We start from the raw sequence: 72,089 nt of genomic DNA on the forward strand, positions 1-72,089 counted from the left end.
GGGCCACAAGGGGACAAGGAGCGTGGCACCGTTCTTGACTGGGAGCGGCCAACATGGCTCTTGACGCAGGAGCCATCAGCGATGCTGTTGTTTGAGGTTGTGGTTTTTGTTGATGGTGGTGTTGAGGGAGCACACTTAGGAGGTGGGAAAGGTGAGCTTGTGATGGGTGGCGTCGTGAAGTGGGGGAGTGGTTTTGGCGAGAGGAGGGCTCGCTCCCGACCCAACCTCTCCCGCTAGGGTTTCCCCGTTGTCGCCGGTGCCCTAGCCCCCTCCCGCCGCCGCTGGCCTCGGCGCGTGCGCCCCAGCCCACCCCGCTCCCCCCTTCCCATCCCGACCCTGTGTTGTCTCCCCAGAAGGCGGCCTGGGGCGGCGCGCGCCCCTTCCCCCTCGTCCCCCACCCTCCTTCCTGCCCTCCCGCTGCAGCCGCCGGTCGCCCCCGGATCTGGCCGGGTGGTCCCGGCGGCGGGTCTTCCAGTACCCGCGCGTGCTCCTCCTGCCTGGGGCGGGGGGCGGCGGCGATGATGTTCGCCCGGTGGCGGCCCGGCGTCCTGGTGGCGGCGTCTAGTGGCGCGCATAGTGGTGGTGCTTCCACTTGGTGTCGGGGCGGTCCGGTGGTGTTGGGTGGCCGGTGTCGTGGCCCCGGCCCAGATCTGGGCCCGTAGGGCCCATTTGGGTCCTGGCGGGCCGGCTCCGGCACGACCTCGACGCTCTTTGTGCGGGGAGGCAGGGGAGCGGCTTGGACAGGGGCGGGGATGCCTACGGCGTGCCAGCTGCAGCGCGAAGGTGGGAACTTTACGGGCTTCTGAGATCCCGGCCGGGCCTGTGCGGCCATGGGCCTAGTATGTTCCTGCTATTGCGTCCGGTCTACCGTCGTTGACGGTGGAGGTGGGGCCCTCCCGCGTGCCGACGGTGTTGCTGCCCTAGTCCCGACTCCTCTTCTTCATTGTGCAGGCCATGCATCGCGGTGCCGTGGTGAGACAGCGTGGGAAGCTGAAGGAAATATGCCCTAGAGGCAATAATAAAGTTATTATTTATTTCCTTATATCATGATAATTGTTTATTATTCATGCTAGAATTGTATTAACCGGAAACATAAGACATGTGTGAATACAAAGACAAACAGTATGTCACTAGTATGCCTCTACTTGACTAGCTCGTTGAATCAAAGATGGTTAAGTTTCCTAGCCATAGACATGAGTTGTCATTTGATTAACGGGGTCACATCATTAGAGAATGATGTGATTGACTTGACCCATTCCGTTAGCATAGCACTTGATCGTTTAGTTTGTTGCTATTGTTTTCTTCATGACTTATACATGTTCCTATGACTATGAGATTATGCAACTCCCGTTTACCGGAGGAACACTTTGTGTGCTACCAAACTTCACAACGTAACTGGGTGATTATAAAGGTGCTCTACAGGTGTCTTCGAAGGTACTTGTTGGGTTGGCGTATTTCGAGATTAGGATTTGTCACTTCGATTGTCGGAGAGGTATCTCTGGGCCCACTCGGTAATGCACATCACTATAAGCCTTGCAAGCACTGCAACTAATGAGTTAGTTGTGGGATGATGTGTTACGGAACGAGTAAAGAGACTTGCCGATAATGAGATTGAACTAGGTATTGAGATACCTACGATCGAATCTCGGGAAAGTAACATACCGATGACAAAGGGAACAACGTATGTTGTTATGCGGTTTAACCGATAAAGATCTTCGTAGAATATGTAGGAGCCAATATGAGCATCCAGGTTCCGCTATTGGTTATTGACCGGAGACGTGTTTCGATCATGTCTACATAGTTCTCGAACCCGTAGGGTCCGCACGCTTAAAGTTCGATGACGGTTATATTATGAGTTTATGTGTTTTGATGTACCTGTTGGGTTTTGTAGTAATTTCAAAAAAATTCCTATGCACACGCAAGATCATGGTGATGCATAGCAACGAGAGGGGGAGAGTGTGATCTACGTACCCTTGTAGATCGACAACGGAAGCGTTAACTTGGTTGATGTAGTCGTACGTCTCCACGGCCCGACCGATCAAGCACCGAAACTACGGCACCTCCGAGTTCTAGCACACGTTCAGCTCGATGACGATCCCCAGACTCCAATCCAGCAAAGTGTCGGGGAAGAGTTCCATCAGCACGACGGCGTGGTGACGATCTTGATGTTCTACCGTCGCAGGGCTTCGCCTAAGCACCGCTACGATATTATCGAGGACTATGGTGGAAGAGGGCACCGCACACGGTTAAGAATATGATCACGTGGATCAACTTGTGTCTCTAGGGGTGCCCCTTGCCTCCGTATATAAAGTCTCAAAGGGGGGGCTAGCCGGCCAAGAGGAGGCGCGCCAGGAGGAGTCCTACTCCCTCCGGGAGTAGGACTCCCCCCCTTTCCTAGTTGGAATAGGATTCGCGGAGGGGGGAAAAGAGGAGATAGAGGAGGAAGGGGGGCCGGCCCCCTCTCCTTGTCCTATTTGGACCAAGGGGGGGAGGGGCGCGCGGCCCATCTATGGCCACCTCTCCTCTCTTCCACTAAGGCCCATATACCTCCCGGGGGGTTCCGGTAACCTCCCGGTACTCCGGTAAAATCCCGATTTCACCCGGAACACTTCCGATATCCAAACATAGGCTTCCAATATATCAATATTTATGTCTCGACCATTTCGAGACTCCTCGTCATGTCCGTGATCACATCCGGGACTCCTAACAAACTTCGGTACATCAAAATGTATAAACTCATAATATAAATGTCATCGTAACCTTAAGCGTGCGGACCCTACGGGTTCAAGAACAATGTAGACATGACCGAGACACGTCTCCGGTCAATAACCAATAGCGGAACCTGGATGCTCATATTGGCTCCTACATATTCTACGAAGATCTTTTATCGGTCAGACCGCATAACAACATACATTGTTCCCTTTCTCACCGGTATGTTACTTGCCCGAGATTCGATCGTCGGTATCCCATACCTAGTTCAATCTCGTTACCGGTAAGTCTCTTTACTCGTTTCGTAATACATCATCCCACAACTAACTCATTAGTTGCAATGCTTGCAAGGCTTCAGTGATGTGCATTACCGAGAGGGCCCAAAGATACCTCTCCGACAATCGGAGTGACAAATCCTAATCTCGAAATACGTCAACCCAACATGTACCTTTGGAGACACCTGTAGAGCACCTTTATAATCACCCAGTTACGTTGTGACGTTTGGTAGCACACGAAGTGTTCCTCCGGCAAACGGGAGTTGCATAATCTCATAGTCATAGGAACATGTATAAGTCATGAAGAAAGCAATAGCAACATACTAAACGATCGGGTGCTAAGCTAATGGAATGGGTCATGTCAATCAGATCATTCAACTAATGATGTGATCCCGTTAATCAAATGACAACTCTTTGTCCATGGTTAGGAAACATAACCATCTTTGATTAACGAGCTAGTCAAGTAGAGGCATACTAGTGACACTCTGTTTGTCAATGTATTCACACATGTATTATGTTTCCGGTTAATACAATTCTAGCATGAATAATAAACTTTTATCATGATATAAGGAAATAAATAATAACTTTATTATTGCCTCTAGGGCATATTTCCTTCAGTCTCCCACTTGCACTAGAGTCAATAATCTAGATTATACTGTAATGATTCTAACACCCATGGAGCCTTGGTGCTGATCATGTTTTGCTCGCGGAAGAGGCTTAGTCAACGGGTCTGCTATATTCAGATCCGTATGTATCTTGCAAATCTCTATGTCTCCCACCTGGACTAGATCCCGGATGAAATTGAAGCGTCTTTTGATGAGCTTGGTTCTTTTGTGAAATCTGAATTCCTTCGCCAAGGCAATTTCACCAGTATTGTCACAAAATATTTTCATTGGACCCGATGCACTAGGTATGACACCTAGATCGGATATGAACTCCTTCATCCAGACTCATTCGTTTGCTGCTTCCGAAGCAGCTATGTACTCCGCTTCACATGTAGATCCCGCCACGACGCTTTGTTTAGAACTGCACCAACTGACAGCTCCACCGTTTAATGTAAACACATATCCGGTTTGCGATTTAGAATCGTCTGGATTAGTGTCAAAGCTTGCATCAACATAACCGTTTATAATGAGCTCTTTGTCACCTCCATATACGAGAAACATATCCTTAGTCCTTTTAAGGTACTTTAGGATGTTCTTGACCGCTGTCCAGTGATCCACTCCTAGATTACTTTGGTACCTCCCTGCTAGACTTATAGCAAGGCACACATCAGGTCTGGTACACAGCATTGCATACATGATAGAGCCTATGGCTGAAGCATAGGGAACATCTTTCATTTTCTCTCTATCTTCTGCAGTGATCGGGCATTGAGTCTAACTCAACTTCACACCTTGTAACACAGGCAAGAACCCTTTCTTTGCTTGATCCATTTTGAACTTCTTCAAAACTTTGTCAAGGTATGTGCTTTGTGAAAGTCCAATTAAGCGTCTTGACCTATCTCTATAGATCTTAATGCCTAATATGTAAGCAGCTTCACCGAGGTCTTTCATTGAAAAACTCTTATTCAAGTATCCCTTTATGCTATCCAGAAATTCTATATCATTTCCAATCAGTAATATGTCATCCACATATAATATCAGAAATGCTACAGAGCTCCCACTCACTTTCTTGTAAATACAGGCTTCTCCGAAAGTCTGTATAAAACCAAATGCTTTGATCACACTATCAAAGCGTTTATTCCAACTCCGAGAGGCTTGCACCAGTCCATAAATGGATCGCTGGAGCTTGCACACTTTGTTAGCTCCCTTTGGATCGACAAAACCTTCTGGTTGCATCATATACAACTCTTCTTCCAGAAATCCATTCAGGAATGCAGTTTTGACATCCATCTGCCAAATTTCATAATCATAAAATGCGGCAATTGCTAACATGATTCAGACAGACTTAAGCATCGCTACGGGTGAGAAGGTCTCATCGTAGTCAATCCCTTGAACTTGCCGAAACCCTTTTGCGACAAGTCGAGCTTTGTAGACAGTAATATTACCGTCAGCGTCAGTCTTCTTCTTGAAGATCCATTTATTCTCAATTGCTTGCCGATCATTGGGCAAGTTAACCAAAGTCCACACTTTGTTCTCATACATGGATCCCATCTTAGATTTCATGGCTTCATGCCATTTTGCGGAATCTGGGCTCACCATCGCTTCTTCATAGTTCGTAGGTTCATCATGATCTAGCAGCATGACTTCCAGAACAGGATTACCGTACCACTCTGGTACGGATCTCACTCTGGTTGATCTACAAGGTTCAGTAGTATCTTGTCCTGAAGTTTCATGATCATTATCATTAGCTTCCTCACTAATTGGTGTAGGTGTCACAGAAACAGTTTTCTATGATGCACTACTTTCCAATAAGGGAGTAGGTACAGTTACCTCGTCAAGTTCTACTTTCCTCCCACTCACTTCTTTCGAGATAAACTCCTTCTCCAGAAAGTTTCCGAACTTAGCAACAAAAGTCTTGCCTTCGGATCTGTGATAGAAGGTGTATCCAATAGTCTCCTTTGGATATCCTATGAAGACACATTTCTCCGATTTGGGTTTGAGCTTATCAGGTTGAAGCTTTTTCACATAAGCATCGCAGCCCCAAACTTTTAGAAACGACAACTTTGGTTTCTTGCCAAACCATAGTTCATAGGGCGTCGTCTCAACGGATTTTGATGGTGCCCTATTTAACGTGAATGCGGTCGTCTCCAAAGCATAACCCCAAAACGATAGCGGTAAATCGGTAAGAGACATCATAGACCGCACCATATCTAGTAAAGTACGATTACGACGTTCGGACACACCATTACGCTGTGGTGTTCCGGGTGGCGTGAGTTGCGAAACTATTCCGCATTGTTTCAAATTTATACCAAACTCGTAACTCAAATATTCTCCTCCACGATCAGATCGTAGAAACTTTATTTTCTTGTTACGATGATTTTCAACTTCACTCTGAAATTCTTTGAACTTTTCAAACGTTTTAGACTTATGTTTCATTAAGTAGATATACCCATATCTGCTTAAGTCATCTGTGAAGGTGAGAAAATAACGATATCCACCACGAGCGTCAATATTCATCGGACCACATACATCTGTATGTATGATTTCCAACAAATCTGTTGCTCTCTCCATAGTACCGGAGAACGACGTTTTAGTCATCTTGCCCATGAGGCACGGTTCGCAAGTACCAAGTGATTCATAATCAAGTGGTTCCAAAAGTCCACCAGTATGGAGTTTCTTCATGCGCTTTACACCGATATGACCTAAACGGCAGTGCCACAAATAAGTTGCACTATCATTATCAACTCTGCATCTTTTGGCTTCAACATTATGAATATGTGTGTTACTACTATCGAGATTCAATAAGAATAGACCACTCTTCAAGGGTGCATGACCATAAAAGATATTACTCATATAAATAGAACAACCATTATTCTCTGATTTAAATGAATAACTGTCTCGCATCAAACAAGATCCAGATATAATGTTCATGCTTAACGTTGGCACCAAATAACAATTATTTAGGTCTAATATTAATCCCGAAGGTAGATTAGAGGTAGCGTGCCGACCACGATCACATCGACTTTGGAACCGTTTCCCACACGCATCGTCACCTCGTCCTTAGCCAATCTTCGCTTAATCCGTAGTCCCTGTTTCGAGTTGCAAATATTAGCAATAGAACCAGTATCAAATACCCAGGTGCTACTGCAAGCATTAGTAAGGTACACATCAATAACATGTATATCACATATACCTTTGTTCACCTTGCCATCCTTCTTATCCGCCAAATACTTGGGGCAGTTCCGCTTCCAGTGACCAGTCTGCTTGTAGTAGAAGCACTCAGTTTCAGGCTTAGGTCCAGACTTGGGTTTCTTCTCTCGAGCAGCAACTTGCTTGCTGTTCTTCTTGAAGTTCCCCTTCTTCTTCCTTTTGCCCTTTTTCTTGAAACTAGTGGTCTTGTTGACCATCAACACTTGATGCTCCTTTTTGATTTCTACCTCCGCAGCTTTCAACATTGCGAAGAGCTCGGGAATAGTCTTATTCATCCCTTGCATATTATAGTTCATCACGAAGCTCTTGTAGCTTGGTGGAAGTGATTGGAGAATTCTGTCAATGACGCTATCATCCGGAAGATTAACTCCCAGTTGAATCAAGTGATTACAATACCCAGACATCTTGAGTATATGCTCACTGACAGAACTGTTCTCCTCCATCTTGCAGCTATAGAACTTATTGGAGACTTCATATCTCTCAATCCGGGCATTTGCTTGAAATATTAACTTCAACTCCTGGAACATCTCATATGCCCCATGACGTTCAAAACATCGTTGAAGTCCCGATTCTAAGCCGTAAAGCATGGCACATTGAACTATCGAGTAGTCATCAGCTTTGCTCTGCCAGACGTTCATAACATCTGGTGTTGCTCCAGCAGCAGGCCTGGCACCCAGCGGTGCTTCCAGGACGTAATTCTTCTGTGCAGCAATGAGAATAATCCTCAAGTTACGGACCCAGTCCGTGTAATTGCTACCATCATCTTTCAACTTTGCTTTCTCAAGGAACGCATTAAAATTCAATGGAACAACAGCACGGGCCATCTATCTACAATCAAACATACATAAGCAAGATACTATCAGGTACTAAGTTCATGATAAATTTAGGTTCAATTAATCATATTACTTAAAGAACTCCCACTTAGATAAACATCCCTCTAATCCTCTAAGTGATTACGTGATCCAAGTCAACTAAACCATGTCCGATCATCACGTGAGATGGAGTAGTTTCGTTGGTGAACATCACTATGTTGATCATATCTACTATATGATTCACGCTCGACCTTTCGCTCTCCGTGTTCCGAGGCCATATCTGTATATGCTTGGCTCATCAAGTATAACCTGAGTATTCCGCGTGTGCAACTGTTTTGCACCCGTTGTATTTGAATGTAGAGCCTATCACACCCGATCATCACGTGGTGTCTCAGCACGAAGAACTTTCGCAACGGTGCATACTCAGGGAGAACACTTCTTGATAATTAGTGAGAGATCATCTTATAATGCTACCGTCAATCAAAGCAAGATAAGATGCATAAAAGATAAACATCACATGCAATCAATATAAGTGATATGATATGGCCATCATCATCTTGTGCTTGTGATCTCCATCCTCGAAGCACCGTCGTGATCACCGTCGTCACCGGCGCGACACCTTGATCTGCATCGTAGCATCGTTGTCGTCTCGCCAATCTCATGCTTCCACGACTATCGCTACCCGCTTAGTGATAAAGTAAAGCATTACAGCGCGATTGCATTGCATACAATAAAGCGACAACCATATGGCTCCTGCCAGTTGCCGATAACTCGGTTACAAAACATGATCATCTCATACAATAAAATTTAGCATCATGTCTTGACCATATCACATCACAACATGCCCTGCAAAAACAAGTTAGACGTCCTCTACTTTGTTGTTGCAATTTTTACGTGGCTGCTACGGGCTTAAGCAAGAACCAATCTTACCTACGCATCAAAACCACAACAATAGTTTGTCAAGTTGGTGCTGTTTTAACCTTCGCAAGGACCGGGCGTAGCCACACTCGGTTCAACTAAAGTTGAAGAAACTGTCACCCGCTAGCCACCTTTGTGCAAAGCACGTCGGGAGAACCGGTCTCGCGTAAGCGTACGCGTAATGTCGGTTCGGGCCGCTTCGTCCAACAATACCGCCGAACCAAAGTATGACATGCTGGTAAGCAGTATGACTTATATCGCCCACAACTCACTTGTGTTCTACTCGTGCATATAACATCAACACATAAAACCTAGGCTCGGATGCCACTGTTGGGTTTCGTAGTAACTTCAAAAAAATTCCTACGCACACGCAAAATCATGGTGATGCATAGCAACGAGAGGGGGAGAGTGTGATCTACGTACCCTTGTAGATCGACAATGGAAGCGTTAACTTGGTTGATGTAGTCGTACGTCTCCACAGCCCGACCGATCAAGCACCGAAACTACGGCACCTCCGAGTTCTAGCACACGTTCAGCTCGATGACGATCCCCGGACTCCGATCCAGCAAAGTGTCGGGGAAGAGTTCCGTCAGCACGACGCCGTGGTGACGATCTTGATGTTCTACCGTCGCAGGGCTTCGCCTAAGCACCGCTACAATATTATCGAGGACTATGGTGGAAGGGGGCACCGCACACGGCTAAGAATATGATCATGTGGATCAACTTGTGTCTCTAGGGGTGCCCCTTGCCTCTGTATATAAAGGCTCAAAGGGGGGGCTGGCCGGCCAAGAGGAGGCGTGCCAGGAGGAGTCCTACTCCCTCCGGGAGTAGGACTCCCCCCCTTTCCTAGTTGGAATAGGATTCGCGGAGGGGGGAAAAGAGGAGAGAGAGGAGGAAGGGGGGCCGGCCCCCTCTCCTTGTCCTATTCGGACCAAGGGGGGGAGGGGAGCGCGGCCCATCTATGGCCACCTCTCCTCTCTTCCACTAAGGCCCACTAAGGCCCATATACCTCCCGGGGGGTTCCGGTAACCTCCCGGTACTCCGGTAAAATCCCGATTTCACCCGGAACACTTCTGATATCCAAACATAGGCTTCCAATATATCAATCTTTATGTCTCGACCATTTCGAGACTCCTCGTCATGTCCGTGATCACATCCGGGACTCCTAACAAACTTCGGTACATCAAAATGTATAAACTCATAATATAACTGTCATCGTAACCTTAAGCGTGCGGACCCTACGGGTTCGAGAACAATGTAGACATGACCGAGACACGTCTCCGGTCAATAACCAATAGCGGAACTTGGATGCTCATATTGGATCCTACATATTCTACGAAGATCTTTTATCGGTCAGACCGCATAACAACATACGTTGTTCCCTTTGTCACCGGTATGTTACTTGCCCGAGATTCGGTCGTCGGTATCCCATACCTAGTTCAATCTCGTTACCGGCAAGTCTCTTTACTCGTTCCGTAATACATCATCCCGCAACTACCTCATTAGTTGCAATGCTTGCAAGGCTTCAGTGATGTGCATTACCAAGAGGACCCAGAGATACCTCTCCGACAATCGGAGTGACAAATCCTAATCTCGAAATACGCCAACCCAACATGTACCTTTGGAGACACCTGTAGAGCACCTTTATAATCACCCAGTTACGTTGTGACGTTTGGTAGCACACGAAGTGTTCCTCCGGCAAACGGGAGTTGCATAATCTCATAGTCATAGGAACATGTATAAGTCATGAAGAAAGCAATAGCAACATACTATACGATCGGGTGCTAAGCTAATGGAATGGGTCATGTCAATCAGATCATTCAACTAATGATGTGATCCCGTTAATCAAATGACAACTCTTTGTCCATGGTTAGGAAACATAACCATCTTTGATTAACGAGCTAGTCAAGTAGAGGCATACTAGTGACACTCTGTTTGTCAATGTATTCACACATGTATTATGTTTCCGGTTAATACAATTCTAGCATGAATAATAAACTTTTATCATGATATAAGGAAATAAATAATAACTTTATTATTGCCTCTAGGGCATATTTCCTTCAGTACCGAAGGAGTTCGGAGTCCCAGATGAGATCGGGGACATGACGGGTAGTCTCGAAATGGTCAAGACGTAAAGATCGATATATTGGACGACTATATTCGGACATAGGAAAGGTTCCGAGTGATTTGAGTATTTTTGGGAGTACCGGGGAGTTACGGGAATTCGTATTGGGCTTAATGGGCCATACGGGAAAGGAGAGAAAGGCCTCAAAGGGTGGCCGCACCCCTCCCCATGGGCTGGTCCGAATTGGACTAGGGAAGGGGGCGCCCCCTTCCTTCCTTCTCCTTTTCCCTTCCCTTTCCTTCCCTCCTACTCCTACTACTTGGAAGGGCTCCTAGTTCTATTAGGAAAGGGGGAATCCTACTCCCGGTGGGAGTAGGACTTCCCTAGGGCGCGCTATAGAGAGGGTCGGCCCTCCCCCTCCTCTACTCCTTTATATACGGGGGCAGGGGGCTCCCCAAAGACACAACAATTGATCTCTTGATCTCTTAGCCGTGTGCGGTTCCCCCCTCCACCATAATCCACCTCGATCATATCGTAGCAGTGCTTATGCGAAGCCCTGCATCGGTAGAACATCATCATCGTCACCACGCCGTCGTGCTGACGAAACTCTCCGCCAACACTCGGCTGGATCGGAGTTCGAGGGACGTCATCGAGTTGAACGTGTGCAGAACTCGGAGGTGCCGTGCGTTTGGTACTTGATCGATCGGATCATGAAGACGTACGACTACATCAACCATGTTGTGCTAACGCTTCCACTTTCGGTCTACGAGGGTACGTGGACGACACTCTTCCCTCTCGTTGCTATGCATCACCATGATCTTGCGTGTGCGAAGGATTTTTTTTGAAATTACTATGTTCCCCAACAGTGGCATCCGAGCCAGGTTTTATGCGTAGATGTCATATGCACGAGTAGAACACAAGTGAGTTGTGGGGGATATAAGTCATACTGCTTACCAGCATGTCATACTTTGGTTCGGCGGTATTGTTGGATGAAGCGGCCCGGGCCGACATTACGCGTACGCTTACGCGAGACTGGTTCTACTGACGTGCTTTGCACACAGGTGGCTGGCGGGTGTCAGTTTCTCCAACTTTAGTTGAACCGAGTGTGGCTACGCCCAGTCCTTGCGAAGGTTAAAACAGCACCAACTTGACAAACTATCATTGTGGTTTTGATGCGTAGGTAAGAACGGTTCTTGCTAAGCCTGTAGCAGCCACGTAAAACTTGCAACAACAAAGTAGAGGACGTCTAACTTGTTTTTGCAGGGCATGTTGTGATGTGATATGGTCAAGACATGATGCTAAATTTTATTGTATGAGATGATCATGTTTTGTAACCGAGTTATCGGCAACTGGCAGGAGCCATATGGTTGTCGCTTTATTGTATGCAATGCAATCGCCCTGTAATGCTTTACTTTATCACTAAGCGGTAGCGATAGTCGTGGAAGCATAAGTTTGGCGAGACGACAACGATGCTACGATGGAGACCAAGGTGTCACGCCGGTGACGATGGTGATCATAACGGTGCTTCAGAGATGGATATCACAAGCACAAGATGATGATGGCCATATCATATCACTTATATTGATTGCATGTGATGTTTATCTTTTATGCATCTTATCTTGCTTTGATTGACGGTAGCATTATAAGATGATCTCTCACTAAATTTCAAGATAAAAAGTGTTCTCCCTGAGTATGCACCGTTGCCATAGTTCGTTGTGGCCAGACACCACGTGATGATCGGGTGTGATAAGCTCTACGTCCATCTACAACGGGTGCAAGCCAGTTTTGCACACGTAGAATACTCAGGTTAAACTTGACGAGCCTAGCATATGCAGATATGGCCTCGGAACACTGAGACCGAAAGGTCGAGCATGAATCATATAGTAGATATGATCAACATAGTGATGTTCACCATTGAAAACTACTCCATTTCACATGATGATCGGTTATGGTTTAGTTGATTTGGATCACGTGATCATTTAGAAGATTAGAGGGATGTCTTTCTAAGTGGGAGTTCTTAAGTAATATGATTAATTGAACTTAAATTTATCATGAACTTAGTCCTGGTAGTATTAGCATATCTATGTTGTATATCAATAGCTCGTGTTTAGCTCCCCTGTTTTATTTTTGATATGTTCCTAGAGAAAAGTAAGTTGAAAGATGTTAGTAGCAATGATGCGGATTGGATCCGTGATCTGAGGTTTATCGTCATTGCTGCACAGAAGAATTATGTCCTTGATGCACCGCAAGGTGACAAACCTATTGCAGGAGCAGATGCAGATGTTATGAACGTTTGGCTAGCTCAATATGATGACTACTTGATAGTTTAGTGCACCATGCTTAAACGGCTTAGAATCGGGACTTCAAAGACGTTTTGAACGTCATGGACCATATGAGATGTTCCAGGAGTTGAAGTTAATATTTCAAGTAAATACTCGAGTAGAGAGATATGAAGTCTCCAACAAGTTCTATAGCTAAAAGATGGAGGAGAATAGCTCAAGCAATGAGCATGTGCTTAGATTGTCTGGGTACTACAATCGCTTGAATCAAGTGGGAGTTAATCTTCCAGATAAAATAGTGATTGACAGAATTCTCTAGTCACCATCACCAAGTTAGTAGAACTTCGTGATGAACTATAGTATGCAAGGGATGACGTAAATAATTCCCGAGCTTTTCATGATGATGAAATCGATGAAGGTAGAAATAAAGAAAGAGCATCAAGTGTTGATGATTAACAAGACCACTAGTTTCAAGAAAAGGGAAAGGGAAATAAAGGGAACTTCAAGAAGAATGACAAGCAAATTGCTGCTCAAGTGAAGAAGCTCAAGTCTGGACCTAAGCCTGAGACTAAGTGCTTCTACTGCAAAGGGACTGGTCACTGGAAGCGGAACTGCCCCAAGTAATTGGCGGATAAGAAGGATGGCAAAGTGAACATAGGTATATTTGATATACATGTTATTGTTGTGGACTTTACTAATGTTTATAGCAACCCCTTAGTATTCGATACTAGTTCAGTTGCTAAGAATAGTAACTCGAAATGGGAGTTACAGAATGAACATAGACTAGTTAAGGGTGAAGTGATGATGTGTATTGGAAATGGTTCCAAGATTGATATGATCATCATCGCACACTCCCTATACTTTCAGGATTAGTGTTAAACCTAAAATAAATGTTATTTAGTGTTTGCGTTGAGCATGAATATGATCGGATCATGTTTATTGCAATACAGTTATTCATGTAAGTTAGAGAATAATTGTTGTTCTGTTTACATGAATAAAACCTTCTATGGTCATACACCCAATGAAAATGGTTTGTTTGATCTCGATCGTGGTGATACACATTTTTATAATATTGAAGCCAAAAGATGCAAAGTTAATAATGATAGTGCAACTTATTTGTGGCACTGCCGTTTAGGTCATATTGGTGTAAAGCACATGAAGAAAATCCATGCTGATGGGCTTTTGGAATCACTTGATTATGAATCAGTTGATGCTTGCGAACCATGCCTCATGGGCAAAATGACTAAGACTCCGTTCTCCGAAACAATGGAGCGAGCAATAAATTTGTTGGAAATCATACATACTGATGTATGTGGTCCGATGAATATTGAGGCCCGTGGCAGGTATCATTATTTTCTGATCTTCACAGATGATTTGAGCAGATATGAGTATATCTACTTGATGAAACACAAGTCTGAAACATTTGAAAAGTTCAAAGAATTTTAGAGTGAAGTGGAGAATCATCGTAACAAAAATAAAAGTTTCTACAATATGATCGCAGAAGTAAAATATTTGAGTTACGAGTTTGGGCTTCAGTTAAAACAATGTGAAATAGTTTCACTACTCACGCCACCTGAAACACCACAGTGTAATGGTGTGTCCGAACGTCGTAATCGTACTTTATTAGATATGGTGCGATCTACGATGTCTCTTATCGATTTACCACTATCGTTTTGGGGTTATGCATTAGAGACATCTACATTCACGTTAAATAGGGCACCATCTAAATCCATTGAAACGACACCGTATGAACTATGGTTTGGCAAGAAACCTAAGCTGCTGTTTCTTAAAGTTTGAGGTTGCAATGCTTATGTGAAAAAGTTTCAACCTGATAAGCTCAAACCCAAATCGGAGAAGTGCATATTCATAGGATACCCAAAAGAAAATGTTGGGTACACCTTCTATCACAGATCCGAAGGCAAGATATTCATTGCTGAGAATGGATCCTTTCTAGAGAAGGAGTTTCTCTCGAAAGAAGTGAGTGGGAGGAAAGTAGAACTTGATGAGGTAACTGTACCTGCTCCCTTATTGGAAAGTAGTTCATCACAGAAATCTGTTCCTATGACTACTACACCAATTAGTGAGGAAGCTAATGATAATAATCATGTAACTTCAGATCAAGTTACTACCGAACCTCGTAGGTAAACCAGAGTGAGATCCGCACCAGAGTGGTATGGTAATCCTATTCTGGAGGTCATGTTACTTGACCATGACGAGGCTACGAACTATGAGGAAGCGATGATGAGCCCAGATTCCGTGAAAATGGCTTGAGGCCATGAAATCTGAGATGAGATCCATGTATGAGAACAAAGTATGGACATTGATTGACTTGCCCATTGATCGGCGAGCCATTGAGATTAAATGGATCTTCAAGAGGAAGACGGACGCTGATAGTAGTGTTACTATCTACAAAGCTAGAATTGTCGCAAAAAGGTTTTCGACAAGTTCAAGGTGTTGACTACGATGAGAGTTTCTCACTCGTATCTATGCTTAAGTCTGTCCGAATCATGTTAGCAATTGCCGCATTTTATGAAATCTGGCAAGTGGATAAACAAAACTGCATTCCTTAATGGATTTATTAAAGAAGAGTTGTATATGATGCAACCAGAAGGTTTTGTCAATCCTAAAGGTACTAACAAAATGTGCAAGCTCCAGTGATCCATCTATGGACTGGTTCAAGCATCTCGGAGTTGGAATATACGCTTTGATAAGTTGATCAAAGCATATAGTTTTATACAGACTTGCGGTGAAGTTTGTATTTACAAGAAAGTGAGTGGGAGCACTACAACATTTCTGATAAGTATATGTGAATGACATATTGTTGATCGGAGATAATGTAGAATTATTCTGCAAAGCATAAAGGAATGTTTGAAAGGAGTTTTTCAAAGAAAGACCTCGGTGAAGCTGCTTACATATTGAGCATCAAGATCTATAGAGATAGATCAAGACGCTTGATAAGTTTTTCAATGAGTACATACCTTGACAAGATTTTGAAGTAGTTCAAAATGGAACAGTCAAAGAAGGAGTTATTGCCTGTGTTACAAGGTGTGAAGTTGAGTAAGACTCAAAACCCGACCACGACAGAAGATAGAGAGAGAATGAAAGTCATTCCCTATGCCTCAGCCATAGGTTCTATAAAGTATGCCATGCTGTGTACCAGACCTATTTGTATACCCTGCCCTGAGTTTGGCAAGGGAGTACAATAGTGATCTAGGAGTAGATCACTGGACATTGGTCAAAATTATCCTTAGTGGAATAAGGATATGTTTCTCGATTATGGAGGTGATAAAAGGTTCGTCGTAAAGGGTTATGTCGATGCAAGTTTTGACACTGATCCAGATGACCCAAAGTCTCAATCTGGATACATATTGAAAGTGGGAGAAATTAGCTAGAGTAACTCCGTGCAGAGCATTGTTGACATAGAAATTTGCAAAATACATACGGATCTGAATGTGGCAGACCCGTTGACTAAACATCCCTCACAAGCAAAACATGATCACACCTTAGTACTCTTCGGGTATTAATCACATAGCGATGTGAACTAGATTATTGACTCTAGTAAACCCTTTGGGTGTTGGTCACATGATGATGTGAACTATGAGTGTTAATCACATGGTAATGTGAACTATTGATGTTAAATCACATGGCGATGTGAACTAGATTATTGACTCTAGCGCAAGTGGGAGACTGAAGGAAATATGCCCTAGAGGCAATAATAAAGTTATTATTTATTTCCTTATATCATGATAAATGTTTATTATTCATGCTAGAATTGTATTAACCGGAAACATAATACATGTGTGAATACATAGACAAACATTATGTCACTAGTATGCCTCTACTTGACTAGCTCGTTGAATCAAAGATGGTTAAGTTTCCTAGCCATAGACATGAGTTGTCATTTGATTAACGGGGTCACATCATTATAGAATGATGTGATTAACTTGACCCATTCCGTTAGCATAGCACTTGATCGTTTAGTTTGTTGCTATTGCTTTCTTCATGACTTATACATGTTCCTATGACTATGAGATTATGCAACTCCTGTTTACCGGAGGAACACTTTGTGTGCTACCAAACGTCACAACGTAACTGGGTGATTATAAAGGTGCTCTACAGGTGTCTCTGAAGGTACTTGTTGGGTTGGCGTATTTCGAGATTAGGATTTGTCATTCCGATTGTCGGAGAGGTATCTCTGGGCCCACTCGGTAATGCACATCACTATAAGCCTTGCAAGCATTGCAACTAATGATTTAGTTGTGGGATGATGTGTTACGGAACGAGTAAAGATACTTGTCGGTAATGAGATTGAACTAGGTATTGAGATACCGACGATCGAATCTCGGGAAAGTAACATACTGATGACAAAGAGAACAACGTATGTTGTTATGCGGTTTGACCGATAAAGATCTTCGTAGAATATGTAGGAGCCAATATGAGCATCCAGGTTCCGCTATTGGTTATTGACCGGAGACGTGTCTCGGTCATGTCTACATAGTTCTCGAACCCGTAGGGTCCGCACGCTTAAAGTTCGATGACGGTTATATTATGAGTTTATGTGTTTTGATGTACCGAAGGAGTTCGGAGTCCCGGATGAGATCGTGGACATGACAAGGAGTCTCAAAATGGTCGAGACATAAAGATCGATATATTGGACGACTATATTCGAATATCGGGAAGGTTCCGAGTGATTCGAGTATTTTTGGGAGTACCGGGGAGTTACGGGAAATCATATTGGGCCTTAATGGGCCATACGGGAAAGGAGAGAAAGGCCTCAAAGGGTGGCCGCACCCCTCCCCATGGGCTGGTCCGAATTGGACTAGGGAAGGGGGCGCCTCCTTCCTTCCTTCTCCTTTTCCCTTCCCTTTCCTTCCCTCCTACTCCTACTACTTGGAAGGGCTTCTAGTTCTACTAGGAAAGGGGGAATCCTACTCCCGGTGGGAGTAGGACTTCCCTAGGGCGCGCCATAGAGAGGGCCGACCCTCCCCCTCCTCTACTCCTTTATATACGGGGGCAGGGGCACCCCAAAGACACAACAATTGATCTCTTGATCTCTTAGCCGTGTGCGGTGCCCCCTCCACCATAATCCATCCTCGATCATATCGTAGCAGTGCTTATGCGAAGCCCTGCGTCGGTAGAATATCATCATCGTCACCACGCCGTCGTGCTGACGAAACTCTCCCCTAACACTCGGCTGGATCAGAGTTCGAGGGATGTCATCGAGTTGAACGTGTGCAGAACTCGGAGGTGCCGTGCGTTCGGTACTTGATCGGTCGGATCGTGAAGACGTACGACTACATCAACCGCGTTGTGCTAACGCTTCCGCTTTCGGTCTACGAGGGTACGTGGACAACACTCTCCCCTCTCGTTGCTATGCATCACCATGATCTTGCGTGTGCGTAGGAATTTTTTTTGAAATTACTACGTTCCCCAACAGAAGCTTCATGACCGGGGTGCGCAGGGTGGTGGTTGGTTTGGTGGCGAGCTCCGGAGTGCCTGAGGTGAAGGTTGGGAGTGGAAGAAATCCCTGTTGGCTTGGCCGACACCGACGCGGTGGCGCCTGAGGGTGCGCCAGACCTTCCTGGAGGGCGTCCGGGGTACCCTTCCTCTCTCCTCACCGCGCACCGCGGGAAACCCTTGGCAGCAGCGTCGTCATCGTCGCGTCCCTTCTTGAAGGTGTTGATTGGTACCGGCTCTTGGGAGTCTCAGAGCTTGGTGGGCGATCTCCGATGGATGCAACGGCCGCGAGGCTTCTTCGTTTTTTGTCGATCCGCCGTTGTCGGCATTTGTTTCTCTTGTATTTTCTCTTTTATTTCTTTTGGGCATGACTGTGCTGCTTCCGTCCCAGCACCTATTGTTGGTTGTCTCGGTTGGTTGCTTTGTATACAAAGCGGGGGAAAACCCTTTTTCGATAGTGGTGTTAGCGAGTGTCGGTGGCGGTGAGGTGGGCAGTGGGGAGGCGACGGGATACGGGATACCTGATGCACATATGACAACGACGAGAGCTCTGCCTCACTCTCTCTCGAAGAGAATAACGAGATTTTGAAGAAGCCTCGACCCTGCGCTTGCTATAGGAAGGAAATGATAAGATGTTTGCGTCACGAATGAAAACCATGACGTGGCAGTGTGCCAAGATTCATATGAGCGATCCAATGGTTCATAGTTTGAGAAATTCTATAATGGCCCCAAAAATATGAATGAACAAAGAAAAAAGGTTTGGGAAATTCTATAATGGACCCAAAATATGAATGAATGAAGAAGCCTCGACCTGCGCTTGCTATAGGAAGGAAAGGATAAAATGTTTGCGTCACGAATGAAAACCATGACGTGGCAGTGTGCCAAGATTCATATGAGCGATCCAATGGTTCATAGTTTGAGAAATTCTATAATGGCCCCAAAAATATGAATGAACAAAGAAAAAAGGTTTGGGAAATTCTATAATGGACCCAAAATATGAATGAATGAAGAAAAAAATGGCACGCCACATTCGCCCACCGTGGGGCTCGAACCCACGACCACAAGGTTAAGAGCCTTGCGCTCTACCAACTGAGCTAGACGGGCTTTGGCGAGATAGAAGAGGAATGCTTCTCCAGTATCTATGATGCCTATATGATTCCATGATGCCATTCACCAAAGCAAACCCACCGGTCGGTCGGATCCGACCTCCGAGCCCCGCCAGCACCAACTATCCCGCGAAGAGAACCCCACTGCCGCGGCCGGAAATCTCACCAGTCAGTTCATCTACCTAGCTCGCCGTCTCGTCGCCAGCCACCCTCCTCTCGCCGGGGCGGTGATCCCGCCATGGCCTCCTGGCTCAAGGTCGCCGAAGGTACGCGCCAGAGCCTCCTCTCCCCTCCCCTCCTCCCGATCGCCGCCGAGATCCACCTCTCCTGCGGGCTAAGATCTGGGGTTTCTCCCCTCGACTCTAGTACTGCATCCGCGGCGGTTACTGCGTGGGATTACGACGCCGGCTGCGAAATCTGGCGAGCTAGCCTTGATGCAGTGCCTTGTTCGACCGCCTTTGGGTGTGCGGGCGGGCCAGTTGCACCCCACCCGAACCCATTGCCTGCTTGATACGCCATTGAGTTGTTGGCAATGTGGAGCTGTAACAAGTATCCTGTTTTTTGCTGTAACAGACTTGCTCGAAGTGGTCGACCGGAGGGCGAAAAGCGTGGCCACCGAGCTGTCCGACGAGCAGACTGCTCCTCAGCCCTCAGGTAAACATTGCCCCGTGTTAGCCAGCTGCTCGGCGAGTTGGAATATAAGTAATCGCTGATGTTTGTTTGCTGAAGGATCGAATGGCCAAGAAGGGCAAGCAAAGAGGGGAAAGCCCAGGGAGAAGGTCGCAACTGGATAGACTTCTTGAGCGTACTTGATTCCTTGCAGACGGCGTGCCTGATACCTGATGTCTAAAGCCTGCTGTAAATCCGCATTGCAGGGTCCATTGAAGCTCACTACCGGGGATGCAGGTAACAGGACAGCGGCTCAGAAGGAGAGGAAGAACAGGCAACCGCCTCGGGAGAGGATTAAGATTGAGAAGATCAAACCTTCGGCACGTCCTGATTCATCAAATGATGATGCTCTTGCTATTGTTAGTGCCAGCGAACCTGAAGTCACTTCAGTTGATGTTAAGGGAGCGAATGCTGAGAGCACATCCGACAAAGTAGAGAACACCACTGTTGACCTTAAAAATGATGTAGCTGCTAATGCTGTCGATAATGCGGTTGAAGTCCAGTCAATAGAGAGAACCCCTGAGGATACAGGTCCCATCACGGATCATGTTGCAGATTCTGGCAATTTGGAGAGTGCTTCTGAAAGCTCTGCTCCTTCAGTTCCAGACGAAAAAAATGAGCCAAGCAGCAGTAACCAGTCTACTGACATTGGTTTAGCAGTCAGTTTGGAGGATAAAGACACAGCTGTGGCTGTTATCCAGGAGAGAACTATCTCTGGAGTACCCGATTCACAAGGTTCTGGCAAATCCCAAGATCTGAAGAAAGATAATTTGTCAGATCCACCAGAAATCACACAAAATCAACAGGAACATAAGTCTGAATCAGTTCCTCTGAAGGATCAAGACCAACTTGAGGAGGTAGGCTGTAGCAAATTGCACTCATAATGACCAAGATATGCTGATGTGAATGCATTCTCTGCTTACACTATAGCGCTGTCTTGTTGGTCTTTGGCAGGCTCAGGGATTACTAAAAAGCGCTGCAAAAACTGGCCAGTCAAAAGAAGCTAGATTAGCTCGGGTATGATTAGTATAAGCATAGTGACGCTGCCACGTTACCTGCTTACCTTTATTGTGATTAAGTCCATATGTTGACCTGTTGGTTTATGTTTTACTTATCAACAGGTCTGTGCTGGACTTTCATCCCGTCTCCAAGAATATAAATCCGAGAATGCACAGCTAGAAGAACTTCTTGTTCAGGAGGTCAGATTATCTTACCGAAATTCATCTCATTACATTTTATTTCCAATTACCTTAACCCCATGCATGGTAGAGTGGTTTTCCCTAATATATATTGATTTCATAACACATAACAGAGAGAGAAATGTAGCTCACATGAAGCTCATATAAAGCAACTACACCAAGAACTATCGGTGTCCAGAGTACAAGGTTCACGAGTTGAATCTAACATGGTTGATGCTTTGGCTGCAAAAAACACTGAGATTGAATCTCTAGCTAAATCATTGGACTCTTGGAAGAAAAAAGCAGCAGCTTCAGAAGAAATGCTGGCATCTTTACAGGTTTCATCTTTCATACTCTTTCAAGTTTCTTTTAATCTTTCTGTAACACTACTACATCGCCAAAGGAAACCATACATTGTGGCCAGTGTCCTGTGCAGTTGCAGAGTTTAATGTATGATTGTATGAACTCCATAGTGGCACTTTACTGCTGTCTTCAATCATTATACAACAACAACAAAGCCTTTAGTCCCAAACAAGTTGGGGTAGGCTAGAGGTGAAACCCATAAGATCTCGCAACCAACTCATGGCTCTGGCACATGGATAGCAAGCTTCCACGCACCCCTGTCCATAGCTAGCTCTTTGGTGATACTCCAATCCTTCAGGTCTCTCTTAACGGACTCCTCCCATGTCAAATTCGGTCTACCCCGCCCTCTTGACATTCTCCGCACGCTTTAGTCGTCCGCTATGCACTGGAGCTTCTGGAGGCCTGCGCTGAATATGCCCAAACCATCTCAGACGATGTTGGACAAGCTTCTCTTCAATTGGTGCTACCCCAACTCTATCTCGTATATCATCATTCCGGACTCGATCCTTCCTCGTGTGGCCACACATCCATCTCAACATACGCAACTCCGCCACACCTAACTGTTGAACATATCGCCTTTTAGTCGGCCAACACTCAGCGCCATACAACATTGCGGGTCGAACCGCCGTCCTGTAGAACTTGCCTTTTAGCTTTTGTGGCACTCTCTTGTCACAGAGAATGCCAGAAGCTTGGCGTCACTTCATCCATCCGGCTTTGATTCGATGGTTCACATCTTCATCAATACCCCCATCCTCCTGCAGCATTAACCCCAAATACCGAAAGGTGTCCTTCCGAGGTACCACCTGGCCATCAAGGCTAACCTCCTCCTCACACCAAGTAGTACTGAAACCGCACATCATGTACTCGGTTTTAGTTCTACTAAGCCTAAACCCTTTCGATTCCAAGGTTTGTCTCCATAACTCTAACTTCCTATTTACCCCCGTCCGACTATCGTCAACTAGCACCACATCATCCGCAAAGAGCATACACCATGGGATATCTCCTTGTATATCCCTTGAGAGTTGTGACCTCATCCATCACCAATGCAAAAAGATAAGGGCTCAAAGCTGACCCCTGATGCAGTCCTATCTTAATCGGGAAGTCATCGGTGTCGACATCACTTGTTCGAACACTTGTCACAACATTATCGTACATGTCCTTGATGAGGGTAATGTACTTTGCTGGGACTTTGTACATTACCCTCATCAAGGACATGTACGATAATGTTGTTCAGTGGCCATTATAATTGTTTCAAATATGCTAGCACAGTGGCCATTTGTTCAGTGATTTGCTACTCACATGCTTTCATTTTCTGTCATGATCTAATTATAATTGCGTTGTCATATGTGTTTTTGTACTTTTCCATTTGGAATACCGTGGAGGTGCTTGTGAACTTTCTTTCTAGTTGAATGCAGATAAGGTCCCAAGTAGACATGATTTGGAGTTGGAGTAGCAGGATTTTGGATATTTTTTACGCATTCCAAGAACTCAAGATGCTCATGTCATTTGCGGATTCTTGTAGCTTTGTTAATATTCACCCTTGTGTGTCTTAAAAAAATTCTGGCTGTAGAACTTAGCATAAAAACTTATTAGTGATGTAGAAACTCCCCCCTCCTAGTTTATTCTGTGCCCGGGAGTGGGAGTTGCTCATTTTCATTTTATATATGTACATCTGCACGTGTCTGTTTTTTGACACATGGAAAGTCTCTTACAGTCTCTAGCATTCTGCGTTCATAGTTTAAATCAATGGAGCTTCGTGTTCCTGCTCAAATTTTGAGCTCGAGCTGTGTGTTATCGCAAATGAGTATGAACCTGGAGTGTCCTGTGCTCTCTCTGTCAGACTCAGATATCAGTGGAAGTCTTGGACTTACTCTCAGGAACTAGCACCTGTGTGTTTAAGTTGTACAGCTTGATATGATCTCTTTTGGATATAAATCTTGAATAGTATGGCTATGTGGGTGACTGTTAACACTTTTCCTTATGTTTTTAGGCTTCTGTAAGACTAACATAACTGATGTTATCAAATAATAAATCGATTTTGTTTTCTGCGGATACTAGGAAGATATGGATGGCCTTAAGAGGAACCGTGAGCTTACTGAAACCAGGATCATCCAGGTTAGTGAAATAGACTTTCTGGGGTAGAATAATAGAACAGCCTCATATTTTCATGAAGTTATCTAACCTCTGTGCAATTCTCAAAAAAATAAAAATAAATCTAACCTCTGTGTACCATGTACATGTTAGGCTCTACGAGAGGAACTTTCAACCGTGGAGCGGAGGGCTGAAGAGGAGCGTATTGCACATAATGCTACAAAGATGGTAATTTGTTGAAGTGCATCCGTTTTATTGCTTTGTCTTTATCATAATTTCTTGTGTTCTAAAATTTCAATACTTTCTATTACATTGCAGGCAGCTGTTGACAGAGAAGTAGAATTGGAGCATCGGGCTGTCGAGGCATCAAATGCTCTTGCTAGAATCCAGGTAATTTTACAAGGTATAAATATGAAGCGTCAACATGTAGTCTATTATGTGAGGATGTCAAAATTGTCTGCCAATTTTCTTGAACACTAACAAGGAAATTGCATGTTAGTGCTATGTAGATGTTTGTTTCAATTGACATTTCTTGCAATATCATGCGCAGTGCAAGGGGCATTTATCACAGCCTGACTATTTCTTTCAACAACTACAGATGTTAGTCTACTACATTCTAGAATCGGCAGAATGAAAGTTTACTCCTGTAAGATCAAATGTTTTGGCACATGCCACGCTATCCCATTAGTTGCGTTCATCTGTTTATTGGCGTATTGTTCTCCAGGGGATACATTTGAAGATCTAAGTAGATGTCCTTAAAACAAGTTTCATACTCAAACTGCCAAGATGAGCTAATTCAACATTTAGAAGTTCTAGCACTGTGACTAAGTGGAGACAAATCTATCTAGATTTTAGAGGTTCGTCAATACCACAAGGCCAGCATGTGTACTTGCAAGAAACAGTAATCCAGCTAGAAAATTAGTAACTGTTATGTTTCCAGGGCTGTGCTTCAATACATATATGTGATTTATAGTATGTTTCCACTAATTTTCTAAGCTCTTGTTTAAATAGTTCAACTCCTATCCGTTCTATGTCAATTTAATCCAAATCTTGTACTTGCAATAATGTCACTTAGTTTAGATTCCATGGGTGTCACATTTTAGTCGATTGGTCTCTGATTTTTGATCTTGACTGTTCTGTTGGCATACAGAGAGCTGCTGATCAAAGCTCATCGAGAGCAATGGAATTTGAGCACAAAGTAGCTGTACTTGAGGTAAATTCCTTTCCGCACTGTGTGTCATATCTGATCAGTTTAGTTTCTGCTATTAACTATCGGTACCCTGGTTGTTTCAGGTTGAATGTGCATCACTGCACCAAGAACTACAGGAAATGGAAGCTCGTAATCGCCGTGCTCAGAAAAAGCCTTCTGAAGATGCTAGTCAAGCTCTTCAGGTTAAAATTTTCTTCTAAACCAGATCTCCCGTTTCTCATTACTAAAAAATTATAGTTGACAGCAATAGGAGGGGAAAAATGGAAAATGTTTTGACACCTATCAGGAAATCCGCAGTGCGATCACGGTCTGGGTCAAGAACTGCAGAGAAGTTGATAGCACCTCCTATTAGTATTAGCTACCTTTGCACAGACACTCAGCCAGATAAAATAGCGGCAAAGAAGTAGCAACAAGGCATAACAATATATATATAGTGTGGAACTGATTCCAAATAGTGGTGAAACCGTGAAAGTATAACTGGGGGTTCTTCAGGTTAAAATCAAAGAACCTTGGTTTCTTTACGGGATTAATATGAGCTGTACTTTTAGCACACTCCATACCTGAGATACTCATATTGTGGATCTATTTACTACCCTATCTACAAATGTCTATCTGTATTTATTTACCTTTGCTTTTGAAATAATAGAACTTAGCATATTGCACTATCCTGAAATGTAACACTATGGTGTTTGTTTCTCTTGATGCTGTGCTTTTGGAAAGCAGATACAGGCATGGCAGGAGGAAGTTGAGCGAGCACGGCAAAGCCAAAGAGAGGCAGAAAGCCAGATATTATCCTTGGAGGTACCATTTAATTCATAAGATATCAAAGAATCAGTTGTCAAGTAATAATTCGGAAGTTTAGGTAAAAATGCTAATATGATGATCAGGTATAATATCACAGAAAATGTAAAAAGGATCAATGGAGTTGTTTCTATTATAGTAATCAGAATGCTCTGTCTTGCACCATTATTTGTTCAACATCTTTATTTGTATGATGTAGGCTGAGTTGCAGAAGATGAGAGTTGAAATGGCTGGAATGAGACGAGACGCAGAGCATTATTCTAGACAGGTTGTTAATCCTAATCAAATCACACTTTTCTTGTTAAAACTGGGTGAACAACATTTACCCACCTTATAACTGGACGAATGCAACATTTACTACAATCTATCTTGTTACCAGATCATACTTAATGGTTACTTTTTCTTGTGCAAATGTGTCTCTTTTTAGGAGCATGTTGAGCTAGAGAAAAGATACCGTGAGCTCACTGATTTGCTGGTATGTGCTGAAGCATACCAATTTCCTTTTCTGTCATTGACATTTTAGCTAAGGAGAGCTAATTCATTATCTATGCATTATTTCTTCCAGTACCACAAGCAAACACAATTAGAATCCATGGCCAGTGAAAAAGGTGCATTAGAGTTCCAACTGGAGAAATCATTGAAGCAATTCCATGAAGTGCAGGTTCATAATTTCTCTTCTTCCTATGTTGCTTGTGCTATAGGAATTGTCCTGCGGATGTTCTTATCTTCCTACCATTCTGTTATCTTTGTGTTCCATTTGATAGGTAGAAGCAGAAAGGAGTAGGGTTTCTCGCAGATCAGCATCATCATGGGAAGAAGATACTGATATCAATGCGCTAGAGTATGTTGACCGTTTTCTTTTCATTATTGAACATGCAGGAAAATATTGTTTATAAGCATGCCATAGTTTCTTTATGCTGTGAGAATGTCCAGTCAAAAGAGAAGCAGCCATGTGTTGCAAATTGTACTTGAGATTTCCAAGGTTTAGCTGTGTTCCTCTATTTGGAAGTTCTAGTACAGTTTTAGATAATTACCTTTTATATTTCAGGCCTCTTCCACTGCATCATCGACACATGGCAACGGCAAATCATCAGGTATATGTGTCCAATGGAAATCTGGAGTGCAGCATCCTAACAAATAGTGGGAGAGTGCTAATATTTTACCTTGGCATTTTTGGCGTTCCAGTTACAAAAAGCTGCGAAGTTTTTAGATTCAGGGGCTGTGAGGGCGACAAGATTTTTGTGGCGGCATCCTGTTGCCCGAGTCAGCCTTCTATTCTATCTGGCAAGAACATAATTTTGATCCTGTATGTTTATTTTAGATCTTATTAAGGCTGATCTCTGATTGAATCTGCGTATACCTGTTCCAGGTGTTTGTGCATTTGTTCTTGATGTACTTGATGCAGCGCCTGCAGGTACTCAACCATGTTATACTGCTATCACATTTATTTATTTTCATTCATGTCATCTCATGCCTTGGTCAGGCACACAATGTTGTTTATTTTTCATTCTATCCGTGTATTATCACAGAGCTCTTTTGCTAAAACAATTAACCAAAGTTAACTGATGAGCGTGTTGGAATGTTACAGGACTTTGCAGCGGAAGAGACTGGGAAATCGTCCATGGGGGACCTGGCCAACGTGAAGTTGCCATAGGCTTTACAGCCTATTCCCACCCCCTCACGAATCTAGGCGTTACTTCCTGATTATAGCTCTATACGTGGCCCCTATATGTTCCTACGGGATTTCGACGATTGCCTGTGAAATTCCTGTGTTCGAAATAGGCCAGCCATTAAGTTTTTCTTGGTTTGATGTGGTGTTAACCCTGCTACAATTTTTTTCTTCCCCTTCCCTCTCGTTTGTAAAGTAGTAATGTTCTTTGGTTGGCCGTGGGCTATATAATCCATTCTTTAACACTTGATATTAATCACAAATGTAGCAGCCTGACCCGATAATAATATATGTGTCATACAGGCCACTTGAGCCAATTCTTATAGTACTTACAACAAGCTGTTGGGGGTCGATGGAGCAAACTGATATGAAATGAGGAAATGCGTCCATACTCGAGTTTTGTTCTGCTTTGTATTGCATCGTCTCTTCTCATCTGGATGTTGCCTGTCTGGTGCACACACACGTGCACACAAGCACGCGCGCGCGCGCACACACACACGCACACACACAGGGGCATAATCACTGATCTTCCCCCAAATTTAACCCTATCAAACCCAAAATTGAACCCATATCAACTTAGATTGCGTCCTAGATCCCATGGGTTAAGGACTTAACCCCATCGACAAGTTGCGATGAGGCGCCTTTGGATGGTCGTCGCTGATGCTCATGTCCAGATCTTCCAGCCATCCATGGTGCCGCCAAAGGTGAGAGGAGAGTGACAGGTGAGAGTGAGCGTGAGAGAGTGATGAGGGTGTTTTATGGCCCGCCTTCAAGAAGCATCGCGTCATCTCCCGCTCGTCATCGCTCATGCGGCCGCGTGCTCTCTTTACGCTTGCTCGGGCTTGGCTCACTGGAAACGGTCAACCCCGACGTTCCTCCAAAGCTAAGCTATGGGCTGCTTTGAGGAGCATGCGATGCAGGCCCAGCCGCATGCGCAATTAACCAAACGAGTCAAATCCACCCCCCCCCCCCCCCCCGGGCTAGGATGGAGGTTGTGCAGTCAACCAAACAGGCCCAGGTGTCTCTCCACTGGTCCCGCCCGATTTGAGTTGTGAGTGTGTAGCAGGGATCATAGGTGATGGTGCGAAATACCGTCAGATCCCTCGGTAGGGGTCCAAGCATGACCGGAAGTCTTGGATCGGAGGTCGCACAAAGGTTCTACCCAAGTTTGAGCCTCCGAAGAGTAATACCCTACGTCCTGCTTGGTTTGATATTTCATGGTGGAGGGATACCTCATGCGAGGGGTTTAGAGTGGTGTTTGATGTTGCTATCGAGAGTTGCTATCTGAGATTAGATGGGATGAAAACCTCCTGACCCCCCCCTTATATAGATGAAGGAGGCCTAGGGTTTACAGGGGGCAGATGCGATCTAGGTTGCCTTCGATCTTTGCCTTGGGCGGTAGGAAGGTCCTTAACGCTACCCTTAGGGTTTCGCCTGGCCTTGGGGCTTGTGGGCCCCGACAAGGCCTACGGTTGGGCACCTCCGAATAAGCCACCCCAGGTGTATGACACTCTCAGTAGCCCCCGCGCGTGGCGGAGGTCGTAGAAGTGGTCTTTGAGACCACCAGCGGCTCATGTCTTCCTCTTTTTCGCACCATGGTCCTTCAGCTTTAGGAAACCTGAACCCGACCTCTTGTGGTAGTCGCTTCGTTCAGAGGGCCGCACACTCCCAGCGGGCCTTTTTTACTTTAGGCAGAATCGAAGCTCCGCTGAGGGAATCGTTGGCGGTGTATCCCTTTAACTTTGGGCTTTGATGATGGCGCCATGATTCTCGCACCCGTTTCGGAGCAGCTATAAGAGGAGGCAAAGTGAGGGGTTTTCAATTTCTCCCCGCCTCTAGTCATTTCAACTTCCTTTTCCGCCGCCAGCCTAATCGCGTGTGTTGTTAGTGCTTCGCCTTGCTCCCCTGCCAACCTCTTTGTCCTTCCCTTTTCACCGCGACGGTGACCAAGAGTGAGAAGGGGAGTCGGGCTTCCAGCCAGGAGCCGGTTGTGAGTGCTCCCGGCCAAAAGCGGAAGCGGCCCGCCTCCATAAGCGTGAGATCGTCGCGATCTCCCCCCCAAATCCACAAGGAAGTGGTTCCCCTCCGTGTCAACGGAGGAGGAGGTCCAGGCCTACAAGGACCAGCTTCTGATGCCGGCAGACTTGAAGGTTCGGCTTCCACTTGGGGAAGCGCTGCCTATTGGTGTCCTAGATTAGGGGTGCTTGCCACGTCGGCCCGTCAGTAATGGGCCAAGCCGAGAACCCATTGAAGATTGTTGGCATGGCCGTGCCAGCCCTGACCCACGGCAGATCTCCTGAAAACTTGGCGTTCACTTCAAGCGTACTTAAACCGGCATGCTTATCTCTAAAGATTGTAACCTCCCATTTGTAAACCATAGGTACCTCTGGCGTCTAGAGACACGTGCGTACTCATTCGCAAGGTTTAGAGCTTAGACAAACTCATACGATCTCGAGGTAGATCAATATGTACTTTGTACCCCCATCACAATCGATATATAAGAAGCATGACGTAGGGTTTTACCTCATCAAGAGGGCCCTAACTTGGGTAAAACACCATGTCCCTACTCTCCTTGTTACCATCTAGCTCTGATCACCAAGCTTGGGACCCCCTACCCGAGATCTGCTGGTTTTAGCACTGACATTGGTGGCCCATGCAGGTCCCACCAGGTGATCACACGAACTCGATGGCAGATCTACGGATCAACGATTTGTCTTTGGCAACATCACACTGCTTGCCGATACGACTGATCATCTAGTCCAGATAGAGATCCCCCCTTTGGACCAAGCCATGTGGCTCGACAATTTGAAAAATGCTACGGATCGCCGTGACAGGATTACCTTTTCAGGCCAGATGTCAGATTGGCCCATGAATACCGACGCATATGCCCCGGATTCGATCTTGGATCCAAAAACTTCCTCGCTGGTTCGGGAATTCAGCCTGCCTGATAGGAACCCCGAGGCAGCACCCCCCGGTGCCCAGGCGCAAGTCCGGCTCGGTGCCACCCGCCATTGGATGATGGGTAAAATCGATCTTCTTGCTTTCAACAAGATGTTGGACCAAGCTTGAAACCTCAGGATTTCAGATGGGCCGGTCTCGGCCCGCGGTCAGGGCGGATTTAGATCCAAAAATGTGGAGCTTTTCGACCCACCCACCACTCACTTAGTCGCCATGATTGAGGACTTAACTGACGTGTTGGACTACGCCTCCGAGGAGACCGTCGATATGGAAGAGGATGTCGATGACATGTCGTATACATCGTCACCTCTAACATCCGGTTATACCAGGAACCAGGCAGTCACTTCTACCTTCGATGTCTACATGGTAGAAACTCCCAAGGATAAAAGGGAGGACAAAGGGGAGGAGCCACCCAAACACCGGTGACGCCGCAATAAAGGCGCAGGTAATGGTGATGCTAGCCACGAAGCCACTAATAACGATGACGTCACCGATAACGGCGATACCCCAGAAGGCGCCGATAACCTGGACACATGTTATAACACCGACAATGGTCCCATCAACAGCATCACGCCCAACGGGGACGATGATGACCCCGAGGACATCAACTATTACCCAGAGTCCGAGGAATATTTAAGCCTCAGACCGGATGAGTTCGACATGCCTGAGGAACCGTTAGATGATCCTCGGTTATAGGACTTTCACCGGCAGTTGTCGGCCCAGTGGGAACCAGGGTACCATAGGCCACCTGCCTATGACCCAGGAAGGGCCCCTTGGCCAAAATCATGAGGCAGCCCACCGGCGGGCACCGCGAAGCCAGCAACCTCGCGAGGGCCCTGCCCTACAAGGGGCTTCTCCTACGAAGGACTTCATCAAGACTACCATCGCAACAAGTGGCCTCGCGAGGCCACCCTTGCGAGACGCCCTCCTGTGAGGCCTCCCGAGGAGCCATGCAGCGCAGGCGCTACCCATCACATGGATGACGTAGGGATATTACCTCCACCAAGAGGGGCCTGAACTCGCTAAACACCGAGTGTTACACCTACGTCGCAGCTAGGATCTGCCCCTCTTTCATACCCCTAGTACTCATTGTCAGGATCGTAACCCCGACACCATCCTATGCGCTCGGAGACAGTTTCCCCTTCGGTGCTAAGGGAGCAGCTATGCCTACCTGCCCCAAAGCAAGTCCCAAAGGTTTTCTCTTTGGTGATAGAGGACCAAGACGGTGGTGCGGCAGGACGGAGGTCATCATGGAGCCCCTGACACTTCACGGATAAGCCCTTTGGCAGGCGAAGACCACCTTTTGTTAGGAGAAGCACTAGCGCCTGTCCCCTTTCAAATTGCCGCCCTCTAGTAGCCCTTTCCCACTCATATTTTTGGGGAAGAGGCCCAAGGCATCTATATAAGAGACAAAGTGGCCACCGTAGCAAGGGATCGACTCCTGCCCAAACCCTAGCGTCATTGCTACCCCCAAAGAGCTTCGGCTCATCTTCTAGCTCTGAGAGCACTGTCCACAAGCAATACAACCAAGCAGGAGTAGGGTTTTACACCACACGGTGCCCCGAACCTGGGTAGCTAGATGTGTGCTCGTCGCACCTAGCTCGTAGCCTCGTAGACGCAAAGCCAGGCCCCCAAAGCTCGAACCAGGGTTTTGGAGGATTTCCCGTGGCTCAAAATCAATCCCCCGACATTTGGTGCGCCATGTAGGGGGCTTGGTTTTAGCGCCTCGAGCTTCCACACCGCCATGGCCAACGCTCGACGCACCCACGCCTAGTGCCGAGCCAACCACATCCAGACGGAGCCCATGGGTGTGGAGCCATAGGGGGAGGCTTCCTCCGAGCACCCTTCAGTCGGGCAGCACCAGCAGTAGCCACCGCCGGCGCACACGGCCGCGGCGACTTCGCTTGCCCGCCACCACCCGCAGGCTGCGCTCCACATGGCGCAAGAGATACCGCGCTACTGCCCCACCGAGGACGGCTACGATGACTGGCTCGCCTGCATCACTGAGCCCATCAACATCATCGGGGATGCTCCGACCCCTTTTTCACCCTCTGATCCCGCCTCCGTCACGTGGAGCGCGGGCAGGGCAGGACGCACCTCCTCTACCTCCTCTGTGCAACGATCGCGAGCACATCACCACCGTGATCGCTCGCCCGAGTCCTCCCATGGTTCCTCCCCCGCTGCACGACGACAACCCGAGCTGCCAGATCCTCGAGCACGCACGACCGAACGGACAAGTTCTCATTGAAAGCCAGCGCGGGTGCCAGAATCGCACCACCCAGGGGGTTGTGGCCGCCGGGTGCTAGAACCACGCCGCCCTCGCAGACGAAGTAGTCTCCACCGTCGGGGGCCGCTTGGCCTTCACCGCGAGCTCTGTCGTGTGATGTGGCCCGTGAAGTTCAAGCCAGAGATGTCTCCCCACTACGATGGCACCGCCAACCCCATGGAGTTCTTGTCGCTCTACTTCTTGAGCATCCAGGCCGCCAAGGGCGACAACAAGGTCATGGTGAACTAGTTCCCCATGGCCCTCAAGGATGCAACACGTTCATGGCCAATGAACCTTCCTGAGGGTTCCATATCCTTGCGGGCTGAGCTGTGCCTGGAATTTGTTGCCAACTTCAAGGGCACGTCCGACCGCCCCCTCGCACTCAGCAGCCTGTGCGCCATCCACCAGCGGCCTGACGAGCCCCTCCGCAAGTATATCCAGTGCTTCAGCCAGGTGCGCAACAAGACCCCGCGCGCCTCTGAAGTCGCGGTTATTGCAGGGTTCTCCTCAGGCATCATGAACGTCATGATGCGCGAGAAGCTCACCGTCCACAACGACCTTTACACTGTGGTGTAACTTTTCGAACTCACCGACAAGTGCGCCAAGGCTGAGGAGGGTTGTCTCTTTTGTTGGAAATATGCCCTAGAGGCAATAATAAATTGATTATTATTATATTTCCTTGTTCATGATAATCGTTTATTATCCATGCTAGAATTGTATTGATAAGAAACTCAGATACATGTGTGGATACATAGACAACACCATGTCCCTAGTAAGCCTCTAGTTGACTAGCTCGTTGATCAATAGATGGTTACGGTTTCCTGACCATGGACATTGGATGTCATTGATAACGGGATCACATCATTAGGAGAATGATGTGATGGACAAAGACCCAATCCTAAGCCTAGCACAAGATCATGTAGTTCGTATGCTAAAGCTTTTCTAATGTCAAGTATCATTTCCTTAGACCATGAGATTGTGCAACTCCCGGATACCGTAGGAGTGCTTTGGGTGTGCCAAACGTCACAACGTAACTGGGTGGCTATAAAGGTACACTACAGGTATCTCCGAAAGTGTCTGTTGGGTTGGCACGAATCGAGACTGGGATTTGTCACTCCGTGTAAACGGATAGGTATCTCTGGGCCCACTCGGTAGGACATCATCATAATGTGCACAATGTGATCAAGGAGTTTATCACGGGATGATGTGTTACGGAACGAGTAAAGAGACTTACCGGTAACGAGATTGAACAAGGTATCGGGATACCGACGATCGAATCTCGGGCAAGTATCGTACCGCTAGACAAAGGGAATTGTATACATGATTAATTAAGTCCTTGACATCGTGGTTCATCCGATGAGATCATCGTGGAACATGTGGGAGCCAACATGGGTATCCAGATCCCGCTGTTGGTTATTGACCGGAGAGTCATCTCGGTCATGTCTGCATGTCTCCTGAACCCGTAGGGTCTACACACTTAAGGTTCGGTGACGCTAGGGTTATAGAGATATTAGTATGCGGTAACCTGAAAGTTGTTCGGAGTCCCGGATGAGATCTCGGACGTCACAAGGAGTTCCGGAATGGTCCAGAGGTAAAGAATTATATATAGGAAGTGCTGTTTCGGCCATCGGGACAAGTTTCGGGGTCACCGGTATTGTACCGGGACCACCGGAAGGGTCCCGGGGGTCCACCGGGTGGGGCCACCTGCCCCGGGGGGCCACATGGGCTGTAGGGGGTGCGCCTTGGCCTATATGGGCCAAGGGCACCAGTCCCAAGAGGCCCATGCGCCAAGAGAAGAGGAAAAGGAAGAGTCCTAAAAGGGGAAGGCACCACCGAGGTGCCTTGGGGAGGAGGGACTCCTCCCTGGCCGCACCCTTCCTTGGAGGAAGGGCCAAGGCTGCGCCCCCTCTCCCTTGGCCCTATATATAGTGGGGGGAAAGGGAGGGCAACCTAACCTAAGCCCTGGCGCCTCCCTCTCCCTCCCATGACACATCTCCCTCCTCCCGCAGCGCTTGGCGAAGCCCTGTTGGAATCCCGCTACTTCCACCACCACGCCGTCGTGCTGCTGGATCTCCATCAACCTCTCCTCCCCCCTTGCTGGATCAAGAAGGAGGAGACGTTGCTGCTCCGTACGTGTGTTGAACGCGGAGGTGCCGTCCGTTCGGCGCTAGGATCATCGGTGATTTGGATCACGACGAGTACGACTCCATCAACCCCGTTCTCTTGAACGCTTCCGCGCGCGATCTACAAGGGTATGTAGATCCACTCCTCCCTCGTTGCTAGATGACTCCATAGATTGATCTTGGTGACACGTAGAAAATTTTGAATTATTGCTACGTTCCCCAACATCTTTGCCCACAATGACCCTAACACCGACCTTGACGTCGCCAAGCCTAAGGGCAGGGACACCAAGCGCAAGGGCCCCGCCGTTCTTGCGGCGGAGCCTGAGCAGAAGCATGACCACAACCGTGACAAGGCCAAGAAGGACGAACGCCCTTTCTGTGCCTACCACAACATGCACTCCCACACCACTTAAGACTGCCACGAGCTCAAGCTGTTCCACAATGAGTGGCAGGAGAAGAGAGACGACCGCAACGACCATGACACATGCTGCAACAGCAGCCACAAGGGTGGACGATGGAAGGAGTGCGATGGGGACAACAACAACAACAACTCCCGCTAGGGTTGGCAGAACCAGCCTCGGCAGGCCAACCCTCAGCAGGACAACGCGACCCTGCCACGCCCCATCAGGAACAATGATGACCTTCTTGAGGAGGACGTCGGGGGCTACCAGGAGCCTCGCACGATGGCCTGCATCCTTGGCGGAGCTCAGGCTCCCCCATCCAACCAACACTTCAAGCAGTTCTCCCGTGAGGTGAACGCGGCCCTCCCGGAGCCTTCAGACGCCAAGCCCATCAAGTGGTCACAGTACCCAATCGGCTTCGACTACAACAACCACCCCAAGTCTACAAAGTACGCGGGAACCATCCCTCTACTGTGCACACCTACCATCAACAACGTGGCAGTCACCAAGACACTCATCGACGGTGGCGCCGGCCTCAATGTGATCTCCGTGGAGACCTTTGAGCAGTTCCAAGTGCCTTACGAGCGCTTTATGCCCACGAGGCCCTTCTCGTGCATGATTGGCGGCTCCATAGTGCCCCTGGGGCAGGTGCGTGATAACCCACAAGTATAGGGGATCGCAACAGTTTTTGAGGGTAGAGTATTCAACCCAAATTTATTGATTCAACACAAGGGGAGCCAAAGAATATTCTCAAGTATTAGCAGCTGAGTTGTCAATTCAACCACACCTGGATAAATTAATATCTGCAGCAAAGTATTTAGTAGCAAAGTAATATGATAGTAGTGGTAACGGTAGCAAAAGGTAACGATAGCAAAAGTAATGTTTTTGGTATTTTGTAGTGATGATAGCAATAGCAATGGAAAAGTAAACAAGCGAAGAACAATATATGGAAAACTCATAGGCAATGGATCGGTGATAGAGAATTATGCCGGATGCGTTTCATCATGTAACAGTCATAACCTAGAGTGACACGGAACTAGCTCCAATTCATCAATGTAATGTAGGCATGTATTTCGAATATAGTCATACATGCTTATGGAAAAGAACTTGCATGACATCTTTTGTCCTACCCTCCCGTGGCAGCGGGGTCCTAGCGGAAACTAAGGGATATTAAGGCCTCCTTTTAATAGAGTACCGGACCAAAGCATTAACACATAGTGAATACATGAACTCCTCAAACTACGGTCATCATCGGGAGTGGTCCCGATTATTGTCACTTCGGGGTTGCCGGATCATAACACATAGTAGGTGACTATAGACTTGCAAGATAGGATCAAGAACTCACATATATTCATGAAAACATAATAGGTTCAGATCTGAAATCATGGCACTCGGGCCCTAGTGACAAGCATTAAGCATAGCAAAGTCATAGCAACATCAATCTCAGAACATAGTAGATACTAGGGATCAAACCCTAACAAAACTAACTCGATTACATGATAAATCTCATCCAACCCATCACCGTCCAGCAAGCCTACGATGGAATTACTCACACAGGGCGGTGAGCATCATGAAATTGGTGATGGAGGATGGTTGATGATGACGACGGCGATGGATTCCCCTCTCTGGAGCCCCAAACGGACTCCAGATCAGCCCTCCCGAGAGGTTTTAGGGCTTGGCGGCGGCTCCATATCATAAAACGCGATGAATCTTTCTCCTTGATTTTTTCTTTCCGAACACGAATATATAGAGTTGGAGTTGAGGTCGGAGGAGCTCCAGGGGGCCCACGAGGTAGGGGGGCACGCCCCCACCCTTGTGGCTAGGGTGTGGGCCCCATGGCCTTGATCTTTTGCCAGTATTTTTTATTATTTCCAAAAATACGCTCCGTGGAGTTTCAGGTCATTCCGAGAACTTTTGTTTCTGCACATAAATAACACCATGGCAATTCTGCTGAAAACAGCGTTAGTCCGGGTTAGTTCCATTCAAATCATGCAAGTTAGAGTCCAAAACAAGGGCAAAAGTGTTTTGAAAAGTAGATACGACGAAGACGTATCAACTCCCCCAAGCTTAAACCTTTGCTTGTCCTCAAGCAATTCAGTTGATAAACTGAAAGTGATAAAGAAAAACTTTTACAAACTCTATTTGCTCTTGTTTTTGTAAATATGTAAAGCCAGCATTCAAGTTTTCAGCAAAGATTATAGACTAACCATATTCATAGTAACGCATAGGTCTCATGTTTGCTCATATTAATGGCATAATCAACTGCGAGCAATAATAATAAATCTCGGATGACAACACTTTCTCAAAACAATCATAATATGATATAACAAGATGGTATCTCGCTAGCCCTTTCTGAGACCGCAAAACATAAATGTAGAGCACCTTTAAAGATCAAGGACTGACTAGAAATTATAATTCATGGTAAAAGAGATCCAGTCAAGTCATACTCAATGTAAACTAACAGTAATGAATGCAAATTACAGCGGTGCTCTCCAACTGGTGCTTTTTAAAAAGAGGATGATGACTCAACATAAAAGTAAATAGATAGGCCCTTCGCAGAGGGAAGCAGGGATTTGTAGAGGTGTCAGAGCTCGGTTTTGAAATAGAGATGAATAATATTTTGAGCTGTATACTTTCATTGTCAACATAACAACCAAGAGATGGCGATATCTTCCATGCTACACACATTATAGGCGGTTCCCAAACAGAATGGTAAAGTTTATACCCCCCCTCCACCAACAAGCATCAATCCATGGCTTGCTTGAAACAACGAGTGCCTCCAACTAACAAGTGAAGGAAATATGCCCTAGAGGCAATAATAAAGTTATTGTTTATTTCCTTATATCATGATAAATGTTTATTATTCATGCTAGAATTGTCTTAACAAGAAACATAATACATATGTGAATACATAGACAAACATATTGTCACTAGTATGCCTCTACTTGACTAGCTCGTTGATCAAAGATGGTTATGTTTCCTAACCATAGACATGAGTTGTCATTTGATTAACGGGGTCACATCATTAGGAGAATGATGTGATTGACATGACCCATTCCGTTAGCTTAGCACACGATCGTTTAGTATTCTGCTATTGCTTTCTTCATGACTTATACATGTTCCTATGACTATGAGATTATGCAACTCCCGTTTACCGGAGGAACACTTTGTGTGCTACCAAACATCACAAAGTAACTGGGTGATTATTAAGGTGCTCTACAGGTGTCTCCAAAGGTACTTGTTGGGTTAGCATATTCCGAGATTAGGATTTGTCACTCCGATTGTCGGAGAGGTATCTCTGGGCCCTCTCGGTAATGCACATCACTTAAGCCTTGCAAGCATTGCAACTAATGAGTTAGTTGTGAGATGATGTATTACAAAACGAGTAAAAGAGACTTGCCGGTAACAAGATTGAACTAGGTATTGAGATACCGACGATCGAATCTCGGGCATGTAACATACCGATGACAAAGGGAACAACATATGCTGTTATGCGGTATGACCGATAAAAGATCTTCGTAGAATATGTGGGAGACAATATGAGCATCCAGGTTCCGCTATTGGTTATTGACCGGAGACGTGTCTCGGTCATGTCTACATAGTTCTCGAACCCGTAGGGTCCGCACGCTTAACGTTTCGATGACAGTTATATTATGAGTTTATATGTTTTGATGTACCGAAGGTTGATCGGAGTCCCGGATGTGATCACGGACATGATGAGGAGTCTCAAAATGGTTGAGACATGAAGATTGATATATTGGAAGCCTATGTTTGGATATCAGAAGTGTTCCGTGTGAAATCGGGATTTTACCGGAGTACCGGGAGGTTACCGGAACCCCCCGGGGACTTAATGGGCCTTAGTGGGCCTAGGTGGAAGAGAGGAGAGGCGGCTAGGGCTGGGTCGCGCCCCCTCCCCCAGTCCGAATAGGACAAGGAGAGGGGGGCGGCGCCCCCCTTCCTTCTTCTCCTCCACTCTTTCCCCCTCCCAAGTCCTAATCCAACTAGGAAAGGGGGGGGGAGTCCTACTCCCGGTGGGAGTAGGACTCCTCCTGGCGCGCCTCCTCCCTGGCTGGCCGCACCCCCCTTGCTCCTTTATATACGGGGGCAGGGGGCACCCCATAGACACAACAATTGATCGTTTGATCTTTTAGCCGTGTGCGGTGCCCCCTCCACCATAGTCCACCTCGATATTACTATAGCGGTGCTTAGGCGAAGCCCTGTGTCGGTAGAACATCAACATCGTCACCACGCCGTCGTGCTGACGAAACTCTCCCTCAACACTCGGCTGGATCGGAGTTCGAGGGACGTCATCGGGCTAAACGTGTGCTGAACTCGGAGGTGCCGTACATTCGGTACTTGATCGGTCGGATCGTGAAGACGTACGACTACATCAACCGCGTTGTGCTAAAGCTTCCACTTTCGGTCTACGAGGGTACGTGGACAACACTCTCCCCTCTCGTTGCTATGCATCACCATGATCTTGCATGTGTGTTGGAATTTTTGTGAAATTACTACGTTACCCAACAGTGGCATCCGAGCCAGGTTTTATGCGTAGATGTCATATGCACGAGCAGAACATAAGTGAGTTGTGGGCGATATAAGTCATACTGCTTACCAGCATGTCATACTTTGGTTCGGCGGTATTGTTGGATGAAGCAGCCCGGACCGACATTACGCGTACGCTTACGCGAGACGGATTCTACCGACGTGCTTTGCACACAAGTGGCTGGCGGGTGTCAGTTTCTCCAACTTTAGTTGAACCGAGTGTGGCTATGTCCGGTCCTTGCGAAGGTTAAAACAGCACCAACTTGACAAACTATCGTTGTGGTTTTGATGCGTAGGTAAGAACGGTTCTTGCTAAGCCCGTAGCAGCCACGTAAAACTTGCAACAACAAAGTAGAGGACGTCTAACTTGTTTTTGTAGGTCATGTTGTGATGTGATATGGTCAAGACATGATGCTAAATTTTGTTGTATGATATGATCATGTTTTGTTACCGAGTTATCGGCAATTGGAAGGAGCCATATGGTTGTCGCTTTATTGTATGCAATGCAATCGCCCTGTAATGCTTTACTTTATCACTAAACGGTAGCGATAGTCGTGGAAGCATAAGATTGGCGAGACGACAACGATGCTACGATGGATATCAAGGTGTCGTGCCGGTGACGATGGTGATCATGATGGTGCTTCGGAGATGGAGATCACAAGCACAAGATGATGATGGCCATATCATATCACTTATATTGATTGCATGTGATGTTTATTTTTTATGCATCTTATCTTGCTTTGATTGACGGTAGCATTATAAGATGATCTCTCACTAAATTTCAAGATAAAAAGTGTTCTCCCTGAGTATGCACCGTTGCCAAAGTTCGTCGTGCCTAGACACCACGTGATGATCGGGTGTGATAAGATCTACGTCCATCTACAACGGGTGCAAGCCAGTTTTGCACATGCAGAATACTCAGGTTAAACTTGACGAGCCTAGCATATGCAGATATGGCCTCGGAACACTGAGACCGAAAGGTCGAGCGTGAATCATATAGTAGATATGATCAACATAGTGATGTTCACCATTGAAAACTACTCCATTTCACATGATGATCGGTTATGGTTTAGTTGATTTGGATCACGTGATCACTTAGAAGATTAGAGGGATGTCTTTCTAAGTGGGAGTTCTTAAGTAATATGATTAATTGAACTTAAATTTATCATGAACTTAGTACCTGATAGTATCTTGCTTGTCTATGTTTGATTGTAGATAGATGGCCCATGCTGTTGTTCTGTTGAATTTTAATGCGTTCCTTGAGAAAGCAATGTTGAAAGATGATGGTAGCAATTACACGGACTGGGTCCGTTACTTGAGGATTATCCTCATTGCTGCACAGAAGAGTTACGTCCTAGAAGCACCGCTGGGTGTACCACCTGCGCCAGCAACTGCAGACATTGTGAATGCCTGGCAGTCACGTGTTGATGACTACTCGATAGTTTAGTGTGCCATGCTTTACGGCTTAGAACCGGGACTTCAACGACGTTTTGAACATCATGGAGCATATGAGATGTTCCAGGAGTTGAAGTTAATATTTCAAAAGAATGCCCGGATTGAGAGATATGAAGTCTCCAATAAGTTCTATAGCTGCAAGATGGAGGAGAATAGTTCTGTCGGTGAGCATATACTCAAGATGTTTGGGTACTGCAATCACTTGATTCAACTGGGAGTTAATCTTCCGGATGATAGCGTCATTGACAGAATTCTCCAATCACTTCCACCAAGCTACAAGAGCTTCGTGATGAACTATAATATGCAAGGGATGGATAAGACAATTCCCGAGCTCTTCACAATGCTAAAGGCTGCGGAGGTAGAAATCAAGAAGGAGCATCAAGTGTTGATGGTCAGTAAGACCACCAGTTTCAAGAAGGGCAAAGGGAAGAAGAAGGGGAACTTCAAGAAGAACAACAAGCAAGTTACTGCTCAGGAAAAGAAACCCAAGTCTGGACCTAAGCCTGAGACTGAGTGCTTCTACTGCAAGCAGACTGGTCACTGGAAGCGGAACTGCCCCAAGTATTTGGCGGATAAGAAGGATGGCAAGGTGAACAAAGGTATATGTGATATACATGTTATTGATGTGTACCTTACTAGAGCTCGCAGTAGCACCTGGGTATTTGATACTGATTCTGTTGCTAATATTTGCAACTCGAAAGAGGGACTACGGATTAAGCGAACACTGGCAAAGGACGAGGTGACGATGTGCGTGGGAAATGGTTCCAAAGTCGATGTGATCGCGGTCGGCAGACTACCTCTACATCTACCTTCGGGATTAGTATTAGACCTAAATAATTGTTATTTGGTGCCAGCGTTGAGCATGAACATTATATTTGGATCTTGTTTGATGCGAGACGGTTATTCATTTATATCAGAGAATAATGGTTGTTCTATTTATATGAGTAATATATTTTATGGTCATGCACCCTTGAAGAGTGGTCTATTTTTGATGAATCTCGATAGTAGTGATACACATATTCATAATGTTGAAGCCAAAAGATGCAGAGTTGATAATGATAGTGCAACTTATTTGTGGCACTGCCGTTTAGGTCATATCGGTGTAAAGCGCATGAAGAAACTCTATACCTATGGACTTTTGGAACCCCTTGATTATGAATCACTTGGTACTTGCGAACCGTGCCTCATGGGCAAGATGACTAAAACGCCGTTCTCCGGAACTATGGAGAGAGCAACATATTTGTTGGAAATCATACATACAGATGTATGTGGTCCGATGAATGTTGAGGCTCGTGGCGGATATCATTATTTTCTCACCTTCACAGATGATTTAAGCAGATATGGGAATATCTACTTAATGAAGCATAAGTCTTAAACATTTGAAAAGTTCAAAGAATTTCAGAGTGAAGTTGAAAATCATCGTAACAAGAAAATAAAGTTTCTACGATCTGATCGTGGAGGAGAATATTTGAGTAATGAGTTTGGTCTACATTTGAAACAATGCGGAATAGTTTCGCAACTCACGCCACCCGGAACACCACAGCGTAATGGTGTGTCCGAACGTCGTAATCGTACTTTACTAGATATGGTGCGATCTATGATGTCTCTTACAGATTTACCGCTATCATTTTGGGGTTATGCTTTAGAGACGGCCGCATTCACATTAAATAGGGCACCATCGAAATCCGTTGAGACGACGCCTTATGAACTGTGGTTTGGCAAGAAACCAAAGTTTTCGTTTCTGAAAGTTTGGGTCTGCGATGCTTATGTGAAAAACCTTCAACCTGATAAGCTCGAACCCAAATCGGAGAAATGTGTCTTCATAGGATACCCAAAGGAGACTCTTGGGTACACCTTCTATCACGGATTCGAAGGCAAGACATTCGTTGCTAAGAATGGATCCTTTCTAGAGAAGGAGTTTCTCTCGAAAGAAGTGAGTGGGAGGAAAGTAGAACTTGATGAGGTAACTATACCTGCTCCTCTATTGGAAAGTAGTTCATCACAGAAACCGGTTTCTGTGACACCTACACCAATTAGTGAGGAAGTTAATGATGATGATCATGGAACTTCAGATCAAGTTACTACTGAACCTCGTAGATCAACCAGAGTAAGATCCGCACCAGAGTGGTACAGTAATCCTGTTCTGGAAGTCATGCTACTAGATCATGATGAACCTACGAACTATGAAGAAGCGATGGTGAGCCCAGATTCCGCAAAATGGCTTGAGGCCATGAAATCTTAGATGGGATCCATGTATGAGAACAAAGTTTGGACTTTGGTTGACTTGCCCGATGATCGGCAAGCAATTGAGAATAAATGGATCTTCAAGAAGAAGACTGATGCTGACGGTAATGTTACTGTCTACAAAGCTCGACTTTTTGCGAAAGGTTTTCGACAAGTTCAAGGGATTGACTACGATGAGACTTTCTCACCCGTAGCAATGCTTAAGTTTGTCCGAATCATGTTAGCAATTGCCGCATTTTATGATTATGAAATTTGGCAAATGGATGTCAAAACTGCATTCATGAATGGATTTCTGGAAGAAGAATTGTATATGATGCAACCAGAAGGTTTTGTCGATCCAAAGGGAGCTAACAAAGTGTGCAAGCTCCAGCGATCCATTTATGGACTGGTGCAAGCCTCTCGGAGTTGGAATAAACGCTTTGATAGTGTGATCAAAGCATTTGGTTTTATACAGACTTTTGGAGAAGCCTGTATTTACAAGAAAGTGAGTGGGAGCTCTGTAGCATTTCTAATATTATATGTGGATGACATATTGTTGATTGGAAATGATATAGTATTTCTGGATAGCATAAAGGGATACTTGAATAAGAGTTTTTCAATGAAAGACCTCGGTGAAGCTGCTTATATATTGGGCATCAAGATCTATAGAGATAGATCAATATGCTTAATTGGACTTTAACAAAGCACATACCTTGACAAAGTTTTGAAGAAGTTCGAAATGGATCAAGCAAAGAAAGGGTTCTTGCCTGTGTTACAAGGTGTGAAGTTGAGTAAGACTCAATGCCCGACCACTGTAGAAGATAGAGAGAAAATGAAAGATGTTCCCTATGCTTCAGCCATAGGCTCTATCATGTATGCAATTGTGTGTACCAGACCTGATGTGTGCCTTGCTATAAGTCTAGCAGGGAGGTACCAAAGTAATCCAGGAGTGGATCACTGGACAGCGGTCAAGAACATCCTGAAATACCTGAAAAGGACTAAGGATATGTTTCTCGTTTATGGAGGTGACAAAGAGCTCATCGTAAATGGTTACGTTGATGCAAGCTTTGACACTGATCCGGACGATTCTAAATCGCAAACCGGATACATGTTTACATTGAACGGTGGAGCTGTCAGTTGGTGCAGTTCTAAACAAAGCGTTGTGGCGGGATCTACATGTGAAGCGGAGTACATAGCTGCTTTGGAAGCAGCAAATGAAGGAGTCTGGATGAAGGAGTTCATATCTGATCTATGTGTCATACCTAGTGCATCGGGTCCAATGAAAATATTTTGTGACAATACTGGTGCAATTGCCTTGGCGAAGGAATCCAGATTTCACAAGAGAACCAAGCACATCAAGAGACGCTTCAATTCCATCCGGGATTTAGTCCAGGTGGGAGACATAGAAATTCGCAAGATACATACGGATCTGAATGTTGCAGACCCGTTGACTAAGCCTCTTCCACGAGCAAAACATGATCGGCACCAAGGCTCCATGGGTGTTAGAATCATTACTGTGTAATCTAGATTATTGACTCTAGTGCAAGTGGGAGACTGAAGGAAATATGCCCTAGAGGCAATAATAAAGTTATTGTTTATTTCCTTATATCATGATAAATGTTTATTATTCATGCTAGAATTGTATTAACAGGAAACATAATACATGTGTGAATACATAGACAAACAGATTGTCACTAGTATGCCTCTACTTGACTAGCTCGTTGATCAAAGATGGTTATGTTTCCTAACCATAGACATGAGTTGTCATTTGATTAACGGGGTCACATCATTAGGAGAATGATGTGATTGACATGACCCATTCTGTTAGCTTAGCACACGATCGCTTAGTATTCTGCTATTGCTTTCTTCATGACTTATACATGTTCCTATGACTATGAGATTATGCAACTCCCATTTACCGGAGGAACACTTTGTGTGCTACCAAACATCACAAGGTAACTGGGTGATTATTAAGGTGCTCTACAGGTGTCTCCAAAGGTACTTGTTGGGTTGGCATATTTCGAGATTAGGATTTGTCACCCCGATTGTCGGAGAGGTATCTCTGGGCCCTCTCGGTAATGCACATCACTTAAGCCTTGCAAGCATTGCAACTAATGAGTTAGTTGCGAGATGATGTATTACAAAACGAGTAAAAGAGACTTGCCGGTAACGAGATTGAACTAGCTATTGAGATACCGACGATCGAATATCGGGCAAGTAACATACCGATGACAAAGGGAACAATGTATGTTGTTATGCGGTTTGACCGATAAAAGATCTTCGTAGAATATGTGGGAGCCAATATGAGCATATAGGTTCCGCTATTGGTTATTGACGGGAGACGTGTCTCGGTCATGTCTACATAGTTCTCGAACCCGTAGGGTCCGCACGCTTAACGTTTCGATGACAGTTATATTATGAGTTTATATGTCTTGATGTAGCGAAGGTTGATCGGAGTCCCGGATGTGATCACGGACATGACGAGGAGTCTCGAAATGGTCGAGACATGAAGATTGATATATTGGAAGCCTATGTTTGGATATCGGAAGTGTTCCGGGTGAAATCGGGATTTTACCAGAGTACCGGGAGGTTACCGGAACCCTCGGGGGACTTAATGGGCCTTAGTGGACCTAGGTGGAAGAGAGGAGAGGCGGCTAGGGCTGGGCCGCGCGCCCCTCCCCCCAGTCCGAATAGGACAAGGAGAGGGGGGCGGCGCCCCCCTTGCTTCTTCTCCTCCACTCTTTCCCCCTCCCAAGTCCTAACCCAACTAGGAAGGGGGGGAGTCCTACTCCCGGTGGGAGTAGGACTCCACCTGGCGCGCCTCCTCCCTGGCCGGCCGCACCCCCTTGCTCCTTTATATACGGGGGCAGGGGGCACCCCATAGACACAACAATTGATCGTTTGATCTTTTAGCCGTGTGCGGTGCCCCCCTCCACCATAGTCCACCTCGATATTATTGTAGCGGTGCTTAGGCGAAGCCCTGCGTCGGTAGAACATCAACATCGTCACCACGTGTCATGATGACGAAACTCTCCCTCAACACTCGTCTGGATCGGAGTTCGAGGGACGTCATCGGGCTGAACGTGTGCTGAACTCAGAGGTGCCATACGTTCGGTACTTGATCGGTCGGATCGTGAAGACGTACAACTACATCAACCGCGTTGTGCTAACGCTTCCGCTTTCGGTCTACGAGGGTACGTGGACAACACTATCCCCTCTCGTCGCTATGCATCACCATGATCTTGCGTGTGCGTAGGAATTTCATTGAAATTACTATGTTACCCAACAACAAGAGTCCCAGGGGGAGTTTTGTTTGCAATCATTTTGATTTGATTTGCATAAAGCATGGGACTGGGCATCCCGGTGACCAGCCATTTTCTCGTGAGTGAGGAGTGGAGTCCACTCCTCTTGAGAATAACCCGCCTAACATGGAAGATACAGACAACCCTAGTTGATACATGAGCTATTCGAGCATACAAAACAGGATATTTATTTGAAGTTTTAGAGTTTGGCACATACAAATTTACTTGGAACGGCATGTAGATACCGTATATAGGTAGGTATGGTGGACTCATATGGAATAACTTTGGGGTTTATGGAGTTGGATGCACAAGCAGTATTCCCGCTTAGTACAGGTGAAGGCTAGAAAAAGACTGGGAAGCGACCAGCTAGAGAGTGACAACAGTCATGAACTTGCATTAAAATTAATCAACACCGAATGCAAGTATGAGTAGGATATAATCCACCATGAACATAAATATCGTGAAGGCTATGTTGATTTTGTTTCAACTACATGCGTGAACATGTGCCAATTCAAGTCACTTAAATCATTCAGAGGAGGATACCACCCTATCATATCACATCACAACCATTTTAATAGCATGTTGGCACGCAAGGTAAACCATTATAAGCTCCTAGCTAATTAAGCATGGCATAAGCAACTATAATCTCTATTTGTCATTGCAAACATGTTTATTCATAATAGACTGAATCAGGAACGATGAACTAATCATATTTACAAAAACAAGAGAGGTCGAGTTCATACCAACTTTTCTCATCTCAGTCAGTACATCATATATCGTCATAATTGCCTTTCACTTGCACGACCGAACGATGTGGATAATGATAATAGTGCACGTGCATTGGACTAAGATGGAATCTACAAGCATTCAATAAACAGGAGAAGACAAGGAAATATGGGCTCTTTTGTTAGATCAACAATAATGCATATAAGAGCCACTTCAACAATTTAATTATGGTCTTCTCCTATCGACGCCCAAAGAAAAGAAAAGAAATAAAACTATTTATACGGGAAAGCTCCCAACGAGCAAAAGAAGAACATGAAATCTTTTTGGGTTTTCTTTTTAATTACTACTACAAGCATAGAAATTAAAGCTAGCTAAAAGCTACAACTAATTTTTTTGGTTTTTCTTAAGGTTTATCAAACACACAAGAAGAAAGCATAAAAAGGAAATAAACTAGCATGGATATTACAATGAAAAAGTATGAGCACCGACATCTAGCAATGAGTGTGTGAGCATGAATGTAATGTCGGTGAGAAATACGTACTCCCCCAAGGTTAGGCTTTTGGCCTAAGTTGGTCTAATGCCACGGATGGCCTGGCGGATATCCAAAGTTGTAGTTGGGGTCGTACTGAGATGCAGCAGTCATTGCATCATGGGCTGCAGCTTGGAGGCGAGCTATCTCAGCCCTCCTCTTATACTCTTCCGCCTCCTCTCTGGTTATAGAATATCTCCCTTTTGCCTGAAAGTCAAAGAAAGTAGAAGCAGGGAGAGCGACGTGATAGGTGTGTCGTTTGTCAAAGATTAGTCGGTACTGGAGGAACTGATCGTTCCTCTCAACAAATTGATGACGAACCATAGCCTCATAATCCAAATAAGCAGGAGGAAACTCAATATCATCCTCACGTATGGTTATACCAAGAAAATTAGCTATGCGGGTTGCATAAATTCCACCAAAGAAATCTCCATTAAATCTATTAAGATGCAACCTACGTGCAACAATGGCTCCCAAATTATAAGATTTATCTCCTAACACAGCACTCCTAAGAATAATGAGGTCAGGGACACACCTATGACATGCTTCATCTTTACCATTTATGCACCTACCTATGAAGAGAGCAAAATAATGTATAGCAGGAAAATGAATGCTCCCTATGGTAGCTTGTGATATATCTCTAGATTCCGCCACAGTTATACTAGCAATAAAATCTCTAAATTCAGATTTGCGAGGTTCACTAGTACTACCCCATTGTGGAAGTTTGCAAGCAGTGGTAAAGTCCTCTAAGTCCACAGTGTAAGAATTTTCATAAAGATCAAACATGACAGTTTGAGAATTACGTGAAGATGAAAATTCAAACCTCCTCACAAAGGAGCTAGTGAGATAGTGGTATTGACGGCATTTTTCTTCCTTGAAGCTCACAAGATCAGCGTTACGCAAATATGCGTTAAATTCTTCCTTAATTCCTGCTCGATGCATGAAGTCCTCTGAAGGCCATTCACAAGGCCGCACTGGGGCGTTCCTTGGTGGCTCATCGTCAGCATCATGCATTGCAAGCCTGGGTCCTTTCTTCTTTGAAGAACCACCTTGGTACATTTTCCTAAGCATATTTCTCCATCTGAAAAATTTCTGAAATTTTTAGTAACTTCAAATAAAAGTAAGCCAAGCTCAACAAAATTGATAGCAACTACTCCTACAAGTGCCTAGAGACTATATCATGCATTAGAACTACTTGGAACCATATAAATTTGACATGCAAGCTCAAGAACAGGGTCACCTAAGCATCAAAAATATGCAATGAATAAAGCACTAGAACAAAAACTAATTGGACCAATGGAGGAGTCACATACCACAGCAAAATGAGCTAGAACTCGTGCTTGAGTTGGATAATAGTGTTTGTGGGAGGAAGGAGTGTGTGGGTGCATGAATAAGTGGAGGAGGGCCACCATGGGCCCACGAGGCAGGGGGCGCACCCTCCACTCTCGTGGCCAGGTGGATGCCCCCTGCTGTGATCTCAGTGCCAAATATTCTCAAATATTCCAGAAAAAATCATATTTAAATTTCAGGGCATTTGGAGAACTTTTATTTTCGGGGTATTTTTATATTGCACGGATAATCCAGATAACAGACAGAAAATACTAATTTTATTTTATTTAATATAAATAACAGAAAGTAAAAGGAGGGTACAGAGAGTTGTGTTTTCTAACTTCATCCATCTCATGATCATCAAAAGGAATCCATTAACAAGGTTGATCAAGTCTTGTTAACAAACTTATTCCGAATGACATGGAACCGGAGAATTTTCGAATAACACTAGGTTACCTCAACGGGGATATGCACATCCCCAACAATAAGAATATCATATTTCTTCTTGACAGTGGGAAGAGGAAATTCAAAACCTCCAAAAGTAATTGATGGAATTTTTCCAATAGAATTAATAATGTGGACTTGAGGCTGTTTCCTCGGAAAGTGTACCGTATGCTCATTACCATTAACATGAAAAGTGACATTGCCTTTGTTGCAATCAATAACAGCCCGTGCAGTATTCAAAAAGGGTCTTCCAAGAATAATAGACATACTATCGTCTTCGGGAATATCAAGAATAACAAAGTCCGTTAAAATAGTAACGTTTGCAACCACAACAGGCACATCCTCGCAAATACCGACAGGTATAGCAGTTGATTTATCAGCCATTTGCAAAGAGATTTCAGTAGGTGTCAACTTATTCAAATCAAGTCTACGATATAAAGAGAGAGGCATAACACTAACACCGGCTCCAAGATCACATAAAGCAGTTTTAACATAGTTTCTTTTAATGGAGCATGGTATAGTGGGTACTCCTGGATCTCCAAGTTTCTTTGGTATTCCACCCTTAAAAGTATAGCAAGCATGGTGGAAATTTCAGCTTCCGGTATCTTTCTTTTATTAGTAACAATATCTTTCATATACTTAGCATAAGGATTCATTTTAAGCATATCAGTTAACCGCATACGCAAAAATATAGGTCTAATCATTTTAGCAAAGCGCTCAAAATCCTCATCATCCTTTTTCTTGGATGGTTTGGGAGGAAAAGGCATGGGTTTCTGAATCCCATTGTTCTCTTTCTTTACCATGTTTCCTAGCAACAAAGTCTTTCTTATCATAACGTTGATTCTTTGATTGTGGGTTATCAAGATCAATAGCAGGTTCAATTTCTATATCATTATCATTGCTAGGTTGAGCATCAACATGAACATTATCATTAACATTATCACTAGGTTTAGGTTCATTACCAGATTGTGTTTCAGCATCAGAAATAGAAATATCATTTGGATTCTCAGGTGTTTCAGTAATAGGTTCACTAGAAGCATGCAAAGTCCTATCATTCTTCTTTTTCTTCCTTTTAGAAGGACTAGGTGCATCTATATTATTTCTCTTAGAATCTTGCTCAATTCTCTTAGGGTGTCCTTAAGGATACAAAGGTTCCTGAGTCATTTTACCAGTTCTAGTAGCCACTCTAATAGCAAAATCATTATTCTTACTATTCAATTCATTGAGCAAATCATTTTGAGATTTAAGTACTTGTTCTACTTGAGTGGTAACCATAGAAGCATGTTTACTAATAAGTTTAAGTTCACCTTTGACATTAGCCATATAATCACCCAAGTGTTCAAGCATATCAGCACTGCGTTTTAATTCTCTACCAAAATAAGCATTGAAGTCTTCTTGCTTAACCATAAATTTATCAAACTCATCTAAGCATGGGCTAGCAAACTTAGTAAATGGGATTTCGGCTTTATCATATCTATAGAGAGAATTTACCTTTACTACCTGTGTTGGGTTATCAAAACCATGTATTTCTTCAATAGGAGATGGATTAAAATTATGCATTTCTTTGACAGGCGGTAAATTAAGACCATGTATTTCTTCAATAGGAGGTAAATTCTTAACATCTTCAGCTTTAATACCCTTTTCTTTCATGGATTTCTTTGCCTCTTGCATATCTTCAGGACTGAGAAATAGAACACCTCTCTTCTTCGGAGTTGGTTTAGGAATAGGCTCAGGAAGTGTCCAATTATTTTCATTAGTCAACGTATTATTTAATAGAATTTTAGCTTCATCCGGTGTTCTTTCCCTGAAAACAGAACCAACACAACTGTCCAGGTAATCTCTGGAAGCATCGGTTAGTCCATTATAGTCCATTATAAAAGATATCAAGTATTTCATTTTTCTTAAGAGGATGATCATGCAAATCATTAAGTAATTGGAGAAGCCTCCCCCAAGCTTGTGGGAGACTCTCTTCTTCAATTTGCACAAAATTATATATATCCCTTAAGGCAGCTTGTTTCTTATGAGCAGGGAAATATTTAGCAGAGAAGTAATAAATCATATCCTGGGGACTACGCACACAACCAGGATGAGAATTAAACCATATCTTAGCATCACCCTTTATTGAGAACGGAAATATTTGAAGGATATAAAAGTAACGAGTTCTCTCATCATTACTGAACAGGGTGGCTATATCATTTAATTTAGTAAGATGTGCCACAACAGTTTCAGATTCATAGCCATAAAAAGGATCAGATTCAACCAAAGTAATTATATTAGGATCAATAGAGAATTCATAATCCTTATCAGTAACATAGATAGGTGAAGTAGCAAAAACAGGTCCAGGTTTCATTCTAGCATTAAGGGATTGATGCTTCCATTTAGCTAATAACCTCTTTAGATCATATCTATCATTGCAAGCTAAAATAGCTCTAGTAGCTTCTTCATCCATAACATAACCCTCAGGAACAACAGGTAAATCATATTTATTAGGGGGAGAGTCTTCATCATCACTTTCATCAATATTATCAGTTTCAATAATTTCATTCTCTCTAGCCCTAGCAAGTTGTTCATCAAGAAATTCACCAAGTGGCATAGTAGTATCAAGCATAGAAGTAGTTTCATCATAAGTATCATGCATAGCAGAAGTGGCATCATCAATAACATGTGACATATCGGAATGAATGGCAGAAGCAGGTTTAGGTGTTGCAAGCTTACTCAAAATAGAAGGTGAATCAAGTGTAGAGCTAGATGGCAGTTCCTTACCTCCCCTCGTAGTTGAGGGATAAATCTTAGTTCTTGGATCTTTCAAGTTCTTCATAATGATAAGTAGATATAAATCCCAAGTGACTCAAAGAATAGAGCTATGCTCCCTGGCAACGGCACCAGAAAATAGTCTTGATAACCCACAAGTATAGGGGATCGCAACAGTTTTCGAGGGTAGAGTATTCAACCCAAATTTATTGATTCGACACAAGGGGAGTCAAAGAATATTCTCAAGTATTAGTAGCTGAGTTGTCAATTCAACCACACTTGGATAACTTAATATCTGAAGCAAAGTATTTAGTAGCAAAATAATATGATAGTAGTGGTAACGGTAGCAAAAGGTAACGATAGCAAAAGTAATGTTTTTGGTATTTTGTAGTGATGATAGCAATAGCAACGGAAACGTAAGTAAGCGAAGAACAATATATGGAAAACACGTAGGCAATGGATCGGTGATAGAGAATTATGCCGGATGCGGTTCATCATGTAACAGTCATAACCTAGAGTGACACAGAACTAGCTCCAATTCATCAATGTAATGTAGGCATGTATTCCGAATATAGTCATACGTGCTTATGGAAAAGAACTTGCATGACATCTTTTGTCCTACCCTCCCGTGACAGCGGGGTCCTAGAGGAAACTAAGGATTAAGGCCTCCTTTTAATAGAGTACCAGACCAAAGCATTAACACATAGTGAATACATGAACTCCTCAAACTACGGTCATCATCGGGAGTGGTCCCGATTATTGTCACTTCGGGGTTGCCGGATCATAACACATAGTAGGTGACTATAGACTTGCAAGATAGGATCAAGAACTCACATATATTCATGAAAACATAATAGGTCCAGATCTGAAATCATGGCACTCGGGCCCTAGTGACAAGCATTAAGAATAGCAAAGTCATAGCAACATCAATCTCAGAACATAGTGGATATTAGGGATCAAACCCTAACAAAACTAACTCGATTACATGATAAATCTCATCCAACCCATCACCGTCCAGCAAGCCTACGATGGAATTACTCACACACGGCGGTGAGCATCATGAAATTGGTGATGGAGGATGGTTGATGATGATGACGGCGACGGATTCCCCTCTCCGGAGCCTCAAACGAACTCCATATCAGCCCTCCCGAGAGGTTTTAGGGCTTGGCGGCGGCTCCATATCGTAAAACGCGATGAATCTTTCTCCTTGATTTTTTTCTCTCTGAACACGAATATATAGAGTTGGAGTTGAGGTCGGAGGAGCTACAGGGGGCCCACGAGGTAGGGGGCGCGCCCAAGGGGTCAGGCGCGCCCCCACCCTCGTGGCTAGGGTGTGGGCCCCCTGGCCTTTATCTTTTGCCAGTATTTTTTATTATTTCCAGAAATACGCTCCGTGGAGTTTCAGGTCATTCCGAGAACTTATGTTTCTGCACATAAATAACACCATGGCAATTCTGCTGAAAACAACGTCAGTCCGGGTTAGTTCCATTCAAATCATGCAAGTTAGAGTCCAAAACAAGGGCAAAAGTGTTTGGAAAAGTAGATACAACGAAGACGTATCAGTGCGCCTTCCCATCACCTTCGGCTCCCGCAAGAACTACTACACCAAGCTCATCGACTTCGACGTGGCGCACATTGGCCTGCCCTACAACGCCATCTTGGGCTACCCGGCGCTCACCAAGTTCATGGAAGTGACCCACCATGCCTACAACACCGTCCGCTGGGACGAGAAGGATGCCATGCATATCCTCGAGCACGCCTGCAAGGCTGCCGCCACCGCGTACCCGGCATACGAAGACGAGGCAGGGCCTTCCGAGGCCGCCCCTGTGAAGAAAAAAGCTAAAGTTTGTTGGGGAACGTTCAATGGAAAACAAAAGTTTTCTATGCACACGCAAGATCTATCCATGGAGATGCATAGCTACGAGAGGGGAGCGCATCTACATATCCTTGTAGATTGCTAAGAGAAAGCGTTTATCAATGCAGTTTATGTAGTCGTACACCTTCACGATCTGTCCCGATCAAGTATCGAATGTAGGACACCTCCGCGTTCAAGACACGTTCAGCTCAATGATGTCCTCGCCTTCTCGATCCAGCAAGAGAGGTGAAGTAGTAGATGAATTCCGGCAACATGACGGTGTGGTGACGGTGGTGGTGAAGAACAATCTCCGCAGGGCTTCGCCAAGCACAATAGAAACTATGATGGGGATAAACTAGAAGGGGCGGGTTTGCCGGCACACAGCTTGGTGAATCTTGAAGTGTTCTTGGTGCTAGCCTTGCCCCTCTATTTATATGTTGAGCCCTGGGGTCGTTTCTTGGAGAAAGAGCCTCCTCAAAGTCGGTTTAGCCCGCAAGGCAAGAGTCCTTCTCAGACTCAAGGACCAGACGCTAGGGTCCTTGGTGTCTGGCCCCAGACTCCAGGGTCCCTGGTGTGTGCAAAACTTCCTTTTGCACCTTCCTTAAACCCCGTGGGCTTTACCCCTTGGCCCAAATAAAGTGTTCTCGCACCAGAACATTTTGGGAAACATTTGAAACCCCTTCGGGTGAATTCCGGAACCCTTCCGGAGACCAAACACTATTATCCCATATGTCAATCTTTACCTTCGGACAATTCCGGAGCTCCTCGTCATGTCCGTGATCTCATCTAGGACTCCGAACAACATTCATTCACCAACATACATAACTCATATAATACTATATCTTTGACGAACATTAACCGTGCAGACCCTATGGGTTCGAAAATGATGTAGACATGACCGAGACGTTTCTCCGGTCAATAGCCAATAGCGGGACCTGGATGCCCATATTGGTTCCTACATATTTTACGAAGATCTTTGTCGGTCGAACCTTTATGACAACATATGTAGTTCCTTTTGTCCATCGGTATGTTACTTTCCTGGGATTCGATCGTCGGTATCTCCATACCTAGTTCAATCTCGTTAGCGACAAATCTCTTTACTCGTTCCGTAATACATCATCTTGTAACTAACTCCTTAGTCACTTTGCTTGCAAGCTTCTTGTGATGCTGTATTACCGAGAGGGCCCAAAGATACCCCTTCGATACACGGAGTGACAAATCCCAATCTCGATCCATGCCAACTCAACAGACACCTTCAGAGATACCCTTAGAGCATCTTTCTGATCACCCAGTTACGTTGTGACGTTTGATGGCACACAAGGTATTCCTCCGGTATCCGGGAGTTGCATGATCTCATGGTCGAAGGAAATGTATTTGACATTAAGAAAGCAGTAGCAATAAGCTAAACAATCATATGCTAAGATAACGGATGGGTCTTGTCCATCACATCATTCTCCTAATGATGTGATCCCGTTATCAAATGACCACTCATGTCTATGGTTAGGAAACCTTAACCATCTTTGATCAACGAGCTAGTCTAGTAGAGGCTCACTAGGGACACGATATTTGTTTATATATCCACACATGTATTTATGTTTTTGGTCAATACAATTCTAGCATGAATAATAAACCTTTATCATGATTAAGGAAATATAATAATAACCATTTTATGCCTCTAGGGCATATTTCCATCAGTCTCCCACTTGCACTAGAGTCAATAATCTAGTTCACATTGCCATGTGATTAACACCCAAAGAGTTCACTAGAGTCAATAATCTAGTTCACATCGCCATGTGATTAACACACAAAGAGTTCTAAGGTGTGATCATGTTTTTCTTGTGAGAGAAGTTTAGTCAATGGGTCTGCCACATTGAGATCCGTATGTATTTTGCAAATTTCTGTGTCTACAATGCTCTGCATGGAGCTACTCTAGCTGATTGCTCCCACTTTCAATACATATCCAGATTGAGACTTAGAGTCATCTGAATCGGTGTCAAAGCTTGCATCGATGTAACCCTTTACGACGAACTTTTTATCACCGCCATAACTGAGAAAAATTTCCTTAGTCCGACAATTTTGACCGCTGCCAGTGATCCACTCCTGGATCACTATTGTATCCCCTTGCCAGACTCATGGCAAGGCACACAAAAGGTCTGGTACACAACATGGCATACTTTATAGAATCTATGGCTGAGGCATTGGGAATGACTTTCATTCTCTCTCTATCTTCTGTCGTGGTCGGGCTTTGAGTTTTACTCAACTTCACACCTTGCAACACAGGAAAGAACCCTTTCTTTGACTGATCCATTTTGAACTTCTTCAAAACTTTGTCAAGGTATGTGCTTTGTGAAAGTCCTATTAAGCGTCTTGATCTATCCCTATAGATCTTGATGCCCAATATGTAAGTAGCTTCACCGAGGTCTTTTATTGAAAAATTCTAATTCAAGTATCCTTTTATGCTATCCAGAAATTCTATATCATTTCCAATCAGTAATATGTCATCCACATATAACACCAGAAATGCTACAGAGCTCCCACTCACTTTCTTGTAAATACATGCTTCTCCGTAAGTCTGTATAAAACCATATGCTTTGATCACATCATCAAAGCGTATATTCCAATTCTGAGATGCTTGCCCCAGTACATAAATGGATCGCTGGAGCTTGCACACTTTGTTAGCACCTTTAGGATCGACAAAACCTTCTGGTTGCATCATATACAACTCTTCTTTAAGAAATTCGTTAAGGAATGCAGTTTTGACGTCCATTTGATAGATTTCATAATCATGAAATGCGGCAATTGCTAACATGATTCGGACAGACTTAAGCATCACTACGAGTGAGAAAGTCTCATCATAGTCAATCCCTTGAACTTGTCGAAAACCTTTCGCGACAAATCGAGCTTTATAGATAGTGATATTACCATCAGCGTCTGTCTTCTTCTTGAAGATCCATTTATTCTCAATGGCTTGCCGATCATCGGGCAAGTCCACCAAAGTCCATACTTTGTTCTCATACGTGGATCCTATCTCAGATTTCATGGCCTCAAGCCATTTGTTGGAATATGGGCTCATCATAGCTTCTTCATAGTTCGTAGGTTCGCCAGTGTCTAACAACATGACTTCCAGGACATGATTATAGTACCACTCTGGTGCGGTACGCGTTCTGGTCGACCGATGAGGTTCAATAGTAACTTGATCCGACATTTCATGATCATCATCATTAGCTTCCTCTCTAGTTGGTGTAGGCATCACGTGAACAATTTTCTCTGATGTGCTACTTTCCAATTCGAGAGAAGGTACAATTACCTCATCACGTTCTACTTGCCTTCCACTCACTTCTTTCGAGAGAAACTCCTTCTCTAGAAATGACCCACTTAGCAACAAAGATCTTGCCTTTGGATTTGTGGTAGAAGGTGTAACCAATAGTTTCTTTAGGGTATCCTATGAAGATGCACTTCTCCGATGTGGGTTCGAGCTTATCAGACTGAAGCCTTTTGACATAAGTGTCGCATCCCCAAACTTGAAAAAATGACAACTTAGGTTTCTTGCCAAACCATTGTTCATAAGGGGTCGTCTCAACGGATTTAGACGGTGCCCTATTTAACGTGAATGCGGCTGTCTCTAATGCATAACCCCAAAACGATAAAGGCAAATTGGTAAGAGACATCATAGAATGCACCATTATATCTAATAAAGTACGGTTTCGACGTCGGACACACCATTATGTTGTGGTGTTCCAGGTGGCATTTGTTGTGAAACAATTCCACATTGTCTTAAATGAAAGCCAAACTCATAACTCAAATATTCGCCTCTTTGATCAGATCACAGACACTTTATTTTCTTGTTATGATGATTCTCCACTTCACTCTGAAATTCTTTGAACTTTTCAAATGTTTCAGACTTGTGTTTCATCAAGTAGATATACCCATACCTACTCAAATCATCTGTCAAGGTTAGAAAATAATGATACCTGCCACGTGCCTCAACACTCATCGGACCTCATACATCGGCATGTATTATTTCCAACAACTCATTAGCTCGCTCCATTGTTCCGGAGAACGGAGTTTTAATCATCTTACCCATGAGGCATGGTTCGCAATTATCAAATTATTCATAATCACGTGATTCCAAAAGTCCATCCGCATGGAATTCCTTCATGCGCTTTACACCAATATGACCTAAACGATAGTGCCACAAGTATGTTGCACTATCATTATCAACTTTGCATCTTTTGGCATCAATATTATGAATATGTGTATCACTACGATCAAGATTCAACAAGAATACCATTCATCAAAGGTGCATGACCATAAAAGATATTACTCATATAAATAGAACAACCATTATTCTTTGATTTAAATGAATAACCTTCTCGCATTAAACAAGATCTAGATATAACGTTCATGCTCAACGCTGGCACCAAATAATAATTATTGAGGTCTAAAACTAACCCCGAAGGTAGATGTAGCGGTAGCGTGCCGACGGCGATCACACCATCATTGGAACCATTCCCAACGCGCATCGTCACCTCGTCCTTAGCCAATCTTCATTTATTCCGCAACTCCTGTTTCAAGTTAGAAATATGAGCAACCGAACCAATATCAAATACCCAGGCGCTACTATGAGAATTAGCAAGGAACACATCAATAACATGTATATCAAATATACCTTTGTTCACTTTGCCATCCTTCTTACCTGCCAAGTACTTGGGGCAGTTCCGCTTCTAGTGACCATTTTCTTTGAAGTAGAAGCACTCAGTTTCAGGCTTGGGTCCAGCTTTGGGCTTCTTCATGGGAGCGACAACTTGCTTGCCATTCTTCTTGAAGTTCCCTTTCTTTCCCTTGTTAACCATCAACACTTGATGCTCCTTCTTGATTTCTACCTCCGTCAATTTCAGCATCGCGAAGAGCTCGGGAATCATTTTCCTCATCCCTTGCATATTATATTTCATCACAAAGCCTTTGTAGCTTGGTGGCAGTGACTGAAGAACTCTGTCAATAACACTCTCAACTGGAAGATCAATTCCCAGTTGAGTCAAGTGGTTATGGTACCCAGAAATTTTGAGTATGTGTTCACTGACAGAACTGTTCTCCTCCATCTTACAGCTATAGTACTTGTTGGAGACTTCATATCTCTCAACCCGGGCATTTTCTTGAAATATCAACTTCAGTTCTTGGAACATCTCATATGCTCTGTGGCGTTCAAAACGTTTTTGAAGTCCCGATTCCAGCCCGTAAAGCATGGCACACTGAACTATTGAGTAGTCATCAGAGTGAGCTTGCCAGACGTTCATAACATCTGTAGCAGCTCCTGCAGCAGGTCTATCACCTAGGGTTGCATCAAGGACATAATTCTTTTGTGCAGCAATGAGGATAATCCTCAAGTTATGGACCCAGTCCATGTAATTGCTACCATCATCTTTCAACTTAGCTTTCTCCAGGAACGCATTAAAATTCAAGGGAACGGTAGCACGGGCCATTGATCTACAACGTAGATATGCAAAAACTATTAAGACTAAGTTCATGATAAATTTTAGTTCAAATAATCAAATTACTAATGAACTCCCACTTAAATCAACATCCCTTAAGTTGTATAAGTGATACATGATCCAAATCAACTAACCCATGTCCAATCATCACATGAGATGGGGTAGTGTTCAATGGTGAACATCTCTATGTTGATCATATCTACTATATGACTCACGTTCGACCTTTCGGTCTCCGGTGTTACGAGACCATGTTTGTACATGCTAGGCTCGTCAAGTTTAACCCAAGTATTCTGCATGTGCAAAACTGGCTTACACCCGTTGTATGTGAACATAGAATCTATCACACCCGATCATCATGAGGTGCTTCGAAATGACGTACTTTGGCAACAATGCATACTCAGGGAGAACACTTTTATCTTCAAATTAAGTGAAGGGGTCATCTTATAATGCTACCGTCGTTCTAAGAAAAATAAGATGCATAAAGGATAAAGATCACATGCAATCAAAAATACGTGACATGATATGGCCATCATCATCTTGTGCTTTTGATCTCCATCTCCAAAGCATCGACATGATCTCCATCGTCACCGACACGACACCTAGATCTCCATCGTAGCATCGGGGTCGTCTCGCCAATTATTTCTTCTACAACTATTGCTAACGCATAGCGATAAAGTAAAGCAATTACATGGCGCTTCAATGGTTGACACGCGGGTCATACAATAATTAAAGACAACCCTAAGGCTCCTGCCGGTTGTCGTACTCATCGACATCCAAGTCATGAACTTATTACAAAACATGATCATCTCATACATCAACAAATATCACATCATATCTTGACCATATCACATCACAACATGCCCTGCAAAAACAAGTTAGACGTCCTCTACTTTGTTGTTGCAAGTTTTACGTGGCTGCTACGGGCAACTAGCAAGAACCGTTCTTACCTACCAAAACCACAATGGTGATCATCAAGTTTGCTATTTTAACCTTCTGCAAGGACCGACCGCAATCAAATTCGATTCAACTAAAGTAGGAGAAACAGACACCCGCCATCCACCTTTATGCAAAACAAGTTGCATGTTAGTCGGTGGAACCAGTCTCATGTACGTGGACATGTAAGGTTAGTCTAGGCCGCTTCATCCCACAATACCGCTGAATCAAAATAAGACGCCGGTAGTAAGCAGTATGAACATCACCGGCCACAACTTGTAACGCCCTCGATGCGGCTATATCTCCTACGTGTCGAAGCACGACTTAGAGGCATAACCGCATTGAAAGCAATGTCGCAAGTTAGGCAATCGTCACATCCCATGTAATATAGATAATAAAAGGGGAGATACATAGTTGGCTTACACTCGCCACGTCAATCAAAGTACATAAATAGCATTACATCAACCAAACACTCATGGCACGACTACGGCGCCAAAATAAAAGATCAACCCAACATGCGACACGGTCCCGATCGCCCCAACTGGGCACCACTACTGATCAACAGGGAAAGACACATAGTAACGGCGGGAAGCTTCATCGAACTCCCACTTGAGCTCATGCGCATCATCTGGAACGGAATCATCAGGCCCTGCATCTGGTTTGGAAGTAATCTATGAGCCACAGGGACTCAGCAATCTCGCACCCTCGCGATCAGGACTATTTAAGCTTATAGGTAAGGCAAGGTAAATATGTGGAGCTGCAGCAAGCGACTAGCATATATGGTGGCTAACCTATTCGCAAAAGAGAGCGAGAAGAGAGGGCAAAGTGCGAACGAATAACTAGAGAACAACCTGCGGCAAGCATTACTCCAACACCGTGTTTGCTTCCCGGAATCCGCCGAGAAGAGACCATCATGGTAACTCACACAGTTGATTCATTTTAATTAAGTTAAGGTTCAAGTTATCTACAACTGGACATTAACAAATTCCCATCTGCCCATAACTGCGGGCATGGCTTTCGAAAGTTCAATCCCTGCAGGGGAGTCCCAACTTAGCCCATGACAAGCTCTCATGGTCAACAAAGGACTAGACCTTCTCCCGAGACATTCCGATCAGACTCGGTATCCCGGTTCTACAAGACACTTTGACAAGTTAAAACCAATCCAGCAACACCACCCGCTGTGCCGACAAATCCCGATAGGAGCTGCACATATCTCGTTCTCAGGGCACACCGGATAAGCTAAGCGTATGGAAGCCAACGTAACCCAAGTTGCCAAGGGACGGCCCCGCATGGTGCTCTAGGTTGGACCAACACTTAGAGAAGCACTGGCCCGAGGGTTTAAAATAAAGATGACCCTTGAGTCCGCGAAACCCAAGGGAAAAAGGCTAGGTGGCAAATGGTAAAACCAAGGTTGGGCATTGTTGGAAAAGGTTTAATCAAGGCGAACTATCAAGGGGTTCCCATTATCACCCAACCGCGTAAGGAACGCAAAAATCTGGGAACATAACACCGATATGACGGAAACCAGGGCGGCAAGAGTGGAACAAAACACTAGGCGAGAGGCCGAGCCTTCCACCCTTTACCAAGTATATAGATGCATTAAGATAACCAGATAATATAATGATATCCCAACAAGTAAATAATGTTCCAACAAGGAACGGTCTCCAATCTTCACCTGCAACTAGCAACACTATAAGAGGGGCTGAGCAAAGCGGTAACATAGCCAATCAACGGTTTTCTAGGACATGGTGGGTTAGAGGTTTGACATGGAAATTTGGGAGGCATGATAAGCAAGTGGTAGGCATCGTAGCATAGGCATAGCAAAAGAGCGAGCATCTAGCAAAGCAAAGATAGTAGTGATTTCGAGGGTATGATCATCTTGCCTGCAAAGTTGTCAGAGTTGACTGGATCCTCGAAAGCAAACTCAACGGGCTCCTTGTTAGCGAACTTGTCTCCCGGCTCTACCCAAACAAGACAAACAAGCAACAAGGACACAATCAACCACGTGCAAAGCTCAAACAACAAGATGCAAACATGATATGCTATGCGGGATGCGATATGCGATGCATATGCAAGATTTGACAAGAGATGAATGAACCTGGCCTCAACTTGGAAATCCAAGTGTGCCACTGGAAAGGTGAGATGATTCCGCTTGAAAACGATATAAAGAACGCCGGAATCGGAGTTACGGTTTGGAAATGGCAAGCGATTCAAATATGGCACCGGTCTGCGATATACATCAAGTAGCCATCTAAATGCAACACGATGAACATGCTACATCACTCAAACATGGCAAAAAAATACATGGAAGGGATCCATTCATGATTCTTAACAAAAGAGGAACACTGAGCTATGGCCAATTCATCCATTAACAGGTTCAAACAAGCATGGCAAAAATGCATTTGGTAAACAGATTTCAGACTTAGTGAAATTAATACTTGTCTGGAATTTCAGATCAGGTAGCACACTTCGGAGCATGAAAACTATATGCTACAGGACCTGAACATGGCAAAGTAAAGCATGGCATGGGGCTACTCAAAGATCTTAACAAAAGTCCCTTAGTGACCTTGAGCCAAAAGGGATCAGAAAATACATTTGCAAGCATGTGAACATGGCAAAAACATAATCAGTTCTCAGACTTGGTGAAAACTGGAACATGCAAAATCAGATATCAAGTAGGCATGTTTACGAGCTCGATGCACTCACTACAGAGCAAGTCATGACAATCTAAGCATACACCCATCAAGAATATACATTATAAAAGCTAGACATGGCAAGAACAATAGCATAGCATGCACGGATCAACTACAACATCCTCGGCAAAATCGCTAACAAGTAGACAATCTACCCAGATTCACGAAATAGCAAAAGTAGAGCTCGATTGACTCAAGCTAGGGTGCTCCATAATTGCAAACAAAGACATGGATGGATAGAGCACTACAAGATTAACAAAAGATCCTTACAGATCATCCTCAAAAGAGGCACGGATCACTAGGAAACAATATGAACATATGGCATAATGAGATAAACAGGCGAAGGACTTAGTGGAATTACTAAGTCCCTGAAAACAACATTAACGAATGCTCCACTTTGCAAGTTTGTGCTAGTCACCACACACGTCACAAAAATACATGGGTTGCACCTCTGGATAGATGGCAAAACATATAACAAAACACATGTAGAGCTCAGGGGCATATCATGCACACAATAATCATGGCAAAAATGACAAATATCTAATTAGAGCAGCAGATCTGACAAATATCTCAACTAGCACTCTTCCAACAGTATTTCGGGCATCAAGATGAACTCAAATGAAAATAATGCAATGAGATGAAATGATGTACTCTCTGAGACGAACATTTTGATATGCTATATGCCCAAAACGAAGCTACGGATGCAAAGTTACCGCATGTCAAAGTATGGAAAAATTCTAGGGTTTCGGGAGGAAAAAGTCAACCGAGGCAAAATGGATTTGGATCTGGATCTCGTCCGGGTACTGTAGCGGCGGTCTTCCCGAGGACGGCCGGCCGGATTTCGTGCTCGCCGGCGGAGGCGGAGCTCGCCGGAGCTGACCGGCTGGCGCGGCGACGATGATGCGGCGGCGGAGGGCGGCGCTTGGCGGGGCGGCGAAGGGCGGTGCGGCGAGCTGGGCGGCCGCGACGGAGGTCGGCGCCGGCGACGAGACGCGTCGCGGCGGAGGCGGCCGGCGGCTTTGGTGGCGAAGCCGGGCGGTGAGAGGAGGCGGGCGGCGGCCGGCTCGGGCCCGGGAGGGCCTCCCGTGGGCTTGCCGGGCCGGAGGAGAGAGGAGGCAGGCGACATGGCGCTCTCCTATTGGTCCGGGGCGGCGGCAGCGAGACGTCCGGCCGGAACGGACATGTCCGGCGCGGCACGAGGAGATTTCTAGGGTTAGGGGAGGAAGGAGATCCGGGAATTTCGGGAGAGGGCTATTTATAGGCATAGGAGGAGCTAGGAGAGTCCACATGAGGTGCAGTTTTCGGCCACGTGATTGTGATCGAACGCTCTAGATGATGGAGAGGGTTTTGATGGGTTTTGGACCAAAATGGAGGGGTGTTGGGCTGCAACACCCACGAGGCCTTCTCGGTCCCTCGGTTAACCGTTGGAGCATCAAACGAAGTCCAAATGGTACGAAACTTGACAGGCGGTCTACCGGTAGTAAACCAAGGCCGCTTGGCAAGTCTCCGTCCAATCCGGAAATGTTTAACCCCCACACACGAAAGAAAGGTAGAAATGACCACCGGAGGAGAACGAAGCGCCGGAATGCAAAACGGACAACGGGGAAAATGCTCGAATGCATGAGATGAACACGTATGCAAATGCAATGCACATGATGACATGATAAGAGATGCATGACAACAACAACAACACACGGAGACAAAGACCCGAACCCGAGAAAATAAAATAACTTAACGCTGGAAATGGCAAGAGTTGGATTACATATTAGGAAAATCATATCCGGGGTGTTACAACACTCCACCACTACGAAAGGATCTCGTCCCAAGATCTAGGATTGAAAGAACGCCGGGTATTCATAACGGAGGTGATCGTCACGTTCCCAGGTAGCTTCACGGTCGGAATGGTGTGACCACTTGACTTTGATTGACTTGTTGCGAGTCTTGCGTTCAGTCTCTTCAAGAATAGCAAGGGGATGCTCACGATAAGAGAGATCTTCTTGGAGCTCAATGTCCTCGAAGTTGACGGTGCGGTTAGGAGTCTTGAAGCACTTTTGGAGCTGAGAGACATGGGACACGTCATGCACATTTGCAAAGTTTGAAGGAAGCTCGAGTTGATAGGCGAGATCGCCTCTCTTGCTAACGATCTTGAAAGGTCCCACGTATCTAGGGGCAAGCTTCCCTTTGATACCGAAGCGACGAGTACCTTTCATAGGAGAGACGCGGAGGTAAACATGATCTCCGATCTCAAAAGCCAAATCACGGTGCTTACTATCATAGTAGCTCTTCTGGCGCGATTGCGCTGCTTTGAGGTTATCTCGAATGACTTTGCACATTTCCTCTGCCTCTGTGATTAAGTCATTTCCGAGAAGCTGACGTTCACTGGTTTCAACCCAGTTGAGAGGGGTACGGCACTTCCTGCCATACAGAATTTCAAATGGGGCCTTGCCCGAACTTGCTTGAAAACTGTTGTTGTAGGAGAATTCAACATATGGAAGACAATCCTCCCACTTCATGCCGAAGGAGATCACACAAGCCCTGAGCATATCTTCAAGAATCTGGTTGACACACTCTACTTGACTGCTAGTTTGAGGATGGAAAGCTGTACTGAAGCGGATGTTGGTGCCCATGGCCTTCTGAAAAGAATCCCAAAACTTGGAGGTAAATATGCTGCCACGGTCTGAAGAGATCACCTGTGGAATACCGTGCAGCGAGACAATTCGAGAGGTATAGAGCTCCACCAATTGAGCTGCAGTGATTGACTCTTTGATAGGCAGAAAGTGAGCCACTTTAGTGAGTTTGTCGATGACAACGAATATGGCATCATTGCCACATTTGGACTTTGGAAACCCAGTCACGAAGTCCATCTCAATGTGGTCAAACTTCCATTCTGGAATGGCAAGAGGTTGGAGGAGACCAGCTGGCCTTTGGTGTTCTGCCTTCACTCTTCTACAGACATCACATTCATTCACGAACTGAGCAATCTCGCGCTTCATTCGAGTCCACCAATAAGCCTGCTTGAGGTCCTGATACATCTTCATGCTCCCAGGGTGGATGGAGAGGAGAGAATTGTGAGCCTCGTTCATGATCACTTTTCGTAGGTCACCTTTGGGCACAACAATACGATCCTCGAAGAAGAGAGTATCCTTGTCATCAAGGCGGTAGCACTTGTACTTGGGTTGACTCTTGGCAATCCCAATTTTCACCTTTTTCACCATAGCATCAAGAAGCTGAGCTTGGCGAATCTGGTCTTCCAAGGTAGGAGAGACTTGAAGGTTGGCAAGGAACCCTTGAGGAACAACTTGCAGATTAAGTTTGCGGAAAGCTTCACAAAGCCCGGGTTGATAAGGCTTGAGAATCAGACTGTTGCAATAAGCCTTCCTGCTCAATGCGTTAGCAATCACATTGGCCTTGCCTGGAGTATACTCGATACTCGGATTATACTCTTGAATCATTTCGACCCATCAAGTCTGTTTGAGGTTGAGATTAGGCTGAGTGAAGATGTACTTGAGACTCTTGTGGTCAGTGAAAATATCCACTTTTCTTCCCAATAAGAGATGTCTCCAAGTCAAAAGAGCATGCACAACTGCCGCCAACTCGAGGTCATGAGTGGGGTAGTTCTTCTCGTTGGGCTTCAACTGGCAAGAGGTATAAGCCACAACTTTCTTCTCTTGCATCAACACTGCACCGAGACCTTGGAGAGAGGCATCGCAAAAGACCTCGAACGGTTTGGATTCATCAGGAGGAGTCAGCACTGGAGCAGTGACCAATTTCTCTTTCAAAGTGTTGAAAGCAATGTCACACTCCGGAGACCAAACGTACTTGACGTGCTTCTGGAGAAGATTTGAGAGAGGCTTTGTGATCTTAGAAAAGTTTTCAACGAATCCTCGACAGTAGCTTGCGAGACCGAGGAAGCTACGGAGTTGCTTCACGTTCTGAGGTGGTTCCCAATTCACAATTGCAGACACCTTCTCAGGATTCACTGCAATGCCCTTGGCAGAGATGATATGACCAAGATAAAGAACCTCATCGAGCCAAAATTCGCACTTGGAGAACTTGGCGTAGAACTGATGTTCCCTCAGCTTATCGAGTACCAAACGCAAGTGCTTGGCATGATCTTCCTTGTTCTTCGAAAAGACTAGAATGTCATCGAGATAGACCAAAACAAAGTCATTGGTGTAGGCGTTGAAGATGAAGTTCATCATGCGAGAGAAAGTCGGAGGAGCGTTGACGAGGCCAAAAGACATGACAGTGTATTCATATGAACCAAAGCTTGTCCTGAAAGCCGTCTTGGGAATATCTTGCTCACGGATTCAAATCTGGTGATAACCCATACGGAGATCAAGCTTGGAGAATACTTGGGCACCTTTGAGTTGTTCGAACAGCTCGTTGATGTTGGGAAGTGGGTATTTGTTCTTGATGGTCTTCTTGTTCAATGGACGGTAATCAACACAAAGTCGGTCCGTTCCATCCTTCTTCTTCACAAAAAGAACACCACAACCCCACGGAGAAGAACTAGGTCGGATGAGGCCCATTCGCTCTTGAATATCGAGTTACTTCTTCGGCTCCTTCAACTCTTCAGGTCCGAGCTTGTAAGGACGCTTGCACACTGGTTCCGTGCCAGGCTCAAGATCGATGACGAATTCAACTGGCCGGTGCGGAGGCATTCCTGGAAGCTCTTCTGGAAAGATGTCTTGATATTCGCACACGACTGGAATTTGCGAGATAGCATCTAGTTCACCCTTCTCATTGAGAGAAAACAGACGGATGGTATCGTCATTAGCGGCAAAGACAATTACATCCTCAGACGAATGAGTCAATTGAATCTGCCTGGCTGCACAATCAAGCTGAGCCTTGTGCTTAGAAAGCCAATCCATTCCGAGAATAAGATCAATATCCGAGTTACCAAGAACCATTGGAGAAGCCAGAAACTTGAAATCACCCATCATGATAGAAACATCCGGGACTACTGAAATAGCCCTCATAGACTTAGCCGGAGAAACCACTCCCATAGGTTTACTCAACATTTGTGAAACGAAGTCATGCTTGGAAACAAATGATCTTGACATGAAACAATGCGATGCACCAGTGTCAAAAAGAACTTTTGCGGGAAAAGAGTTAACTGGAAAGTTACCCATGATGACATCTGATGAGTCCTCTGCCTGAGCTGCATTCAGCAAGTTGACCTTGGCAGAATTGGCGTTATTCTTGACCACAACTGTACTTTCCGATCTCACAGGAGGAGGAGGAGGGAGGCGCCTCTGGTTGAAGCACTTGTTGGCATAGTGACCCTTCTGTTGGCACTTATTGCACGTGACCTCTGAAAGCGGACGGTGATACGGAGCACTCGATCTTGGAGCTTGAGACGAAGTCTTGTTCTGAAAGCCAGGGTTGGGTGGGTGGGAAGATCCACTGCCACCTTTGCTCTTCTGATACGACTGACGGAACGGAGGAGGAGGAAGCCAATACTTCTGCTGCTTGGCCACTTGAGTAGAGGAAGAAGGAGTAGTGTCTATGACTCGCTTCTTGGAAGCATCACACCTCAGTTGAGCGGCCTCTTGCTTCAATGCCATGTTGTAGAACTCATCGTACCTCAAGGGCTCAAAGAGAACAAGAGCTAGCTGAATTTCTTCTCTGAGACCACCCCTGAACTGGTATATCATGCTCTTCTCGTCAGGGACGTCCTGCTTAGCAAAGCGGGCGAGCTTCTGAAACAACTTGTTGTAGTCATAGACAGACAAAGAGCCTTGCTTCAGGTTGCGGAATTCCTCATGCTTGCTCTCAACCACGCTCTGAGGAATATGATGAGCTTTGAAGTCTTGACAGAATTCATCCCAGGTAATCACACGGCCTCCTCTGGAATCCTTGTACTGCTGGAACCATTCTGCAGCTTGGTCTTTGAGTTGGAAGGAAGCGAACTTGACAAAGTCCTCAGGCCTGACGTTACTGCACTCGAAATGCTTGCACAGATCCACGAGCCAATCGTCAGCATCAGTTGCCTCAACACAATTGCTGAAAGTCTTTGGCCCGTTAGCAAGGAACTGGTTGAGTGTAGCAAAGTGATTCTGATTGTTGCCTTGGTTGCCTTGGTTCGCTTGATTGCGCTCTTGAAGAATTTGCATGATCAACTGTGTGTTTGCATTGGTTGCAGCCATCACAGCTTGCCATGCCTCCGGAGGAGGAGGAGGTGGTGGCGGATCCTGATTCTGATTCTGATTGCTGCTCTTAGCGGGAGCCATCCTGAAGAGGGTGACAACCGTTAGCACAATGCCAGATAAAATGAAGCTAAATCAAACGGGTTGAAATTGCAACATATAGTCTTCACATCCGAACATAAGAACGAATGCATTCCACTGGAAATGGTCACATATCCATAAATTGAGAAGCCACTTAGAATTTAGGTAGAGGAATAAATCAATAAGGTACGGATCAATAACGAATACTCGGTAAGAAATCCCAATCTCAAACCAAATATCCGTGGAAGAAGAACTAGAGCTACAAGAATTCCCACCTATGAAACTCCCGAACCTTTCCGGTTATGCAATCAGGTGTTGGGGATACAGGGGAAGCATAATATCTCACCCAAATCTAGCAAATCCTACATCCAGCTGTATCCATCCTTCAACACATAACCGAGAAAAACTTCGGAAACCATCTACCTCAACCTTCGAAAAGCATCCGTTATACAAGTTATGGCAATACTCCCGAACTCCCGCCCCAGTACTGGGTGGCGTCGAGGTTATCTCACCAACGAACTGCATAAAAGAGATTTTCAATGTCGGCGTACTAAACTCAGGTATTCCAGAACTGCAACGATAAAATTGTGACGACAACACCTCGGAGCTCAACTCCCTGGGACACTGCCACAACCCCTAAAGACAGGAGGCACCAAGAATAATGTTCTCGTCACAAAACCATCGGAACGATTCCAAGATACCCACGTGATCCTAATTTTTTTTTGTGAAATTTGAGAAGAGAATAGTCAAAACTCTACGTCAGGATGCCTTGCCAGAGCGATGAGGAGACTGGGGAGTAAAAAGAATTCCAAAACTCTCCGATATATAATTCCTAAATGACTCAAAACATTTTTCTAGACTCAACTCGGCCACTAGTAACGATCAAGCAATGGGGCTCCTAAGGTCGGGAAGGCTCTGATTACCAACTTATAACACCCTCGATGCGGCTATATCTCCTACGTGTCGAAGCACGACTTAGAGGCATAACCGCATTGAAAGCAATGTCGCAAGTTAGGCAATCGTCACAACATCCCATGTAATATAGATAATAAAAGGGGAGATACATAGTTGGCTTACACTCGCCACGTCAATCAAAGTACATAAATAGCATTACATCAACCAAACACTCATGGCCCAACTACGGCGCCAAAATAAAAGATCAACCCAACATGCAACACGGTCCCGATCGCCCCAACTGGGCACCACTACTGATCATCAGGGAAAGACACATAGTAACGGCGGCAAGCTTCATCGAACTCCCACTTGAGATCATGCGCATCATCTGGAACAGAATCATCATGCCCTGCATCTGGTTTGGAAGTAATCTGTGAGCCACGGGGACTCAGCAATCACGCACCCTCGCGATCAAGACTATTTAAGCTTATAGGTAAGGCAAGGTAAATATGTGGAGCTGCAGCAAGCGACTAGCATATATGGTGGCTAACCTATTCGCAAAAGAGAGTGAGAAGAGAGAGCAAAGCGTGAACGAATAACTAGAGAACAACCTGCGGCAAGCATTACTCCAACACCGTGTTCGCTTCCCGGACTCCGCCGAGAAGAGACCATCACGGTAACTCACCCAGTTGATTCATTTTAATTAAGTTAAGGTTCAAGTTATCTACAACCAGACATTAACAAATTCCCATCTTCCCATAACCGCGGGCACGGCTTTCGAAAGTTCAATCCCTGCAGGGGAGTCCCAACTTAGCCCATGACAAGCTCTCATGGTCAACGAAGGAATAGACCTTCTGCCGAGACATTCCGATCAGACTCGGTATCCCGGTTCTACAAGACACTTCGACAAGTTAAAACCAATCCAGCAACACCACCCGCTGTGCCGACAAATCCCGATAGGAGCTGCACATATCTCGTTCTCAGGGCACACCGGATAAGCTAAGCGTACGGAAGCCAACGTAACCCAAGTTGCCAAGGGACGGCCCCGCATGGTGCTCTAGGTTGGACCAACACTTAGAGAAGCACTGGCCTGGGGGTTTAAAATAAAGATGACCCTTGAGTCCGCGAAACCCAAGGGAAAAAGGCTAGGTGGCAAATGGTAAAACAAAGGTTGGGCATTGCTGGAAAAGGTTTAATCAAGGCGAACTATCAAGGGGTTCCCATTATCACCCAACCGCGTAAGGAACGCAAAAATCCGGGAACATAACACCGATATGACGGAAACCATGGCGGCAAGAGTGGAACAAAACACTAGGCGAGAGGCCGAGCCTTCCACCCTTTACCAAGTATATAGATGCATTAAGATAACCAGATAATATAATGATATCCCAACAAGTAAATAATGTTCCAACAAGGAACGGTCTCCAATCTTCACCTGCAACTAGCAACACTATAAGAGGGGCTGAGCAAAGCGGTAACATAGCCAATCAACGGTTTTCTAGGACATGGTGGGTTAGAGGTTTGAC

The 72,089-nt window shown here is 45.1% G+C and overlaps 1 protein-coding gene and 1 non-coding gene across 2 annotated transcripts; one reads left to right on the forward strand and one right to left on the reverse strand.

The window, feature by feature from the left end:
- Positions 1–19,358: 19,358 nt before the first annotated feature.
- Positions 19,359–19,431, reverse strand: TRNAK-CUU (transfer RNA lysine (anticodon CUU)). Its single transcript has one exon. It is a non-coding gene; the product is annotated as a tRNA-Lys (tRNA).
- A 58-nt stretch (positions 19,432–19,489) lies between these two features.
- LOC125544624 (golgin Putative 1) lies at positions 19,490–27,734 on the forward strand. Its single transcript, XM_048708365.2, has 21 exons — positions 19,490–19,699; positions 20,007–20,087; positions 20,163–20,212; positions 20,309–20,959; positions 21,057–21,119; positions 21,224–21,301; positions 21,415–21,618; positions 23,702–23,758; positions 23,888–23,962; positions 24,053–24,124; positions 24,885–24,947; positions 25,028–25,126; positions 25,668–25,745; positions 25,945–26,013; positions 26,173–26,220; positions 26,311–26,406; positions 26,510–26,586; positions 26,794–26,839; positions 26,931–27,029; positions 27,115–27,159; positions 27,334–27,734. Exons 1-21 carry the CDS (start codon positions 19,672–19,674, stop codon positions 27,397–27,399), a joined length of 2,145 nt encoding a protein of 714 aa, XP_048564322.1. The 5' UTR covers positions 19,490–19,671; the 3' UTR covers positions 27,400–27,734.
- The last annotated feature ends 44,355 nt before the right edge of the window (positions 27,735–72,089 follow it).

Source organism: Triticum urartu, chromosome 3A, assembly GCF_056163025.1.
Source record: "Triticum urartu cultivar PI428250 chromosome 3A, HENAU_Tu73, whole genome shotgun sequence".
Lineage (NCBI taxonomy): Eukaryota > Viridiplantae > Streptophyta > Magnoliopsida > Poales > Poaceae > Triticum > Triticum urartu.

Bases quoted from the DNA above. Each gene is read 5' to 3' on its own strand.
- LOC125544624 (XM_048708365.2), top strand. From the start codon at position 19,672: ATGGCCTCCTGGCTCAAGGTCGCCGAAG. The intron at 26,221-26,310 runs GTATGTGCTGAA...TATTTCTTCCAG, and splicing joins GTGAGCTCACTGATTTGCTG to TACCACAAGCAAACACAATT. The intron at 27,160-27,333 runs GTACTCAACCAT...GGAATGTTACAG, and splicing joins ACTTGATGCAGCGCCTGCAG to GACTTTGCAGCGGAAGAGAC.